The sequence below is a fragment of the Natrix helvetica genome, assembly GCF_964273705.1.
Source record: "Natrix helvetica genome assembly, chromosome: 6".
NCBI classification, from domain to species: Eukaryota; Metazoa; Chordata; class Lepidosauria; order Squamata; family Natricidae; genus Natrix; species Natrix helvetica.
The window spans coordinates 64874611-64935943 of NC_138553.1; the positions used below are offsets into that span (position 1 = coordinate 64874611).

The following is a 61333-nucleotide window of genomic DNA, read 5'->3' on the forward strand; positions in this document are numbered from 1 at the left end:
GTCTTTTAATTCGGTTTGTTTTTGGATATGGATTTAATTTTTTTTTTAACTTTTGGGATGTATGTTTTTTAATGTTGTACGCCGCCCTGAGTCCTTTTGGAGAAGGGCGGCACATAAATACAAACAAACAAACAAACAATAAACAAAAGGGACTGTTGTATATTCTATCATGCAATTTTTATCTAAGTTACCAAGTAGTTTTATTCCTCTTATTTTACCAGATTTAAACTGGCACTAGCACCCCTAATTCGTAATGGGAACTGTTCTGTAGGGAGAACGAGGCAGGCAGGAACTGAGGCAAGGCAGGTTGAAGCTAACACAACCTTTATTAACAATATAACACGGCAAAATGTAAGGCAAACTCAACCCGGCAAACAGCAGCATTTGACAGCTGACAGCCCTTTTAATACTAGAGCTGTCAGACGCTCAACCAATAGAATGGCTGTATTCTCCCGCCAGCTGGCTGCTCGCATCTCAACCATTCAGGGGCCGGCAATGATAGTCAATGGCGTCGTAGCCTTGAGGACTTAACAGGAACAGAAGCTGGAAATGGAGCTGTAGCATGTGATGCTGTAGCCAATTAACTGTATTAGACTAATTTTTCCAAGATTCACTGCCATATCGTGAAATTGAAGGTTTTCATAAGGATCATAGTCGAGGGGAAAAGAATCAACCTTATCCTGATGCACCGAGTTGCTCATGCAATATTTCCCCTTCCCATTAATATTAATTCTGTATAACCAACAGGAAAAACACTGGATATTAATATTTAATGTATTTTGCATTGTTGAGAACAACTGAGATTTATTGGATGGCATTTTTTTTCATAGATTCCTTCCACCTAATATAATTCATAATAGTAGAATATTCTCAATTTGATAGAATCAATTAATAATAGAAAATCCTCCCATAAATTGTTACCAACAATATACTTAGAATCAGAGGTGGTTTCTACTGGTTCGGACCGGTTCGACCGAGTAGGTTGTAACTCAGCCTGCCACACTCCCGAACCGGTTGTCTCAGCGGCCCCAATAGGTGCCATCATCTTGTTTTTTGCTTCTGCGCATGCACAGAAACATTTTTAGTACTCTGCATGCACACATAGTGTGCATCAACTGCGCATGCGCAGCACATCCCTGAGCAAACCGGCAGTAGCAGGAACCCACCCATGCTTAGAACAGAGAAAACTAGCACCATTTTTTCTATTTTACCTGGGAATATCTAATGGTTAAAGGATTCCGTTACAATCTAATACGAAGAAAGTAGCTAAAATGTCAGCGTAGCAAATTCTCTCTGATTAAATAGAAGATCAGTGGCATAACACAGCCAGTTCTCTTTCTTGTTCCTTTACTCTTCAGGTTGAGAAACCTTACCCCCTTGAGACAGTAATGTAAGGTATTTAATCGGTGATGTGGTCTTCTCCCCCAGCGTATGTTATTCCTTAATATCTAATTAGAATATTTATTTAGAAAATTTATATAGCCGCCTATCCACTCACAGTAACTCTAGGTGGCATGCAAACAATAAAAACTCTCTCTCTGTGTGTGTATGTATATGTGTGTGTGTGTGTGTGTGTGTGTATACCCACCCAACCTGTTACCTAGTTCAGACATGCTACTGGATTCTGGCAGGACATTTCTTAACAAAAGGATTGTGTGTGTTATTTTACTCATTATTCTGATGAAAAAACACACTATAGGTTCTCTCCAATGAAAACAATGAGGCCGTCAATATTTTGATACTTTAAACACGAGATCTGAAAACACTGACTAAAGCACTCTCTGCACTTTTTTTGTTATATGTTCTGAAATTAATGATCGAGAAATCCACCAATGCGTGCAACATGTTTGGGTTTTTAACCTCTCGCCTAAGGTTCCTATTCTTTGCCTTCTGGCTCAGAGTATCTTTACTACAAAACAGCTGATCCCAGGTACAGTAAGCTAATGTATGTTAGACATTTGTATCACATGCACTCACCCCTGTTGTTGAAGAGTAACCTGGAAGCGAATTGTTTTATTTTATACTGGCCTCAAATAAGCAGGAGTCAGATGCGGGTAAATTTGCGGTGTCAATTAATCACAGAGCTCCAGCCAAATAGGAGATTAAAATGTCCTGGGCTGAAACCTGACACTGAAATACAAGGGCAGGTTTACAATTCTGGCTTCTCCAAGCACATGGTTCTGTATGCTTCAGTAGGTGTTTAATGGCCTGATTTAAGAGGAAAAGCAATAGTGGATGCATGAACCGCAATTTTCTTCAGGTGGAGGTATATGCTTATCCACAGGTGATAGCAATAATAGAAGGCCTTCCTTTGGAGACAGAAATGATGTTAAATAAGCATTTGTCTAACCAGGCAGGTACCACGTGCTAGAAAGAAGTGTTGCATTGAACATTACTAAATTTTTAAGAATTTGGTACCCTCATTCACAGGTAGTTCTTGACTTACAACTGTTCATTTAACAACTGTTCAAAGTTACAATGGCACTGAAAAAACTAACTTACGATCCATGCTTACACTTATGACAATCACAGCATTTACATAGTCACATAGCCTCAATTTAGGCACTTAGCAATGGGCTCATCTTTATGACAGTTGTAGCATCCTCCAATCAAGTGATTGTAATTTGTGACCTTTTCTTGCCAATTCCTAGCAAAAATGCCCATCAGGGAAGCTTGATCTGCTTAATAGGCATGTGATTCCCTTAATGACTACCCTAAAAACTATCATAAAATTGTGCCTGAGTTGTTCTAAGTCTGCAATGATTTACCTCAGCAATTATGGTCCCAGCTGTAGTTGTAAGGATGACTATCTGTATTCTACAGTCTTAGCTACTTTAGGTACCTCATACAGTACTAGAGAGATATTTGAGTCCTTTGCTTATTTAAGCCCACGTATCCAGTAGAATTGTTATGCAGGGGTTACTTTTTTAAATGTTGAAAGTTTTGAAATATCTAGAGGTTAATTCCATAACAACCCACTGGCACGGTGTCTTTGTATTGCTAAATGCAAATTTTCACCCATCATTTGAAAGGTTACCCTAATAGTTGCAGGAGATGAGGATGCATGAGATGGCTTAGCTGTTTATAAAACCAAAGCAGCTACAGCATTTCAGAGCAAAGTTCTATTTTCTGTACAAGAACCAGCACAATGAGCTCTGAGACCAGATGGATCCAGCAGCAGCAGTCCCTGTAGACACTGTGCTAAAAGGCCTTTTCAGATAGTTCTAGGAAAACTGTCAAACCATATGTTGGCTTCCAAAGGAAGTAGGTGTTAAAGAAGATTATTCTAGAAAATCAAGACAGCCTTATACAGTATGTTATTACTGCTTATTGCAAGCCACAGTCCAAGAAATTAGGGTAACTCAATTTTTGTGTGTTTTACAACTAGAGGAGTCATTCTATGTGGAATTAAAATAGCCCTAAATTGCATGCAAAATGAAACATATTAATTAGAAAATGTCTTCAAGAATATAGGCCAGGAGCTGAGCCGTCTTAAATGATGTTTTATGGTTTCCTTTTGTTAGTTTTATAAGTAACTTCCCACTTCTGTTATTGTAAACACTTGGTAGAAAATGACACATTAAAGACATCTAATCACTTATGCAAGTGATTCACATCCATCTGATGTACACAACTTAATTTATTGAAGGAAATACTGTGATTATTAGGAATTTCTTTGTTTTTCCAGCCATTTAAGCTGCTCTAGAAATTTAATGTGTTCTTTAAAAAGTAATACTTCATGAAAGAATGTAACATATCTGGATTCAAGTAAGCTGAAAGGATAATGATATCAATAGGCTGAGGTTGTATTCTACTATTGGGCTTCTCTCCACATTAGCTTTAGTGATGGTTACTATTCAGGTCTGCTAATCAGCGCGTAGTAGATTAATTTTATAGTGGAAGAGCTTTAACTAATTCAACTTTTCTGATGCTTTTGGGTTGTACCTTAGAAGGTTAATCTTAATTCCTACAGCCAAAGATTCAAAAAGTAAGAATATAAGGAGGAGTAGAAAGTATTTCTTTTTTTAATTTTTTTTATTGTTTTAATTAAACAAAAAACACGCACAAAAACATTCTTCATTACATCTTCCAGAAAGCATGTCGATTGGTTACAAATAAATTTCGTGCGTTACTACAATCATTCTTTATATTTCATTCATATTGAATTGTACATTTTAAATCAAAAATCTTTATACCATCAATATGACATCATTCTCATTTAACTATTTTTGTTTAAACGTGCTTTTGTCTAGAATCATTTATATTTATAATAAATCTAGACAAAAATTTATTACTAGAATTTATAAGTACCCAGGAGAGATTACATCTTTATAACAAAATCTAAACAAAAAAAATATTAATAAAATTAGTAAATCTTTTCCCCAGGTCCCATATTATAGTTTATATCCAAATTGTTTTTACCAGTTAGAGTTATTATTTCACTATTATTGTCATGATGGATTATCTGTTAACGAATAAACATTTTAAAAACAAAAACATTCTATAAGCATCTACAACGTTCTACTTATTAATCACCAAAAATTAACTAAGTTTTTATTTTTATTTTTATTTTTCCCATTCAATTGTGTTTTATTTGGGTTTCACCATTCTTAACTTTCTTATTTTACCCATAACTATTATTTTTAAGTTTTGTTACATTCCTTCAATGATTCTTGTTTCTTTCCTCCATCCACCTATACCATTTATCCCATATCTGGTAGAATTCTGATTCTTCTTTTCCCTGAATTTCTTTAGTTAGTTTGTCCATTTCAGCACAGTCCATAACCTTTCTTATTATTTCATCTGAGTAGGAAGTATTTCTATTATCATACCCATAGATGCTATAGTATGTATATAATATCCCTCTTCCTATAGACATAGCTATTCACTAGGTGTTGAATAAATAAAAACACAATTGTAAGATTCTCATACTATAGATTATATATAATAGTGTTAACCCTTTGGGGGGGTTACTTTCTTGGCCTGGTATCCATAGTAGGACTGACATAAATCTTCTAAATCTAATTGACCTCCTTCTACTTCTGAAGGTGCTTTCTGAGCCTTTTCCTCCTCCACTCAAATTGCTTTGGGTCCAAGTCAAGCTTTTTGGCTCATTGCTCTCATAACCAATCTATCTGGCTTATCTCCATCAGTCATCTTATTGTATAGAGATGGCCAAAATTAATAGAGCTTTTAGGACCTTCTACACTACCAAGATGTTAGAGGATAACTGGTAAACTGATAAACTGGTAAAGTGAGTCTTTATTATATTGATCCTCAGGTGTGTGCTTATAAATGATTTGTTATATTTGTCAATTTTTTTTGCCAAACTTTATTCTTTATTTATAGAAAATTCCAATCAAACTTTTTTCAAGAAATAAAAATATCCTGAGAACCAATTGTACTCCAGATTCATTTAATCATTGCCCTTTTACCTATTAGAACTAGCAACCGACTCATTATTCCTGATCAAATCAGAGCTGAGTCCTCATTACTTCTAGGTCAACCCACTTCCTGTTCCACAACACTTTAAAGAATAGGCTTGCATTCTACCATAAATATTGATATTGATTTTATATGGTCTATTTCTAATAGTTTATAATTTCCTTTATTTCTAATAGTCATATTCAGTTGTTTCATGGTAATCCAAGTGTTTCACTGATTTAGAATGAGTTTCCAGTTGAATTAAAGAGGGAGAGAGAAAATCCAAAGGAAGTTGATCAAGTTGGAAATGTCATCCGACTGTCTTCTTCTGGCTATGCTGACACTAGAAAGTGAAGGAGCGAGCTTCAAATTACAAACATACCTTACACATGTACAAACAGAAAGCCCTCCCTTTACAACTTACAGCTGGGTTGATAATTTACTTTGCTTGATTATATAGTTTAGGTGTTCTGTATTTCAGTCATTCCACGGCAATGTTGTTACTTTAGTGAAATGTGAGGTCATTGTAACATGGGGGCTGTCTTAATTTTGCAATGTGATGTTTGGACTGTGTTTAAGTGGCATGTCATGAGTAGGTTTCTTTCAAGGAATTTTGCAGTAGATAAAATAATAAAACAGTAGGCCTTCATGTTACAAAAGGAATCTCAAGAAAACTAAACGTTGGGCTCATGCTTGGAGAGAAATCTATATTCCATTGTAAGTGAAACTTTATGACTTCAGTAAAGATCTCTGTTACTCAATTTAAGTCTTCTTAATCATATTGGATAAAGTAATAAAACAACATAAATTTAATATTTTTTCATTTTTTCATTTATTTTCAAGAGTTTGGGCAGGGTTAAGGAAAGAGCCACATACTAATAGCTTCTTGTTTTTGTGAGCCATGTTTTGGAGAAACTGGGCTCCCTCCAGATGTGTGGGAGTCATCTGCCAGAATTCTCATTGATAGTCATATCTGGAGGCATCTCCAAGGTTAGAGATGGATTATTAGTTAGATTCACTATGGAGGTAAGACATCCACAAGACCCAATAGAAAACTTGGCTGCCAAGATGGAACAGCAATACATCCTCACAAAGCATCACTATGCTTAATAACTAAAAATAATGGAATTAACTTTGATACATGAGGCAGAATATTCCACAACTTCCTATCACTGTAGCAATCTAACCAATAATTTGCTGCTCTTGCTTGATGTATCAAATATGTTGTTTTGAGTAATGTCTTCAATCTGATTAATGGTGGAGTCAGTTCTATGTGTAATGTTATTTCAACATAATATAAGGTATGAAATAAAACTGCATAGTCTATGTAAATTCATCTGTATGAGTACATGAATAGTTCTTCTATCATATGTTGGTCTGCCTGCTTCTTATTGCAAATGTCAGCTACTGTGAGTTTTGTATATTTTCATCTCTCTCAATCCAGATACGTATATGGAGCGCTTTAACTTGGTACTTCTTGTTTCCACTTAGTGGGACAGACCAATTTGAAACAGATTGGAGAATGATATATAAAAAACGGATGTAATTTGGCCTTCTGTAGAACACTTCCTTCTAGTCCTGTGATGCTAGTCAACCAAGGGCATAAGTTATTACCACTCCTTCTATAAGAGAAATGTCTTCTAAGAAAGTTTGCAATGATTTAAATGAGATAAAAAATTGTTTGTGTAGATGAAAAAATAGACTTTGAAAGGAATCTATATATGAATGATGAACATCTTAGTACCAGGTATATGAAATGTAATCAAAATGAATCAGCATGATGAATGTATTAAAGACTATATGATTAAATGGACAAAATATTATAATAATAATATTTGCTTAATGGGAAAATATATAGGAATAAAATATAAGGGGATATCAAATAAATGTTGGAAAAGTAAGCAGTATGAAGGTACTTTTTACTATCTTTAGTGAGCAACTAAAATTGGCAACAATTATTGGGACCAGATTTGTTATTAGATTCAGAAGATACCATGAATGGATGTATAGATGAAACCAGAATTTTTACTTTTTAGTATAATGAATAAGCAGATTAAAAGAAAACAAGGGACTTCTTGCATGAGAAAGATAAACATGACATTTTGATTTTACTATTTGATGCTTAGAACTGTTATGATTACAGAAATATTGCCTATGTTTATTTTATTGTTAGGTGTGTGTGTGTGTGTGTGTGTGTGTGTGTGTGTGTGTACATATTTGGTATATATGTTTAGATTTAAATTTAGAGTAAGAGGTTATTTTATTATGTATTGATTATTTAGTTTGAATACTTTTTATATAATGCTTTTGTGTTTTTTAACTTAGACTAAGAGGTTATTTAAATATTTTATTATATCTTTTCATTTCTATAGAAGAAAGCTTGAAAATCCTTTTAAACATTTTTTTTCTTGTAACTTCTACATTTTTTCTGTTTCTGATCCTTATGCCTCATATTTTTTTCCTTTTCTGTTATTTTGTATTATTTTCACTTAATAAAGTTGTTTAAAAAAAGAGAAATGATGCAGAATGTTCCATATATATCTTTTGCATCCCTGATTTTAATTCTTTTAGTTTAGTATATTGTCTAAAATCTTCTTTAATCTTTGTACATCTATATCAGATCCAGAAAAAATTAACCATCAAATAATTCAATAATGGAGTTCAGTGGTTGCCAGTGCAAAAGAGCTATCTATTGAAGGCTGGAAGGCAGAAGAACAGAAAAGAAGAACAGAAATTATATTGTCAATATAATTCTTTGGATCATCTCAAACAGAATGGCCATCTCAAATGGAAGGGATCAGCTTCGATAACAGCACAATAGATGGGAGACTGGGAACCTGGACCATTACCCTGATAAATATCTTTGATTATGGTAAGACAAACTGAAAGGTGTTTATTGAATCCGATGAAGAAAAAATGGTTATTACCATAGTCATAAAATTCAATCAGTTGATAGGAGGGAAGGTTCTCCAATGGAGGTGAATCTTGAAGGATCAGAATAGGAAAACAAAAGCTAGCTTCATGTTTACTGATTGGGGAAAAGAGACTTGTGTGTGTGAGAGAGAGATGGGGGCGTATCAATTTAAAGTAATGCTAACTAACTAACTTCAGCATATTGTCCTGATCTTTTGAAGGAAACACAGGATATAGGTACAAAAAATACTGTATCTTCAGGGTTTGGGTGATTTTTGTCAATACACCACTTACAAAGACAGTATCACCTATGCGACGTGGGCTCAAAATAGGAAAGTCAACCGTCATAGCAGTACAATGCTCAAATCCTACCCCTTTTCTATATCTACTAGTGTAATTCATAAATTCATATGAGTGGATATTTGATTGTATTGTCATAATCACTGATTTCTCTATTTTAATATTTTCCCTTCCTTGGATGCCACTGAATTAAGGAAGACTTAAGTTTTTTGCACCCCGGTTCATACTTTTTGAAAACCAGCAGTGTGAATATCCATTACATCATTACAGGTAGTCCTCGACTTACAACAGTTTGTTTAGTGACCATTCAAAGTGACAACCTCATGGAACAAAGTGACGTATGACCATTTTTCACACTTACAACCATGGCAGCATTCTCATAGTCACGTGATCGGCTGCTTGGCAGCTGAGTGAGATTTATGATTGGTTGCAATGTCCCTGGGTCATGTGATCACCTTTTGTGACCCTCTGACAAACAAAGTCAATGGGGAAGCCAGATTCACTTAACAACTCTGTTAGTAACTCAACAACTGCAATGATTCACTTAACAACTGTGATAAGAAAGGTTGTAAAATGGGGCAAATTTTACTTAACAACTGTCTTGCTTAGGAATAGAAAGGTTGTGCTCAATTGTGGTTGTAAAAGTTGAGGACTACCTGTAATGTACTTCAGAGCCTGTGCTATTGCACTGAGATCTTTTGCTGTGGAAGCTGCATTTGACAAAACCCTTGCTAATGCTTTGTAATAAAAGGTTTGAAAGCAATTTCTCCTCCAGTGGAACTAAAGAGCAGTGGCATCCACAGGAGGGGGAAACATGGCCGGTGGATAGTTTAGGTGTATGTTTAAATTTTTAAAGAGAATGTAAAAAACTAGCATGGAATAAAGAAAACAAAGAAGCAAAGGTAAAGGGTGGGAGGGGGGGACCCAAAGTGCAGGAAAAAAGGATAAAAAGAAACAAAAGCCTTTCTGATTACCTTTGCAGAAAATACAAGTATTATTACTTTACCTCTTACTTTACTATAAGAAAAGCTCACTTTTTCTATTATCCATTTTTTTCTAATCATAAAGTGGTAACATATAATAAGCCATAAATGTACTTTTCCCAATTTCATGCAAAAACCCAATAAGGGTTACCCAGGTCTCCATAAACATTCTTTTTGCTGATGAAATAAGTTAATATAACCATCTCTGAAAATTCACGTTTAGGTTTCTACCTTCAGCTTTTCAGAATACCCGGAACAAGCATGTCAAGCATGAAGACTCTACCACCACCAATTTTCCAATAAAGGTAGAAATATTAATATAATTTTATTTACATGATCTGATTATCCATCTACCACTCAGGAAAAAGGGAAATAAATAATAACTTGTTAATACTATTTCTGTTCACAATGGGAAGAGTTCTAGTCTTAATTAGTTGCCAACTACAGTTCCCAGCCTTTCATTTTTAACTAGGATAGAAGCTCTACAGCAGTGGTTCTCAACCTGTGGGTCGGGACCCCTTTGGGGGTCGAACGACCCTTTCAGTGGGGTCGCCTAAGACCATTGGAAAACACATATTTTTGAAAAAAATATAGAAAACATAAAGTAATTTTATGGTTGGGGGTCACCACAACATGAGGAACTGTATTAAAGGGTTGCGGCATTAGGAAGGTTGAGACCACTGCTCTACAGGATAAAGTATACTAATTCTTTTTATTTTCTTTTGGGGGCAAGTTCAGGCAAGACATGAGAAAGTTTTGTGGAGTTTACTTGTGCTTCCTATTTGAGCCAAAGTGCTTCAGCAGTAATCTTCTGTTTTGACTCTTCTTTGGCACTAGAAATTGTTTACCTGCTTATAAGTTTGGACGAGGGGAGAAAGTATAAATAAACATGGTTTAAAGCATCAAACTGGAACTAGATCCCAAAATATGAACAACTCTTAGCTGTAGTATTTGCTTTGCTACCTGAGTTCATTCAGGGCTGCAAAAAGAGAGAGAAAGAGAGAAAGAGAGAAAGAAAAAGAAGAAAGCAAAAAAAAAAAAAGTGGAAACATAGTGAGTAGAAAAATATAAAATCAAATCAGCTTGATACCTCGTAACATCAGGGAAATATCTATATTATTATTCTGGTTCTATGGAGTAAAGAAATGGCAACCAGTAGAAAATCATTATTCTTTACAATATGTATTCTATGCCAAGGGATAGAAGAATGTAATTATGATATTTTAGAGAGTTCCAATATCCCAGCAATTATCCTTAAATATGTATAGAATTTATGTCTTTAGTAAAATGCAGCAGATTTGAAGAGTCATAGTGACTGCTCTCTTTATCTTCCCATAGGAGAAATGTCTCACATAAATTTCCTCCAAGAGTTCCTATAAACCAGAGACTTGTGCACATTTTCATTGATGCAAAGATTGTGTATATTATGTATATCCTCTGTATAAGCAAATTAAAGTATACAAATATCAGATACAGTAAAAATAAAAACTGATTGCAGCAACGTATTTTGATTTAATGTAACAGCAAATCACATGTTGAATGATTTATTAGTTTTATTCGTTTTAAGTGACTAAATACGTAGATTAAATAAAACAAAAACTTTGCCTGTAGTGATGACAAAAAAAAAGCACAAAAATACACAAAATGATCACAAAAGCTAAGACAAGACAATAAGGGGATGTGCACAGGGCAAGAGCTGCCACATGACTAATGTGTGACCTTTTGTTTCAATTGGAAAGGGTAGCAAAGTCACGAGGCAACTGACACTGACAAGTTCTAACTTGCACATCGAGTACTAAACAAACTATGAATACCAGGGCAACATTTTCTTGCATAAATGTGTTCACAAGCAAATTCAATGAGTTTCAGAGCAGAGCAGTACCAAAATATGACTGTAATATTACATTGAGATCAATTAAAAAGAAAAAAAATCTAAGGAAACTGCTGTATTATTATAAAACAATGGCCCCCAAATGTTTGGATACCAGGGAGCCGTTCCACGGAGAAAGGTTTTTCTGCAAACCGTAGGGTTGTTTTTGCATACTGCCTGCATCCTGTGGATGGAACTTTACTTGTTTGGCAGTCCAGTTGCTGGCATGCCACAGCCTAGTGCCAGTCCACAGACCAGGGTTCAGGACCCTTGTTGTAAAATATCATAAAATCTGCATTGAAGAAGTAGATAATAATGCATCATTTGATTAGTAGAAAATATTCCTTTTTTTGGAGTGGATTGGTTACAGATTTACAGAAGCCAATCCTTAATGTCTCAACAATTTTACAATTCCAATTTGTCAATATAATTATTTGGGCCATCTCGAACAAAATGGCCATCTCGAACGGAAGGGATCAGATTCCCTTCCCTCCATAAGATGGGAAACTGGGAACCTGGACGCTACCCTGATAAATATCTTTGATTATGGTAAGACAAACTGAAAGGTGTTTATTTCTGATGAACAAAAATGGCTATTACTATAGTCATAAAATTCAATCAGTTGATAGGGAAGGTTCTCTAATCTTTAAATAATGGAGGTGAATCTTGAAGGATCAGAATAGAAAAAAAGACCTAACTTCATAATTATTGACTGGCAAAAAGTTGAGAGAAAGAGTGGGGAGGGAGGGCGGGGAGAGGGAGAGAGAGAGGGAGGGAGGGAGAGAGAGAGTGTGTGTGTGTGAGAGAGAGAGAGAGTGTGTGTGTGTGTGTGTGTGTGTGTGTGTGTGTGAGAGAGAGAGAGAGAGAGAGAGAGAGATGGGGGCATATCAATTTAAAGCTAACTAACCTTCAGCTATAGAAGCTGAATAGATTTTTGCCTGTGCATATTGTCCTGATCTTTTGAAGGAAAAACAGGATATAGATACAATAAATAAACATCCTGTGAATTAAAGTAATTAATTAAATACTAAGCATAGAGGAAGTGATTATCCCTGCAGGGAATGTTAGCTGAACTCTTGTCCTCCAGTTACCACACCTTTTACTGTATTTCAATTAACATTAGAAAAAAAATATTGTATCTTCAGGGTTTTGGTGATTTTTGTCAATATCACAACTGGCAAAGGCAGTAGCATCTATGGGAGGTGGGCTCAAAATAGGAAAGTTAGCAGTCATGGCAGGACAATATTCAAATTCTATCCATTTTCTATATCTACTAGTATAATTCATAAATTCGTATGAGTGGGTATTTGATTGTACTGTCATAATAGCTGATTTCTCTAGTTTGACGTTTTCTTCCCAGTGGATGCCATTAAATTAAGGGAATACTTTCTCTTGTACATCCCAATTCATATTTTTTGAAAACCAGCAATGTGAATATCCATTATCTCATTACAGGTAATGCTTGACTTACAACAATTTGTTTAGTGATATTTAGACATTCAGGTTTAGGTTTCTACTTTCAGCTTTTCAGAATACCCAAAACAAACATGTCAGTGAAGACTCTACCACCATCATTCTTCCAATAAAAGAAGAAATATGAATATAATTTTATTTACATGAGCTGATTTTCCATCTACCAGGAAAAAGGGAAATAAATAATAACTTGTTAATACTATTTCTGTTCACAATAGGAAGAGTTCTAATCTTAATTAGTTGCCAGTACAGTTCCCAGCCCTTCATTTTTCACTAGGATATAAGCTTTACAGGATAAAGTACACTAATTCTTTTTTTTTCTTTTTTTTTTTAGAGCAAGTTCAGGCAAGATATGAGAAAGTTTTGTACTTCCTATTTGTGGCTCAGCCAAAGGACTTCAGCAGTAATCTTCTGTTTTGACTCTTCTTTGGCTCTAAAAATTGTTTTATGTATTATGGTCCTAAAAGCTGCCAAGGTTAACCTAAAGAGAATGGGGCTTCAACTCCTCTGTGTAAGCAAATAAAATATACAAATATCAGATACAGTAAAATTAAAAACTGGTCGCAGCAGCATATTTTGATTTGATGTAACAGCAAATCCTGTGTTACATGAAGTACTTAGGGTGAATCAATTAGGTAATGGAAGTAGTACTACAAAGACAATGCTATCTTTGAGAGAACAAAGAAGCATCATGAGCATAATTCTAGGGAATTTTAGAATTTTACCTGATATTGGATAGATTCTCTGAAGAAACCCATCAAAAGATAACCAGCCCTGTCTCTGGCCTTTCCAAATACTCAAAGGTCGGGCAGATCCTGGCACTTCTGAAGATGGACGGTATGGCCCAGTATAAATTCAGAAGTTCTGTGTGCCTCTGTTTTATCAGGGTCTGCAATTTTATGTTCTGTTTATATTCATCCATGTTCTCTGGTAGGAAGGAGAGATTTAGAACAAGCAGTGATGCTTGCTGTCCTGGATTTCAGGCAGTGAACATTTCCAGAACTTTATGGAAATACTTGAAAATGAATCAACCAGAATGTGTGCTTTTCCCCTACTCGCCTCATTAAATTCTGGGCCAAGGGATTTGAACAAATTGTACAAATTATGCAAATTAGTCACATTTACTTATATGGCATGTTTGCTTATTTGCCTAACTTTATGTTGGTTTCAGAAAGGCCTGAAAAGCTATGGTTATTGGAGAAATATTAAACATGTTCATTTCTGTATCCAATAAAAGAGTTACCCTGAGGTAAGATGGGCGGCCTATACATTTATAATACTAAAATACAATGCAATACAATGTTTCTTTTTCTGTAATATTGCAGAATTACAATGTACATGAAGAGTAAACTCTTGCTCTGTCATGAGGAAGAGTATTATGCATTCAACAGCCCAGAGATACTTGTCAGAAATTTTGAATGGCTTCTGTTCATGTGAATTCAATCTTTAAAGCAGAAAATTTGACCAAATGTAAGAGGACACACCAAATTAAATATGAATATTTATAGATAAATTCTAAACTCCGTTTATAATACAGTAATGACATACTGTATCAAAACTCGATACAGATTAAAAAGCAATGGGTAAAGTGCTATTGTCAGATTATGCTTGACTTTTCAATTAGTACTGTTATTATATTAAATGAACGTGGATAGGATGTCGTTCCATATATTCCCTTTGGAATGAGCTGCCCCCGGAGCTTCGCATAATTCCCGACCTCCGGTCCTTCCGGCGCGCCCTAAAAAGTTGGCTTTTCCAGCAAGCCCGCCTGGCCTGAATAAAATAAATTATTAATTTTAATTGTTAATTTTGATTTAATTTTTAATCTCATTGTAAATGTCTATTTTTGGATATTCTATTTAATCCTTCTTTTAACTTTTGTAATATGTGTTTTTATGTTGTACGTCGCCCTGAGTCCTTTAGGAGAAGGGCAGCATATAAATCCAATAAACCTCAAACCTCTGCAAAGCAACTACTACAGCCCTAAATCATTTTTCATTTTGCAAGTTAATGAAACCTATTGCTATATTTCAAATTAATATATTTACAGTAAAATCAAAAGTGCATTTATTATAAGTTGGAGGTAGACTGTAGTATACAATTAAATATATTTAAACCCATTGACCCCATGTTGAGTTATGTATTTCTTCAATTTTTTTTTAGATTACCAGGAGCTGGAATCCTCTATGGGACAAGCTACAAAGCTTCCCCAAATAGCTCAAAATGTGGCCATCTGGACAGTGCAATCTAGGAGTCAGAGATCAATGGTGGATGGAATACCACTGATGGGTCATGGTGGACTTGTGATAATAGAGCAAGGGGTTAAGGTCCTTAGGAAGTACATAAGATTTAAGATGAAATGGGATTGAGCTCTTATATTTTCTAAAATATTATAATATTTTTTAAACATCAGGAGGAACATTATACTTTTCCTATTTTTCATAATAGACAAAAATCTTGAAGCATATTTATGAGCAAAGAAATGTACTGTGTAAAACCTCTTTCAAAAATAGAGGTGCTACTTTTATTTTCATCATCCACCAAATGGTACTACTTTTTCAATTTAAAATACATTGATTTGTCAGAAAAATATGTAATTCTTTTTGAAATTTGGCTTCTCTGGAAGTCTATTTGAAGAACAATAAACAATTATCATCCCACTTAAGTCTCCAGAGATAATAACAAATGGATATAAATGGGCTTTACTTCTGCCACAATACATTAAAATATATTACATCGCCTATTTGCTGGTATATTTCGTCTTTTTCCATTTTTATTATATTGTGGTAAGTCCTAATACATTCTATTATACTCTTTTTCTTTATTTCTTCAAGAGTAGTAAATTTCACCAAATATATATTAATGCCTGGCGTTTGTATTTTGAGCTTCTGTTGAGTTACTTTGAAATGATTAAAAAAATAGAAGTTTGTATAAATCTATATATAAACTTTTAAAACATCCAAGATAAAGCAGATATATTTGACGCAGTGATCCCTGTGCAAAATGAACTCCTATATAGGGGTGTGCATGGTGTTGATTTAAACTGAAATCTGTGTACCAAGTGAAACTTAAAATCAACTTCAAATCCCTATAAAAATTTTTAATTGATAAATGGCCAAAATAAAGTTTCTGTCCATCTGTTTATGATGTTTCAGTGTTCTCATGTCAGCGATGTTCCTTCTATTTTGGATGTTATCATTCAAGGAAGACATAAAAGGTTCATTCTCAATATACTTGTACAGAACTTGAAAAACATGTCTTGCAGTTTAGTAATTAAGGCACCAAGTTAGAAATTGGGAAACCAAATTGGGTGACTTTGGGCCCATCACTCCCTCTCAGCTCAACTTATCTCACAGTGTTGTTGTGGGAAAAATAGGAGGAGGAAACAGTAATAGCATTTACATACTGCCTCACAGCGCTTGAGAGCCCTCTTTAAATTATTTTACAGAGTCAGCATATTGTCCCAACAATCTGACTCCTTATTTCGCCGACCTTGGAAGAATGGAAGGCTGAGTGAATCTTGAACCGGTGAGATTCAAACTTCTAACCACTGTGCCGCCATGGCTCATGTATTAGGTATGCTTGCCTCCTTCAGTTATTTGTAAAAATAAAAAGGCAGATTTTTTTTAATAAAGGAAAATAAATATCTTCTTCTTGAATGAGCTTGAATTCTGCATTTCTTTTGATTATTTATATTGATGTTCAATCTATTGGGACCTATTTCAAATGTGGGAACATTTCTTGATGTTGACCAAAAAGAATTACATTTTTATGTAATTTCTATGTGGTAGAACAATGGGAGCTGTATACATGCATTGAGTGTAAAATAGATTTTTTTAAAAATAGTACTTTAGAGTTAGTGTTAACCTTGCAATTTCCTGAATATGTCCCTGCAATTTTTAAAGTTGCTTGGTATTGCTTCCCCACCCCCTAGGTTTAACAGAGAGGGGACTGGTCCAAGGTCCCTCAAGTGATTTCATGCCTAAGGAAAAACAAGAACTCCTGGTCTCTCAGTTTTTTAAATGGGTGTCTTGACTACTATACCCAACTGGATCTATAACATTCATTAATTACTTATATTCAATTAATTTCACACTAATCGAAAAGAGATAGAGATTCCAATTGAGAGCCTGGCTTTGCTACCTCTGCCCTGACATCTGCAACCTCCAGTCCTAGTACACAATCAACAATAACAGCTTTGATGCAACCTAAAAGTACAGAGACGGAGTTTCAACAAATGTTTCAGCAACTCTTACAGGGACAAGAGGAAATAAAGAAACAACTAACGGAGATGAAAGAAGAAATTAAAGAGAATCAGGCTCAAATCAATAAGAACTCACAGAGACTGGATCTTTTGGAGGGTGGCACGGCTGAGATGAGGGAGGGGGTGGAAGGGGTGCAGAAGGGAAACATAGAACTTGACACCCAGCAGATGAAAATAGAATTTGAGAGAATGTCCTTTTACCTTAGATTCCAAAATGTGATGGAGGCAGATGATGAAAACATAAGGGACATCATGACAAGCATTTTGGCTGAATACATTCAGAAAGAAAAACAACAGATGGGGTGGGAGATAGACCTGGTCTATAGAGTGAATTCAGCCTATGCTAGAACACACAACGTACCCAGGGAGGTACACATTAAATTTCTCAGAAAAAGTACAAGAGATGAAATTCTGAGTGCACAAGGGGGGCAACCCAAGATAGGGAAATAACCATTCTGAAGCAGATCCCTAAGAAAGTGAGGGGAAAAAGAAAAAGTTATTTGCAATTAGCGAATAAATTATACCAGAAGGGGGTGTGGTTTAGATGGTTGATGCCTGAAGGTATGCTAATATTCTAGGAGGAGACAAGAGTTAGAATTAATACACCCATAGAGGCACATGCCTTTATGGAAAAAAACAAAGCACACCTAGAAAAATCAGATGATCCTACAACAGACATGCAGGACACGGGAGGGGCCGGAGCTCCGTCGGCGGGGGGAGATGGGGCAATACCAAGAAAGCTTAGATCACAAAAATGAACAAGAAAATCTTTTTGACATAAACTGATCGAAACTACCAATTGAAATAATATGCTGACTATTTACTACTATGTATTAATGATTTTTGTTTAGATGTATATTATGAGTATGGAGGGAGGGGGCACCTACCGCACTTCGCAACTGCCAAAATTTGTATACTTTTTCCACTACCTTTTTCCTTGTAAATTTTAAAAAAACCAATAAAACTTTGTTTAAAAAAAAAGAGATTCCAATTGAGGTTTTCCATTCTGTTCTGGAATTATGGATGATGGAAAAGATGCTGTTTCCTCCTTGAGACAATAATTTTTATTTATTCACTTCAATCAATCAATCAATCAATCAATCAAGTCTTCTGATTCTCAGAAATACAGACCATTCTGTTGACACCTTAACATTTATACAATTAAAGAATCAATAGACTCTAACAGGAATCTTACTAAGCAGCATTCCAGTTTCTGTGGAAAGGAAAACATTTCTGTTTGCTCTGGAAAATGCAATTGTACCTGCAATGATGCTTAAAATGAGTCATAATAATATAAAAGGTGGCAGCAAACTTCATTCAGCATAGCTCCAGTCTAATACAAAGAGAAAACTATTTAAACAGTTACATCTCAATAAAATAGTATTATCAGGAAGAAGGATCATCATATCCATTTTATGCTGATTTCAGGTTAATTTGACTGCAGATCAAAATAGAAAATGAGACTAAAATAGAATAGAATAGAATAGAATAGAATAGAGCTGGAAGGGACTTTTGAGATCTTCTAGTCCAACCCTCTGTTCAAGCACGTTGACCAACACTATTTCAGTTAAGCGGCTGTCTGGTCTCTTCTTAAAAACCTCCAGTGATGGAGAAGCCACTATTTCTGAAGGTAAGCTCTGTCATTGGTCAATTGTCCTGTTATTATCCTGTGAAATGTAACTTCATTCAGGTCAAGGGTGGCTCATGAGATATTGTGAAGTCTTCTTACATTACCTCCTCTACCCAAGTATTCTCTTACCACGAATACCCTTGTTTTGCAGATTTCTTCTGACCACTGAAAGCATTAAAAACAATCTCAGTGGCAACATATATTAACTTCAAGCGGATGGATTCATCCAATAGTTTCAGGGGAAAATAAGCAGGTAGTACTGAGCACAAACCGGATCCAGGCGCCTATCCGATTCAAAATGCCATTCTCCTTGTAAACGCAACATATAAACATATATTTGGGAGTTGCATCACATACTGCTGATAGGTGGATCAGAAGGAAATGGTGGCCAAGATCAATTGAACATTAAGGGTCTACACTTCCAATTACTGCAAAAACTGTTGAAGCTTCAGTCTCAAACCCTTTTCTAGAAAATTTAATTAATAAATAAGGGACAAATATTACTTAATAAAATGTGTGCGCACTCACATTTGCAAACTGGTAAGGAAGGTAAGTGAATCCCGCCACTGATACAATGGTTCTGAGATAACATCTGCCATGTCCTTTAGAACTCTGGGATGTAATCTGTTAGGTCCCGGTGATTTATATTCATGAAGGTCAGATAGGTCTTCTCTTACCATTCTTTTAGTTATTTTAATTTTGTTTCTAGTTTGTTTTTTACAGTAGTTTTTTGGTATGTTGGTCTATAATTTCTTTTTGCGTGAAAACTAATGCAAAGAACGAGTTAAGCAGGTCTGCTTTCTCCCTACTGCCTGTTACTTCCTTGCCATCTTCTATCTTTAGTGGCTCTATTGTTTCCTTCATTTTTTTTTCTTGTTACTGATATGTTGAAAAAAACTTTTAAAAATTATCTTTGACTTTTATTTCAAGTTTTTGTTCATTCTGAGCCTTTGCTTTCCTGAATTCATCTTTGCACGTTCTGGCCATCTGCTGATAATCAGCCTTAGTTATTGTACATGTTTGTACCTGAGAACACATGAGGCTCATCTGAATGTCACACCGACAACCTTTATGGAAAGTAAACTAGCTTTAAAACGTTATAAATTAGTGCTTACACACTGCACAAGGCCAATTATGTCCTGCTCACAGCTATCACTAGCCCAGATTTGATCTTAAATAGCAATTAAAAAATGTCACAACAATTCTAAACAAGGCCGTTACAAATGGTGGTGGTTGTTTTTTTGACAAAGCATGCAAAATAAAATGTTATTTTACAATTTTTGGCTTGGAATCATGAGCAGAAATTTGAACATGCTTAGTCTCCCCACTTAAATATAAGGTTTTTGATACTAAAATTCACATGCTTTTCATAACCGATACATACAGGACAAGAAGATGTCACAACTGAATGGAATTTAGGATGTCATTTCCTTGCTAAAATTTTACTTGAGTGGCCTAGAGTTCTGTAGAACAGAGCAAACTTCACAAAGGATATAATTCTTATACTATAAGTGCTTATGGTAAAACAGGAAGAACCTTTCAACGTTTACATTTTGATCTAAATAAATAAATCAGAATAAAAGCCAAAGTTTTATGGCTGAAAGTTTCTTTCTTATAAAAAATATGTGATCAATTTTTAAAAAGTCTACATTTTAGAAGGCTGAATTAAGTCCTATTTCTTTCTGCTAGATTTATATGTAAATATGTATTAATTAATTAATTAATTAATCTCTATTGAAAGAATGAAATAGTACTTCAATATTTGATGGTCTAGATTGGATTTTCTTGTTAAAGGACCTTGTGTTAAACTTTCCAACAATGCTTATTACTCCAAGTGAGGACTTTTAAAACAAAGAAAGAAGCAAACCATTACCTTCTTGTTCTTTTTCAGAGCTTGCTTTGCTAGAAAATTCAGAATATGGATATATAATATAAAGAGGCAAACAGAATGTCAAGGAATAGGATAATTTTGGAATGTTCAAAAAGTTTAATAATACCCAGTTCCTTCAATTTATAAGCAGTTATAATCTAACATGCTCGTAATTGAGCAATGGACACAGATTTATTTTTTAGGATGTTTTACAGTTATATAATTTTCTACTTGCAGTGACAGAAAATTTAAATAAATTAACAGACAGCCCTTATTTGTTTATATATAAAGTATGCTGGCAAAGTCACTGTCTTGTCTGTATATTGGTGGTGGAGGAGGAGGACGAGAAAATCTCTCTCTCTCTCTCTCTCTCTCTCTCTCTCTCTCTCTCTCTCTCTCTCTCCCTCTCCCTCTCCCTCTCCCCCTCCCTCCTCCCTCCCTCCCTCCCTCTCCTTGTGTTTATAACCAACAAAGTGGATATATTATGGTGCAAATGAGCATAAGTGACAACAATACACATTTGTACAATTACTATTAAATGGAAAAGTACTAGTCTTTCAGCACCACCTTCTGGAATATCATGAAAATGTAAAAACTGTAAAACAATACTTATCTCAAACTATAGAGGCATTTAGGATACTCTGCTCTCACCATTTAGCAACTGGCTAGCTGATTATCACCTATACATAATTTAAGACCTAAGAACAATGACAACAAGGATTATCCTAACTGGAATACAGCAACTTTGGTTAATTTAAAATTTTATGTACTTTGAGAGATAAAATTTTCCTTCCCTGTGATCAAATCAGGATTTTACTTGTTTACTATGTAAAAAAGGACAGAATTTCATATAAATGTAGTAGCTCTTCTTAATTGTTCTGCCAAGAGTTCTTCTTACTACGGATCAATGGATAAGTGATAGTCTGAAGCCTGATGGAGTCAAGCTATTCTCTAAAGCACCTGAGGGTAGAGCAAGAAGTAATGGATGGAAACTAATCAAGGAGAGAAGCAACTTAGAAGTGAGGAGAATTTTCCTGACAGTTAGAACAATTAATCAGTAGAACAACTTGCCTCCAGAAGTTGTGAATGCTCCAACACTGGAAGTTTTTAAGAAGATGTTGGATAACCATTTGTCTGAAGTGGTGTAGGGTTTCCTGCCTAAGCAGGGGGTTGGACTAGAAGACCTCCAAGATCCCTTCCAACTCTTTTGAACCCTTCCTATTCTTTTGACGGGCAGAAGCTGCCCTAGCTGCCCTGCAGTGCTTCCTAGCTCAGTTGAAGGCTTCGTTGAAGGCTTTTTCTTGACTCTTCTGAAGTTCCTCAACTGCTTTCTTCCTTGCATCACCGACAGGATATTTAGTATTAAATGACACATATTTGATTTCTTGTTATGCACCAATTTTTCCTGAAAAATAAGACAGGTCGGAAGGCCATTTAAGTTATGAATAAACGCGAAAGTCTCAGTCCATTCAACTTTAAATTCATGGTTTTCGTTGTTCATTTTTCTTTGTAGCCATTTCAAACAGGGCACCTAAAACAAATGTTTCATTTTATAATAATAAAGCCGCAGCCTCCCCCACCCACCCTGGAAGCCCTCCGGAGGCTTGAGGGACCTTCAGGACGCTACCTGAAGCCTCTGGAGCAGTCAAAACGACCCTCCGAGGAAACCGGAAGTCCATTCCCGAACTTCCGGTTTGCCAGTAGGGCTGTTTTTTTGCACTCCGGAGGCTTCAGTGAAGCTCAAGAAGCCTCCGGAGGGCCTCCAGGGGGCGGGGGAGGCTCTTTTCGCCCTCCCCAGGCTCCTATAAAGGCTCTGGAGCCTGGGGAGGGCAAAAAATGGCTTTAAAAAGGGTGAACTCAGCTGGCCAGCGCGCACATGCGGGCTGGCCAGCTGACAGGGCAACGCCTGGGCGTGCCCTGACAAATGGCTCCGTGTGTCACCTGTGGCACGCGTGCCATAGGTTCGCCATCACTGGCCTAGAAGCAAGGCTTAATGCCACACAAGCACAGCATATTAGCTATTCACCTGAGGCTGCAAGAAAAGAAAATACGTTTTCTTTCTCACTTCTTAGATCCTGCTCTAACCCCAGTAATTTAAAAAAGTGGAGATTAATTACGGCAAACAACTACAAAGCAGGCAATGCAAAACATAATGGTAACACTATGTCTACAAGGTCATATCTGCCCATCAATCTTAAAACATTAAAAGGAAATGGCTTTTATTTTTGACTCAAAATGGATATACAGGTAGGTTTTTGCGGTGCTATTAGTGAGTGCTGTAAAGTGGAATTATTTATTTTCTGCAGAGGAGAAAAGCAAATATCAAAATACACAATAGTAGCTTACTACTACTACTACTACTACTACTACTACTACTACTACTACTACTGTTTGGTAATGGCAGTTTCAGTTGTGCAAGAAAAGCTGGAAGCAAGAACTTCAGATAACATGTGGTTTCTCTAATTTGGTAGAAGGTTCAGTTCTAGGCAATTCTATTGTAGCACTATTATTATTTATTAAAATTATGCACCAACCATCTCCCAATAGCTATTTACCAATTGTATAAAGATGAAAAATAAGGCATTAAAAAAGAAGGGAAAAAAAGAAGGCAGAAATGGGAAGATAACAAACCAGGTAGAGGCAAAAGAAAATCTAGGATAAAAGGAAGCTTCAAACGTTCCCACCAAAGGTTTGGGTCTTCCAGCCCCTTTAAAACACCAGCAGGGTAGTGGCTGGTGGCTGGTGGCTGTTCAGATCTCAGTGGGAATTTCATTCTATGAAAATCGCTATGTTGGTTTTTCATGAAAACCAAGGATATCTATAGACATTCTATGCTCTTGTGTAAAGTTCAAATCTGCTCAATTTCAAGGGCAGGGGCATTTTATAGGTGGAGGGATGAAGTAAAAGAAGTTCCTTCCCATACTTTGAGAAGGAAAACAGACAAAAATGCTACACTGTAGATCAGGGCTCTGCAATTTTGGCAACCTTCAGACCTGGCTGGGGAATTCTGGAAGTTGAAGTGCACAAATCTTAAAGTTGTCAGGGTTGGACACTCATGCTTGTAGGCGTATGCTTTGGTAAATACATACACAATATCAGTAAAATAGGTAGAATAGCTTAGAAACTGAATACCTTTAAACGCTTAAAAAAGAATATTGTTATTGTTAATATTATTTGCAGACATGACTTCTCTTTCTGTGAGATCCTTCCCAGCAAAGTTCAGGCACATAGGTGCATGGGTTTCACTGGGCAATATGCAAAACTGTCAGTTTGGGGAGGGTTGACAATGAATCTAGGGTTAGTGCAGACCCTTACATAGCTTGACTGGTATACATAGATTGTGAAGAATCAAGAACTAATAGAATGCCAAATGGAATGGAACAGCTTTCCCTTCATGTCCAATATGCATGATACAAATTGTATGTCAACATATAAAGAAGACAGTAGATTGGGGCAGCATGGGTTGTAATGATATTTGCTTTTAAATGTGGTTATGGCACCTTTGTCATTATGTATTAGGTTAGATGCTAATATGAAGACAAATATTTCCATATTCTTTGATGTGTTTTGCTCTGCTGTGTGTTCTATTATTCCTGGATAGCTTGTTTATTTTACTAGGTTTGCATTGTGTGACTCCTGATTGTGTCAGATCTCCCAAAGCAGCAATGAAATCAACCCCCAAACATCACAATATATACACAATATATTGAAATAAATGTGGTAAGAAAGTAATCAACAGCTTTCCATGCACCAGGGAGAAACCATAACACCATCCATACACATCAGGAGAAGTCAAAGTGACTCCCTCAACCTGCAGAGATCCACAGAAATAGCCAGGTGTCCTGGAGTTTCCCAAAAGCCAAGAGGGTTGGGACACTTTGATATCCAGAAGAATATTAATCTAGAGAAAGGCCAAGACTGAGAAGATCTTACTGTGGGAGTAAGGCAGGATTCAGAGGGGCCTTCTCTTCCAGATCCCTCCAGATAATCAGACTTTAATGATTTCATTCAAAAATGGTTTCTAGTTGTAGAACTGAAAACTCTATACTTTGCTTTTACCTTTTAGTTTCATCCCTCCATTTTCATCTTTTTCTATTACCAGTATGCATCTCTCAGCATTTCAACATTAGCCTTTACAGTTGTGCACATGAAGTTTTTTTAAATCAGTAAAACCCTACACAAAACAATCTAGAAACTTTGTACCTTCACACTAATTGTCATTGGACAAAGATCTGCTCACACACATTGGGGACATGTTGATAAAGGCATCTCACACAAGAGTTGCAATGATATAGATGAGCTCTAGATGGCAGTAAAAATCTAGAGTTTCCTGTATATTTCTGTGGAACGTGCAGAAGTCTACTTTTAGGGGGGGGGGGTAACCCCCAAGTACGGTATATCTAAAATAATAATATTAAATAATATTAAATAATATTAAATAATATTAATTAATTTCATAATCATTTTTGCAGTGAAAATATGTTTATGAATAGCATGATATTGGGGAAAATAAAAGTTCTGGCAAATTGCACATAGACAATTTTTGCATGCTTGGTTCAAGAATAATAATACAATAAAGAACTCCAATATTTTACTCTGCTTGGAAACAAGGCTTAGTTAATCAAGAACATAATTGGCAATGGTAATTTTTGACATTCCCTCTGGCAAGTGTCCATTTTGCTTTTTAGAAAGGTACGTAGAGCAGCAACAGGAGAAATGAGAATATTTCCTATCTCTTTTGCATCTTTCAGATTCTGTTAACCCTTCAAAGTAGTCCAGACAAGAATTGCAACCAGGACTACTAAGTGTATCTTTATTGTATTGTTACATTAACAAAAAAACTTGCAATGTTGAAAGCATATCTCCCTTCCTCTCCTTTTACTATCTAGAAAACCAGAGGGTGCTTTCTGAAATGCTTCCCACACTCCCCTTTGTTCTGTGAATTGAGATATTTTTAACATGCTTATAGTCCACTCTGGCTGTCCCAAGGTCATTGCAGATAGCATTACACACTCATCATTACATAGATTAAACCTGGAAGAGTAAGTGAGTGGGCAGAAATGTCAGTGATAAGGAGCTATGTCTTTTCCAAGATCATCAACGGCATCTCCAGCCCCTCAAACAGAGGTGGTATTTAGAGGTTCTGAGCAGTTATGGAGAACTGGTAGCAGAAATTTTGAGTAGTTCGGAGAACCGGTAAATACCACCTCTGACTGCCCCCGCCCCCATCTATTCTCTGCCTCCCAAGTCCCAGCTGATTTTGCAGTAACCTTCCCCTGGAGTGGGGTGGGAATGGAGATTTTACAGTATCCTTCCATGCCCACCAAGCCATGCTCACAGAACCAGTAGTAAAAATTTTTGAATCCCACCACTGCCCTCTAACCCAGAGCTGTTACATCACTGAGATAAGAGACTTATTGATTGGTCAATAATATGTTGCATGCATTATCAAAGAATTCCTTTCAATGATATCTATACACATTTTGTACCATTTATAACCATTCTTGTCATTTCTTAGCTTTGTTATGTCATAGCAAATTAAATTGTTATACAAAAGCCCTTGTTTTGTATTGTGAATCACTGAATGAATTATTTGAACTCATTGACCCAGATTTCTCTTCTCATGCTCAAGAGGAAAACCTAGTAAATTCATTTCAAGAATATTTCTGGAAATACAATTCTGTTTTCTTCATTTCCTCTAATTTCGGAAAGCTTACATCTGCACTTATTCATATCAAATTCATGTTTACTTTGACCTCATTGGCTTCTTTTGAGGTTCAGGGTCTCTTTGATTCTCAGACAATGTGCTCAGAAGGCTCTTAAAATTTGGCAATTGTGCATTTAGCTTCAGCACTGTATCCCCATGGTAGTACTAACATTTGGGGAACGTTGATTCAAAGCACTCTTAATTGCCTTTGTAAACTGAAAATTGCTGGGGTATGCAAATAGAGACAATTGTCACACTATTCCTGTCTGGGTCTCACTGTGCAAAGTAAAACTAGGGCACTTATGGGAATATTAACCTATTACTGATGTTGGGATCTAGCAGTGGTGGGTTTCAAAAAAATTTCGAACCTCTTCTGTAGGTGTGGCCTGCTTTGTGGGAGTGGCTTGCCAGCCATGTGACTGGGTGGAGTGGCTTGCCAGCCATGTGACCGGGTGGGAGTGGCTTGGCAGTCATGTGACCTGATGGGAGTGGTTTGGCAATCATGTGACTGGGTGGGAGTGGCCAAGACAATGTCACTGAATTCTTTGCCCCAATGGATGATGTACAAAAAGATATAAAAAAGGAAATTTATTATTTTGTGTACTTACTACTTAAATAAGATTAAAATAAGTACACAAAACAATAAAAGAGCTGCTTACAGAAGGAAGATGACTGTCCTTGCCAGTCTTCAATATCACTGACTCCAGTGAATGGCCTGCACAAAGAAGAGACACAGAAATGAACTCTTTCATTGCATGGACTGTATTAGGAATGAAACCAGAACACAAAATAATAAAACTGCTACTTACAGAACGAAGATGACTGTCCTTGCCGGTCTTCTACATCACACCTGCTCCAATAAATGGCTTACACAAAGAAGAGACACCAAATGAACTCTTCAATTGCATGCACTATATTAGCATGAAACAAGCACACAAAATAATAGAAAAGGAAGATCAAGAATGAATGTCATAGGTAGATTCACAGAGCAATACTGATTTCTTTTTCTGAAATTTATTCCTCAGTTCAAAAAACAGGAATATATGAATTAGGTTCAGTACTTAGGACAGACCAAGTAGCTATTCAAGAGTTAATGGTTAGAAACAATGGTAAAGCAAGATATGGATTTAAAACCAGTAATATTTGGTTGGGCATTTCAAAGGGAATACAATACATATTTAATTTTACACATGTTAACAGTTGCTGGAATTGTGTTTGCACAACAGTGGAAAAACAAAGATATGAAAATGAAAAATATTAGAATGTGCAGGAATGAATACATTGACAATTAAAATCAAGAAGGCTTCGAATGCCTTTTCATGTGAGATTTGTTTTATCAATTGCTAACTAACAGAAACAGGAATTAGAAATCTAAAAGTATGAAAGAAAACATCAATTATGTAAGGAAAGGTCACTAAAGTGTATAAGGAAATATTATTATTAGTTGATCATTATTAATGTGTAGATAACTGCGGGACATTACACACCCACACACCAAACTTTGACAGTGCCAGGAAAACACCAAAAAATAACAATTTCCCCCCAAAAGACTGCAGATGAAATCAGTTTTTTTCCCTAACCCTAAGGACAGGAAAGACAAAGCCACTGGAATAAAAACCATCAAGGCATTGTGGGAAGTTATTAAGGACAGTGCCATGAAGCTCACAGAACCAGGAACCACAATTACCTAAACAACCAGGTATCACACAGAAACACACAAAATCTGGCAAAGTGGCGGGGGCTGGTGGGCTGGAAGCCCAAACCCTATTAGCCACAAAAGCCGCTTCTGGACATCTATTGCAGTCACAAGCAGCGCAAGGACAAGAGCGTGAAGTCCAGCGGAGGCAGGAAGGTTCTGGGCGCTCCCGAGAACCTTCCTGCCTCCACCGGTTGCCGGTTATCCAGCTGGCATGGCCCCGCGCGCGCACCTCCTCCTCCTCCCTCCTCCTCCTCTTCACTTCCCAAATGCTCTTCTCCTCCTTACCAGAGCTCACCGGGAGCCGAGCACAAGGGATGAGAGGAAAACCACACCTTGGAAGGCTTAGCCGGAAAGGGAGGTATGAACCAGTGGGGGGTGGGGATGCCCTGGAAGGCTCCCATGCTTTGTTGGTTGCCACGCCTCCTAGGAAAGTTCAGGGAGGTCCTAGGAGGCCGTCTGCGCTTCACAAGCTACCGCCTGCGAGCAGAGACAAAACGGGCAAGGCAAGTGAAAGAGGGGGGTGGGGTAGGCGCTCCATGAGGAACCTCTTCTAACTGGTACGGTAGATTTCTGGAGGCTCTTCTACTGAACCGGTTAGAACCGGCAGGAATCCACCCCTGGGATCTAGGTAAATGCTTAAACTCATAGAAACCTCTGGTTGGTATTGATTTGAATTGCAAAAACCCATTGCACACAATGGAAGCTTGGGTCCACTATGGAGCATTAACCATGTACGCTGAGGGTTAAAAAAGAAAAGATGAAGAGATCCATTGCAGGGGTGGGTTACTGCTGGCGTCACTGCTAGTTCGCAATCCACACGCCAGATGTGTACTGTGTCCGCATGCATTGTCCAATGTAAATTGTTCTGCATGCATGCACAGAACAATTTATAGTGAACTGCGCATGCGCAGTCACTAAAATTCAAAATGGCAGCAGCCAAGCGGCAGCGAGGGAACCGGTTTGGGGATGTTGCGGGCTTGGGTCGCTGCCGGTTCTGAGACCCAGGCCTGAATTCCACTACCCGTTTGGCTGAACTGGGCCAAACCGTCAGCAACCCACCTCTGATTCTCTCCAATTATATGACACACTGATCTGTACTACAAAATAATGTGCTATCATTCCTATTTCTACACCTTTCAACACTCAAAGGTGGTAGGTTTTCATTGCTTTCTTGGTTGGGATACCATCTAACTCGAAGGTGCAATGGGTAAAATCATAGACATCAATAATAGCAAATACTGAGGGTGTTTCAGGTAAATGCTTAGAAATTAGCTTACATTATAAATGTATTGGGAAATGTGAATGGAAGTAGGTTTTTTTTTCCTCTTCTAATAAACTGGCATCAATTATTAGAGTGGAAATTAGGGAAATTCATGCCTCATCAAAATAATTCACATAACACATAGATGTGGAATTGACTAACATATGATAACTACCAATTTAGATGACTTTAGAAAGGGACTAAGTGAATTTAGACAATAGAAGATCTTACTATTCAATGTCTAATAGACTTGTTAACAGCTTACCAATTTTCCAAATCATGGGCAATGCATCTTAAATACCACTTAGAACTCACTTCTAGGCTACCTACTTCTAGCCCAAATGTGCTAGCTTGTTGAGTGGCTATGTTTGGTCACTTTGTGCTATCAGATGATGATTTAGATGGGCAAATGTAACATTCTTTATATGTTCTTACCAAAGCCCCGTTTTTAACCGGCTTATTTTAAATATTGCAAACCCAATTAAAAATACATGCAATAAAGGCTTCTGGCACTTTAAAAAAACAATCCAGGCATAACAACTTAAGTGAGTTATTCATCAGTTTTTCTTCATTCGCTCTACTGATAAAATGCACAGATTAATAAACTGGTCGGTCATACTTATTTGTGGGTGATGCAAATCAATTTTACAAATTGAAAATCTCCTGGAAATACATTTACTTATTTTAGCAGGCTTGGGCACAAGATTCACCTCATTAATTTCTGAAGCCCCCTTTTTGTGCTCAAGCTATGGAGCCAAAATATTTCTGCATGATTTCTTTTTAGATCACTCATGCAAGTGGGAAAATGATGTGTCACTTTTGAAAGTTTAACTGAGCAAGACCATGAGATATTGACTGAGCAGTTTTTACCAATTTAATGATAATATATAATAGAATCATTCAGGTTTGCAATAGATTTGCAAATTTCAAGTTTAAAAAGAACAATAAAAATGAACCTGTAATAGTGGTGGCGGGAGGCTCCGCCCACCAACCCGGATGCGTCTGCGCATGTGCAGAAGTGCCACATGCATGCACGAGTGCGTGCACACGAGTGAACTGGTAGTAAAAAAAAATGGAAACCCACCACTGAACTGTATGGTAGTTTACACTGGTTTCTACTAGCAATGATGTCTACAATTTATCTCTGGAGAGAAACTGAAACACCACATACTATAACACCATCAACTAAACAGCAAATACCTCACACTAAATAATTCCATGGCTCAACCTGGAAAACATTTGTACAGTTTATTAGCATAAAATTAAAAATAAATTAAAAACGTGAGGAAAAAAAATCTCCAAATGTGCATAATTTCGGATTTTAGCAGATGATTTAAAGGTTCCATATTTCTTAATTGAATTTGAGCTGAATCTTTGAGGGTTATAAAAACCATGTATTAAACAAACAGGTGAGGGTTCTTTGAAGAACATTACTGAGTAGGTAATGTTCAGCCTGTGGTTTGACTTGCTGATAAATCATAAAATATAGATGCTTCAGGATTCCTACCGAGGCAATAAATCATAGGTTGCTTGACTATAGTAGCAACATCATTATATGGAAGGCATCCAAATTCACACTTGAGTTTTTGATGTGTGTGATTATTCCTCCTATAGTGGTTCCTGAAATTTGACACTAGAAAGGATGCATAGGTCATGAAGCTCAGCTTCATAATTAAGATAGAGGTAAACAGCAAGAGTATTAAAAATACATAAAACGTGTGTATTAGGGAAATGTTTGCACAGTGGAAAAAATGAAAGAAAAATGTTTTTTTTTCTAAGCATGCATGCTACAACAACTGCATACAAAGTAAACATATATGGGCAAATACTCATATAAAAAGTACACATTTTTGTGAAGATTCCCCCGTTGCTAACTCACAGAGTAGCAATAATACATTACTAATTCGCGACCAATTCGCTCGCACAGAGAGGGACTCCTCCAGGTGCCGTCCACCAGACAGTGTCGAGGGGGGGCGCCTAGGAGTAGAGCCTTCTCTGTGGCGGGCCCAGCCCTGTGGAATGACCTCCCTCCAGATATTAGGACGACGTCCGACCTCCGTTCCTTCAGAGTTAAGCTCAAGACCCACCTATTCCAAGTAGCTGGCCTGGCTCAACCATGATCTAACTATATCGCTCCTGACGGGTTTTTTATTAATGTAATTCAATAGAATTTATTTATCGGGGTTTTTAAATATTGTGACTTTTTAATTGTTTTAATTGTTAATTGTTTAATTGTTTTTTAGCTATTAGCCTACCTCCTCCTTGTATACGTTTTGTATACGTTTTATATACGTCCTTGTTATATGTATGTCCTGTCCAGATTTGTATTGTATTGTATTGTACTTTGTATTTTATTTGTTTTATTGTACGCCGCCCCGAGTCCTTCGGGAGAGGGCGCGGCTTAGAAATAAATATTCTATTCTATTCTATTCTACTATCTGCACCACTGCATTGTGGAACAGCTGTAGCCATTATTCTAGGCCCATTATTGACTGCCTGAAGAGCTCCTGGTTCAGGGGCAAATGCAATTGGTACAACAGATAGATTGTGCAAGAATCTTCCTGCCCCTTCTGTCACCTATCCTGAACAGGAGCTGTGAGTCTAAGAAAAAAAATCTAGATTGTATACGAGTGCTGAATTGGGAATTACCTGAATATCTGCAGTCAATAATTTTGCTAGGATTAAATCTGAACCCATTTCTCCCTAGACAGAGCCTTGTATCTCCTGAAGGCAGAAATAAAGATGACAGGCTGTGCCACTTGACGGAGACATGCAAGGACTGCTACCAAGGAAAAAGTGGCTGAAGCATAATTTCTGGTCTGGGCTATCTAGTGGGGTTGACATCTCCAGACACTAGGACATTGGCAGTGTGTTTTGATCAGCCTGTAATCCATGTACAGTCAAGTATCATCTGTACTCATGGCTGATCCAGTTGCCTCAAATAGATATTAGAATGAGAATGTTGAGCTGCAGGCACCTCACAAAAATTGTGAGATTGTCAAACCAACTGGCCACAAAGAAAGGAGAATCTTTATAAAGTAGTTCCCTCCCACCCTCCACATCCTTGGAGGCAGTCCAGAAGAACATAATGATAAATATCAAAAGATCCTGACAAATCAAGGAGAACTTGGACAATACTGTCATTCCTATCTCATGATTAATGCTGTATCCATGCTATGCTCTGATGTGAAACTTGAGTGTCAGGGTCTGAAAGGACTTCAAATTGATGACCTAAATTAAGGGCGCTGAGAAGATAAATGGTTGCAGTATGCTACTTGTATTGCTATTTTTCTAAGCTCCTGGTACTGCATGCCCCTTTTCTGCCAATGTTCTTCCCCAATTGTTTTCATCACCAAGATTCTATCTATGTTTCAGCAAAGTTCTAAAGATGAGGTTAAACTGAAGTGACTTCATATGAGATGTTTAAGAAAGTTGTGTCTTCTCACACAGTGACTTACATACATGCGAATACAAGTAACATATATTGATAAATTGAAGAATTAATCTATTCTGATGATCTTTGTAAGTAAAATGGAGCACCAGTTTGGGTTGCTCATCAACTTCATGGGGAATGTTTTGAGTGATAGCATCAGAGTAATTTATTTTAGTTAATGTATAGAATAAGATGCCGAAGTTCATTTTTATCTATGTTTCAATACACTAAATATAGAATACATAGATAAAAACTTGGATGGGGTGGGGAAAATCTACAGTTTCATGTGAATCCCTTCTGTGTACAGCTCACCAATGTCTTCAAGAGTGATTGTGTGGGATTTAGTCTAATTCATCCATGTTAATTGCCTTTTTCAATTGTAACTCTTGGTTAGAGGCAGAAAGAAAACCTTGATTTTCATAATGATTGCTATTTTGCTTCAACTATTACATTGCCTAAATCAGTATCCCAAGCCCTTCAAACCATAAGAGAGATTCATCATTTCAGTTCAACAAATGGCATATAGATTTTTGACATGATTCCTTTTGGTTGTGCCAAATAATTTGATACTAAATTCTCAGATTTATTTATTTATTAAATTGATTTGTTGGCCATCAATTATCAAGTGACTCTGCAAAGATAATGCAGGGATAAATTCCAATTCCTAACTACTAGATTATCCAGTTCTGCATTAATCCAGTGCTCAATCTTGTTCTTACCATGTTCCCTGGTATTGGTATAACAATCATTTATCCCATAAAAGTTGGAATTTCTCAATAATTTTAATTAAGTTAATCCATTTTGATTCTCCAACTTGAAAAAAAAAAGCATTAGTTGTGCTAGAGGGGAGATGAGACTAAAACCACATTAAATTGTCCTCTATAAATAGAAACGTCTAATTTCATCTTTTATTTAAGGCAGTTTAAGCCCGTTGCTTTTTCTTGCCCTTCCTATGTTTCAAAGGAGTCTTTACAGCAGTGGTTCCCAAAGTGGGCGCTATCGCCCCCTGGGGGGCGGTGAGATGGCTTATGGGGGCGGTAAGAGGCCAGGGGGGCGGCAGGGGGGCAGTAAGAGGCCAGGGGGCGGCAAAGGAGTGCTGGAGGTGGCCTCCTCTAGTGAGCTATTCAGAACAAGTTTGCTCACTCACCCCCGCCCATCCAGAAGCTGCTCGATCGCTCACTTCCCCCGCCCATCTGCACTATGATAGCCCTGCCCACTCACTGATTGGCTGGCTCACCAATCACCCCGCCCACCTCTAAGAGCCCTATCTAAACCAGTTATCTTTTCTTCTGCTTGGCTTTCTATAGATAGGGCTCTTAGAGGTGGGCGGGACGATTGGTGAGCCAGCCAATCAGTGAGCGCAGGGCTAGCATAGTGCGGACAGGCGGGGGGAGCGAGTGATCAAAGGGAGGCCATTTTGCCTCCCTTCGCTCCCACTTTGTCTTGATGAGGTCGCTGCAGCTGCGGGCGCGGATGGACGGAGGTAGCCAGAGGAAGCCAGGGGGGCGGGCAAGCGAGCGAGCGAGCTGCCTGATCCTCCATTGCTCGCCCGCTCGCCCGCCCAGGCCGCTCTGGCTACCTCCGTCCGTCCGCCCCCGGAAGTTGCAGCAACCTCATCAAGACAAAGTGGGAGGCGAAGGGGCCTCAGTGCCCTGCCTGATCCTCCTTCGCTCGCTTGCTATTTTGCCTGCATGGGGTGACTCGGCGGAAGCTTTTTGCTGGCAGCCAGACCTCCCCTCCCCGGGGTGACAGCACATCCATGATCACCGTCCCAGTAACGCTGTGGCCGCTCGGCCTGCGAAGAGAGGGAGGGAGTAAGAGTGAAGGGTGAGGGAGAGCAGCAGGAGCTCTCTGCAGGGGCTCTGCATCCCCCCCCACCAGAGCCTTCCCAGAGGAGGTGGGGCTGGGGAATGTGGGGCGGGGAGGTGCTGTCTGGGGTGGGACTAGATGACCTCTGGGGGTCCCAACTGGCCCTTCTGACTCTGGAGACCAGAAGCAAGCACACACACACACACACACACACACACACACAAACACACACACACAGAGAGAGCAAAAGTGTCTGGTTTTGAATATAATCCTCCCTAGCGCTTGGGGAAAAAATAAGAGGAACATTTGGATATACATTTTGAATTAACTTGGAAAGAAAATTGCTAAAATCACTTTTAGTTGTGTTCTGCATTAAGAATTCATGCAATAGCATTTCTTGTTGAATTAGCAGAGTAATATTTACAACAGCCAGCTAAGATAGTTTTATCTGTCTTATAATGTGCATGGGTAGAGGGCTTAGGCATAAGTGCAATGTTTGCCTGTGATTATATAATAAATTCACAGCTTATACATTTGAATTAGATGTTATTCAATTCATGTTTAACCTATACTTGATATACTTGTATTCCAGTGGTGGGTTCCTGCTGGATCGCACCGGATCGCGCGCGCTCCCTTTCAGCGCTCCACCTGGCTTGCGCGCTCCCTTTCAGCGCTCCACCTGGCTCTTGCGCTCCCTTCCGGCGCTGAAACCGGAAGTACAGTCTTGCCCCGCCCCTGGCGAAGCAACGACGCCTGCCTGCGCTCCACCAGCTCGGCTGGGAACGGAGATGTTTCCTCAGCGGAGCGGAGCGCCTGAAAAGACTTTTCAGGCGCTCCGCTCCGCTGAGGAAACATCTCCGTTCCCAGCCGAGCTGGTGGAGTGCAGACAGGCGTCGTTGCTTCGCCAGGGCCGGGCAAAACTGTACTTCCGGTTTCAGCGCCGGAAGGGAGCGCGAGAGCCAGGTGGAGCGCTGAAAGGGAGCGCGCAAGCCAGGTGGAGCGCTGAAAGGGAGCGCGCAAGCCAGGTGGAGCGCTGAAAGGGAGCGCGCGCGATCCGGTGCGATCCGGGAGGAACCCACCACTGTTGTATTCAGTACATAAGGTGTTAATTATGTCAATGGAAGAGATAGGAAACTGCATTAGTGATATATATGTCAATGCGTTGATTTGTACTAAAAATGTTTAGTTTAAAGAAGTTATAAGGAATCACAAATATGAGTGTGGAAAATGTAATGTAGTTGTGGATGACCCTTTGCATGAGTTGTATTGGGGAAAATAAGTAAATAAATAAATAAATAAATAATAATAATAATAATAATAATAATAATAATAATAATAATAATAATAAATGATTCCCCAAAGAGGTAAAAGGCTGCATTTTGCTAGAGTTATTCTTCTAAACTGTTGAGGAGGGGGATTGGACTCCATTGTCTATATTTCCCTTTCCATCCCCATGGTTCTTTAGTGAAAATTATAACCCAAGAACATATAGATCTGTTAAAATGTTCCCATTCTCACTTTCCATATTGGGAATCCCTAGGTACCATGCAATAATCTCATCAAATAATTCAAGCAAATGTTGGTGACATTGAGCTGAAGCCAAAGTTCAAGAAATTGTACCAAGAGTTTTAGTTACAGAAAGAAATTTCTGATCGCTATCCTGCACTATGGACAGTGGTTAAGAAGCTCCTTGTTGCATTTCCAACATCATATTTGGTGGAACATGGCTTCAGTGTGGTCTCCAAGCAAAGAAAATGACTCCAGATTACTGAATGTGGTGATTTAAGACTCCTGCTAAGTGACTTAAAACCAGACATTGGGAAACTGGTATCACTTCATCAAGCCCATCCATCACATTAAGAATTTATGAACAGTGAAGTAGTTACTAAATTTTGCTAAGTTTACTAAGTTACTAGTTACTAAGGTTCTTGATAAATGACTATCAGACTTTGAAAACCTGGTATCACTGGATCATGTTCAACAATTTTGTTGAATTAACTAACTACAAAGGTTTTTAAATTGGATTTTGAATAAATGTGCAATTAATTGTTACAGTTTTGAATTTTACTGTTACTATCTTTATTCCTTCATGCAAACCACCCAGTCACATGACTCCCCCAGCCACGCCCATCAAGCCACGCCCACAGAACCAGCCGTAAAAAAAATTGAATTCCACCACTGGGTGGGGGGCACTGAAGATCAGTTTGTAGCACCAAGGGGGCGGTGGACTGAAAAAGTTTGGGAACCACTGCTTTACACTATAGTTTTTTGGTTTGGTTGGCATGTCTTCTCTGAAAACTTTGGCTCTTGCGACTTACAGTAATAGCTAATGACATGGGGCTCTATTTGTGTTGATACAAGAATATATATAGAGAGATGCGGTGGCTAAGATGCTGAGCTTGTTGATCAGAAAGGTAGGCAGTTCGGGAAAGGAGCTGACGTCGCGACGGTATGCCGTGCGATCACGGAGCTCCCAGATCGCAGTCAACACTTTTGCCACTGGATGGTCCAGCTGGACCTAAACTGTCCCGAAGAGACGGTGACAGGGAAGAGTACGTCTTGCTGAACTCAGGGACACTGCAAAGTCCCTGATTGATCCAAGAGAATCTTTTCTTGCTGGCGACATAAGCACAGCCCCAAGCTGCTGAAGTCGGGACAGCTCCACAATGGGAGGAAAGCTGAAAGAGAAAGTGTGTCCATCTGGTGAGGAAATCTTATTTTTATAAAAGAGACTGCCCCCAAAAAATCAAAGCTAAGTTAAACTTGCAAAGAAAAGAAAAATAAGCGGTGAAATTAAGTATTATTGGACAGTGTGTTATCCTTTTTATTTTTTTTCTATGGATGGAAGTTCTGTAAACATTTTCTACTTTTTAAAGTGAAAGTATTGGTTTTTCTTCTTCTATTTCTTTTTTTACCTATAGATTAAATCTTTTCCTTTATTTCTACAATACTGGTTGGGATGGATTTTTTCTTTTTATTTTGTTTCATTTAAGAATTTTGTTTCTTCTAAGCCTGAAACATAAAGAAGATATAAAAGGAATATAAAGAGGGTAGTAATCTTAGAGGGAAAAGAAGTTACACTGCCACTTGGAGGTTGGAGGTTGAGACCAGGAAACATTGCTTTTTCTTTTTTCCCGTTGATCATTTTGACTTTGCATTTCAAAGGCTTCAGCTTGTTTATAGAAAAGAGCATGTGTTGTTTACACAGGTGCTCTTTGGATGCCTATTGGTAGCTAAAAAGAAGTGAAAACAAAGATTTATTTTTAAACTAGAGTGGCAGTGTTTACTAATTGGAAGGATGGCACGACATCAAAAAGAAACCATAACATTACAACAGATTATGTTTGGAATCCAAAAATTATTAGAAACAACAGAGAGAATTGAGAAGAGATGGGAAAATATTGAAAATATAAATTGTAATGTGGTAAAACCTGATGGAAAAATGGAAGATATCCAGCAAATGGAAAAAGTGGAGGCTAGAGTCCTAAAAACCCAAGAGAAAAATGAACAAAGAGGCAAGATAACTGTGGATATTGACAGTGAACTGAGTGTGGTTGGAGATGGAAAGAGTGGAACAAGGAAAGGGAAGATAGATGGAAAGATGCTTTATTCCAGATTTCAAGGTATATAAGAAGAAAAAAGAGAAGAATTGATGGACTTAAGGAGAGAATCTTTGACAAAAACACTACTGATAACTAAAGATAAGCTGATTAAAGATGCTGATGGAGGGTTTCGAGATTTTACAAGACATGTAACAAGCAATAAGTTACGAAGAAAAGTCCAAACAAATTTGATTAAGGAAATAACCAGAAGACTAATTCCACAAATGGCAAAAAAATAGGACTACACTATTACTGGAAAGACACAGGTTGAGATATGAAAATTAATAATAAAACACTAGTTACATTTAGTTAAAATTAGAGCATTATTTGAGAAATGTACTGATAATGGATAAAGTTAGACAAATAATTGATAATGATAACAACGTATACATATGTATTGGTTTGAAAAGAGGAAATTTGGTATAAATTTTAAATGGTGAAAAATGGGGAAAAGTAAGTTAAACTTAGTCAAACTATTGTTAAATAAATGACTGATAATGATAATAATGTAATAATTTGTATTGACGTGATAAAAGAGAAATTGGATATAAATTGTAAACAATGATTAAGAAAAGAGGTCTAGAAATTTTGTTATTAAACATAATTAATTTTTATTTTGAATGTGTTATAAGATATAATGTGGCTGGATGATATTGAAAATAGATAAGGGAATGCCATTACGTGGTTTTGTTTTAAATTTTGAAATGTTTGTTATAAACATTATAAATATATATAAGAAAGGTTGGCAGTTCAGTGGTTCGAATCCCTACTACCGCGTAACGGAGTGAGCTCCCGTTACTTGTCTCGGCTTCTGCCAACCTAGCAGTTCGAAAGCATGTAAAAATGCAAGTAGAAAAATAGGGACCACTTTGGTGAGAAGGTAACAGCACGCTGTGCACCATTGGCATTTAGTCATGCCAACCACATGACCACAGAGACATCTTCGGGCAGTGCTGGCTCTTCGGCTTTGAAACAGAGAGGAGCACCGCCCCCTAGAGTTGGGAGCAGCTAGCACATATGTGCGAGGGAAACCTTTACCTTTGGAAAATTCTATTGCCATTATTTTATTTGAATTAATATATTAATTTTACCTGTGTAATTAATTAGATCAGCATTACATTAAACACCCTTTAAATATGATCATAAATAATTGATTAATTCGACTTTTGTTACCTTTTAATAAATAGTATGAAAATCTACCTATCCACCATATCTACTGCAATTATGAATTGCTGTTTTTTCTTATCATCACTGTACTTTTCCTGTTCTTCTTTCCCTCCGTCAAGGATCTAGCGGCATCAGAAAAACTGCATATTATGTGTCATCTATGGATTAAATGCCTGGCAACTTGGATATTACTGAAGAGATTTAATGGAGTTCACGTCATGCAGGCCAAAGCGCCAATGTATCCTAATGAACCTTTCCTTATATTCTGGAATGCACCTACTACCCAATGTCTGATGCGCTATGGGGTGGATTTAGACCTGAAGATTTTTCACGTTATACCAAATGCCAACGAGTCTTTAAGTGGGTCTGCTGTGACAATATTTTATCCTAACCAGTTGGGGATCTATCCCCATATTGATGACCATGGGCATCTCCACAATGGAATTATACCGCAAAATGAAAGCCTCAGCAAACATCTCAATAAAACAAGATTGGATATCAAACGTATGATCCCATTGAAGGCGTTTCATGGACTTGGAGTCATTGACTGGGAAAACTGGAGACCCCAGTGGGATAGAAACTGGGGTAGTAAAAATGTTTACAGAAACAGATCTATTCAACTTGCTAGACAGTTGCACCCAAGCCTGTCTGAAGCGGCAATCAAGAGATTAGCTAAGGAAGAATATGAAAAAGCTGGGAAGAGTTTCATGAGAGATACACTTTTACTAGCTGAAGAAACGCGACCAGATGGATATTGGGGCTACTATCTGTATCCAGATTGCTATAATTATAATTATAAGAAGCAACCTGATCAATACACAGGCAAATGTCCAAATATTGAAATTTCACGGAACGATCAACTACTTTGGCTATGGAGAGACAGTACTGCCCTTTTCCCTTCTATATATCTTGAAACCATATTGAGATCAAGTGCCAATGCTCTGAAATTTGTCCACCATCGCCTTAAGGAATCAATGCGCATTGCTTCCATGGCTAGGAATGATTATGCCTTGCCTGTTTTTGTATATGCCAGGCCATTTTATGCATATACCTTTGAACCTTTAACAGAGGTAAGGTATTAGAGTGTATGAATCCCAGAATCAAAGTCTATTGACAGCTACACTACATATTTATTAGAACTCCATCTAGTTCATATCCATTAACATGCTTTATTTCTCCTCTTGAACACCAGCATAGGAGAAGTCCAACATGGGTAGATTTGTTGCATGTCAGATTATTCATGTAATCAGGAAACCTGACTGGTTAGAACCTTAATGTTAAAGGATCCTAAGCAGCAGTGAATTGCTACCGGTTCGGACCGATTTGCTGGAACCGGTAGTAAAAAATGCTACCACTTCAGTCAAACTGGTATTTCTGATGATCAGCTGTGATGTGCGATTTACATTAGCTAGAATTGTTGGATTTCCTGCTTTCTAGCTAATCTAAATTCTGTGGCACAGCTGATAGTTGGAAATACTGTGGACTTCCCACCTCCTCGCTGTTCCACTTATCTTTGCAGGCACGCTCAGTAATAGGCTCTGCCCACCTGCAGTTCACGTCATTTTTTACACTTTGCTCATGCGCAGAAGGTCCTGCGCATGCACGGAGGTGGCCCCTACGCTCACATTTGTGAACTGGTAGCCAAGGTAAATTGATTTCACCCCTGATCCTAAGTAAACAGAGTTGGACTATTTTACATCATTATCATGGCCATGAAAAGGAATAGTCAGCAGGTGAAATCCCACATCCCTCAGATGTTCCTTCAGTTGTGTGTATGTATATGTTGACAATTGGAATGTTACCCTATGATCCAAATCTTAGTATGCATACTGTTCAACCCCATTTTCATAATTCAATGCGCTATTTTAGGCTTGAATTATACATTGGCAAGTCTGCTCTTAAATAGTTTATGTCTGTTGCACAGCAGCTGAGCTCTGCCTCTCTTCTCCTCTTTTCCTTCTAGCATGTAACATTTTACTTTATTGGCAACAGCCTCTGTAGCAACCATTTTAAGAGAGTCCCACTACCACATTTCAAAATTACTAATGCACTTACTGGTTCAGGAATCAGATTTTGTTTAATATGGTTTAAGCAAAGAATTATAGGCAGTTTTCTGAACACATCATTGGAATGTAAAGGAATTTTCACCATACTATACTATAAGTCCACACATTTAGCATATTGTAACTCAGGAGTTTCCTAACTTGGCAACTTCCTGGCTGAGGAATTCTGAGAGTTGAAGTGCACAAGTCTAAAAATTGCCAAGTTAGGACAAAGCTGCTCTGATTTAGTAATCTGAAAAAGTCTCATACCTGAGAAACCACAAAATACATTTTTCTACTGGGAGTATGCATCATTGTTGACTTTTAGCCAGACATTTGATAGGGTGAAATTACAGTCTTGTTCTTAAACTGTTTTTAGCATAAATACTGCTGTCCCCCAAAAAATAAGAGATAGGGGAAATGGCTGCCAATATTTAATTGTTTATTATCAGTGTATGGTGCTCTATTAAAATATCCCCATTCGTTGCTTTACTTTTCAGGAAGACTTGGTGACTACAATTGGTGAAACAGCAGCCATGGGGGCAGCAGGAATGATCTTTTGGGGAAGCATGCAATATGCCAGTACTGTTGTAAGTTAGTGTGGGTGAACAAAATGCCCATAAGCCATATTCATTAGAATTCTTGAGACCCCCTCCCTTTCTGCCCTTTATTGGTAATGAATGGACATCTGGATAACATGTTACTTGTGACACCAGTCCTAAGCCCTCATCATTTCTCTCTGATCAATCAGTTGAATAAAAAGGCTAAATTTTCTGCCATCCCTCCAAAAAAGTATTCTCAGAGATAAGAGTAATAAACAGGAATAGTCTGTAGTATTTGGAGGAAGGAAAAAGAAGAGTGCTTAAGGTCACTCTTTTAACTTATTCAAGAGCACTAGTTTCCCTGTGCTATTAGTAGTGAAAGACCAATACTCTGCAGTAGAAAAGGCATCAAAGTTATTGCCTGTAGTATTATTTTTATGATGAGAATGTCTCTATGGCTATTCACACACCAGTCTATGTATTGGTAAGACTGCAGGGTGAGGTTATGTCAGTGGTGGGTTGCCAATTTTTTTACTGCCAGTTCAGGCGTGCTCCTGCATGCGCTCCCATGTGCGTGCGACACTTCTGCGAATGCACAGTACTGTCCAGGCGGGTGGGTAGAGCCTCCCGCCACTGCTACTACCGGTTCAGCCGATCCAGGCTGAACCGGGAGCAACCCACCTCTGGGTTATGTGCATTTGTCATAATATGTGCTTAATTTTAATGTTGTTTTTTATTTTCATCAGCATTGTATAGATTTTATGTAATTGGTTTTATGAGTTTTGATGCCTCCTCTATGTAAATGTCTATTTATATGTATATGTATATGGCTCTTTTTAACTTTGATTGTACACCGCCTCGAGTCCCTTCGGGGAGAGGGAGCGGTTTATAAATTTAATAAAATCAAAAATCAAAATCAAAATTAATTAATAATAGATTCAAGGTATTGGTTATGACCTATAAAACCCTACATGGCATGGGAACCATCTTCAACCTGCCCCTCCACCCCCTCAATTCCAACTAGTGGGGTTTATGAAGAGAGAGTCCTCTGCTATGGCCTCCATCCTGTGGAATATTCTGCCCTCGGAGGTGAGGGAGCCCCCCTCACCTCCTGACCTTCCAAATAGGAGTTAAAACATGTGTGTGTAACCTCATGGGGGAGACCAGAGGAACATGCAGCTGTGGGACTGGTTGGTGCCCCGAGATCCTTCCTTTCACCTTTTAAAAAGGGTTTGAACTTCTTTGTTTCCTTTTAAATTTTTATTTTTATATGCTGTTTTTATATTTAAGCATTTTATCATACACTATCCAGAATTCTTCTCTGAGGGAGATGGGTGATTCAAAAATGTGATAAATAAATAAATATGCATGCATGTATGTGTATGTGTATGAATTTAATGACATGTTTATTTGAAGAAGGGGTGTAGGGTTTCCTGCCGAGGCAGGGGGTTGGACTAGAAGACCTCCAAGGTCCCTTCCAACTCTGTTATTCTATGAATATGTGCTTCTGCACACATCTGTAGCATGATTGTAGCTTTCTACAATCTTTAGCCCACAGAAATAGATGCGGCTTTCTGGATACAAAAGCTATTTAAATGGCATTAATGAAAGTTAAAGAAAGTTGCAATAAATCCAATTTCAAATAAAGATATAATTAAATGGCGATGGAACTCTTGGTAGCTATATCGTATTATATGAATAGAAATGTGAGATTAGAAATGAAATCATTCTCTCTGATATTTAAAAATGTGAATTTTTTAATTTCCTTATTCATATTATTACTGAAGACTATGATAGTGCATGTATGAATCACGTAAGAGTCTGAAGCCATAAATCAGGAATGGGTAATCTTAACCCATGGGTGGTAGAGGGTTTTTCAGACCCTTTTCTGTTTCCTACAGCCTTATGTGAGTACATGGCTAAAATTTAAGGTAATGTTAAAATCTTTTGTGGGTAAGAGAAAAAGCAAAACAGATGCTTTAAGACTTGCAGAGACTCAGAACATTCATAAAACCATTGAAAAATTGGGTCGATCTTTTTCATTTGGGTAGATTAACAGATTAATAAGTGGAGGGGCACCGGAAAAGAGGAGAATGGGAGAAATAGAACTATCCTGAAATTGGGTGCCTGAAATAGTGTCAGATCACTGTCCCCAGAAGCTTCTAGTCTCATGCAAAATGTTTGCAACCTGACAGGATGCTTTGAGGCAGCAAAATCGCGCTGCCTCAAAGTGTCCCATCAACTTGCAAATGTTTTATGTGGAGACTGGAAGCTTCTGGAGACCATGATCTTGCATGGCAGAGAGGCTGGAGAGGAGACAGCTAGCTAGATCTTCGCAAGGAGCAGCAGAATGGAGGGGGGAAGCAATTGTGGGAAGCATGAAGTATCTCAGTGGGTTGGGGTGAGACCTTGAGTGGTCTTAAGCAGGTGGCCTGTTCCATCACTAGCCACACACCTCCACGGCCACTTAACGACCTGCACATTCTATTAGTGAATGCATGGGAGAAAGCAGGGCGGTTTCAAGTTCATTTTACGTGATTCACTCCAACGAATCCTTGGGTTATGAATGTAATTGGCAGGCATTCCATTCCATTTGTAACTTGAGGACTACCGGTAATTCCTACATTGTTGACCTGTATATATCTCCAAACCAAATGTAAAAAATACATGCCTATCACAAGCTAGATGTTGTAATAGGTTTGCTACTAAGAATTGCAAGAACTTCTGTAAGCAGTTTTCAACTTACAACCATTCATTTAGTGACTGTTTGAAATTACAACAGGGTTATAATTTGACTTATAATTGATCTTCAGACTAATGACAGTATACCCACGGTGATGTGATTAAAATGTGGGCACTTGGCAACATGCATATATTTACAATGGTTGTGGCATCTCTGGGTTAAGTGATCACCCTTTGTTGCCTTCCTACCTGACTTCGGATGAGCAAAGTCAACGGGGAAGGCAGGTTTGCTTAATGATCATGTGATTCACTTAACAACTCCAGTGATTTGCTTAAACATAGCAACAAAAATCATACATTTGGGCATGAATCACTTAATAACCATGGAAACTCTGATCCCAGTTGTGGCTGTAAATTGAGGACTACTTCTATATAGTTACTGTCTGACTGTATTTAGGAATTAAAGCCTAGAAGGGAAAGATTAACATCTAAGATTTTTTTTTTGCAACATATGGGTATGGATGAAAAATGTGCAATCCATGGATTCCATGCATCCATATTGCAATATTATGTAATCTGTGTTCATGTCACTGAAATTTAATGGCATCTAATAGAAATTGAAATTAATTTGCCAAACCTATGTAAATCAAAACATACTCAGTCCTACCAATAAAACTCCCAAATTCCCCAGGATGCTCAAAACCAGTTATCATTCTACTAAAGTCATTGCCTTATAGGTGGCTTCCTACAGTTTAGTGCAGGGTTGTCAAATTCAAGGCCCATGGGCTGGATCCGGCCCGCAAGGTTCTAAGATCTGGCCTGCAGGCCTGCCCTGGAAACAACTGGCCCGCAATGCCTCTGCCAGCAAAAATGGCACTTGGGAGAGCAATGACGGCCCTCCTGGGCTCCATTTTCAGCCGCAACAGCCTCCTATAGCCCTCTGCCAGTGAAAATGGAGCTTGGGAGAGCCTCTTGAGCTCTGTTTTCACTAGCAGAGGGCTGGCTGAGGCTGTCGCGGCTGAAAATGCCCCGAGGTCAAACACAACCCTGATGCGGCCCTCAATCAAATCGAGTTTGACATCCTGGTTTAGTGGCTACAGAAACAAATATAAATCCCAGGCTGCAGAATGTTTACAGTTCTGCTACCTGCAATCATTTTCTGCCTATGTATTTCTGCTTATAAATTTATATCCCAACAAGTTATCAAATTTTGCCATTTCCTCTTTTTTGTCGAACTTTGAACGAAAGGAGAAAGGAGTCAGTTCCCTTGGAGATAAATGGGGTGGGTGGAATGGATCTTCACTGGGACTACCAGAATCCAGCCACAGACGTTTTCTGTTTTTCAAACTTTGCTTTTCCAATACTTCATTCCAAGGGGGTTAGAGTTTAATAATAGCAAAGTAAGTTTAACTTTTCAGGATTGTTATGAATATGACAGAATGTTTTTTTTGGTTTTTTTGATCTTTCAAATAATTATCAATGGAAGTCTTAAGCTACGAAGTATGCCCAATTCTCTGGATATAAGTTCCAGTGAATGCAATTAGACTAATTCCCGAGTAGATACATTTTATATTCTATAGTAATGCAAAAATAAATGATCATTCTTTGTTTTATTTTAGGATTCCTGTCAGAAAGTGAAAGACTACATGAATGGTCCATTCGGACATTATATCATTAATGTGACTACTGCAGCCAAGATTTGCAGCCATGTCCTTTGCAAGAAAAAAGGAAGATGTGTTCGTAAACATAGTGATTCAAATGCCTTTTTGCACTTGTTTCCTGAAAGTTTTAGGATCTTGGTGCAAGCCAATTCAACCGACAAAGAAGTGATTGTGAAAGGAAAACTGGAATTGGAGAATTTGCGGTACCTAAGAAGTGAATTTATGTGTCAGTGTTACCAAGGCTGGAAAGGACTATATTGTGAAGAGCATTCTATAAAAGAAGAAAATTAAATATCAGGAAATTAAATGCATTGAAGAGTCTTTTATTTATTCCCAAGCAAAACAAAATTGTCACACAGATCACAAGACAAAGAAATCCAATTTTGATTTGAGGGCAATTCTATTAGATCTTCTGAAAACGTACGAATAGGTACAACTAATGGTGGGATTCAAATATTTTTACCACCGGTTCTGTGGGTGTGGCTTTGTGGGTGTGGTGTGGCTTTGTGGCATGACTTTGTGGGTATGGCAGGGGAAGGATACTGCAAAATCCCCATTCTTTCCCCACTCTTGGGAGAAGGTTACTACAAAATCCCCATTACCTCCCCAACCCACTAACCTGTTTTCCAGCTCTATTCTCCTGTTCAGGGCAACAAAAGAAGATCAGTTGAAATGCTTGGAGACAGCAAGGGCGGGGCCAGCCTATTTGCTGGCTCTCCGAACTATAAGTTTCTACTACAGGTTCTCCAGAACCTGTCAGAACCGGCTGAATACCACCGCTGGTACAACTTTTAAGTTTCTAAGAAAAATAAGTTATTTGATCCATTTTGAAATGATTTTAAAATTGGTTTGGTGAGGCGGGTGGAGTTGCGGTTCTCAGTCGAAGCTGCGGGTGGCCGAGGCTCCGACAAGAGCGAGGCGTGCACGCCAGGGCTGGAAGGTAGCCCGCAGCTACCCCCTCCTCTCCTCCCTGTCGCTCTCGGCTGGAGCCAACCTCGCCGGCCCTTCCAGAGCCGGAGCGGGGAGGAGCGAAGAAAAAGGGGCAGAAGTGCAAACAAGAGCTTGGGGCGACAAGGGCTTCACCGCGGACTTTTCCTTCTTGCGTGCACATGCGCGATCGGTGGAAAAGAGCGCTAGGTAGCTGAAAAAGACAGCTGGGTAGATGCGTGTTTGTGTGCCTTTGTCCTCCGGCAGTGCCGACATTTCTGCCTCCGCCCTCCGCAGCTCCCAGGTGCACCCGGACGGAGGTAGCCAGAATGGCACCGAGGCAGTCCGGCCGGACGAAAGAGCGAGCGTGCCCGGGAGCTGTGGAGGGCGGAGGCAGAAATGTCGGCGCTGCCAGAGGGCAAAGGCACGCAAACACACATCTACCCAGCTGTCTTTTCCAGCTACCTAGCACTCTTTTCCACCGATCGCGCACGCTTTTCGTGCACATTTGGAATAAACAATGATTTCTAAATTGGTTTGGCGAGGCAGGCGGAGTTGCGGTTCTCAGTCGAAGCTGCGGGCGGCCGAGGCTCTGACAAGAGCGAGGCGCGCACGCCAGGGCCGGAAGGTAGCCCGCAGCTACCCCCTCCTCTCCTCCCTGTCGCTCTCGGCTGGAGCCAACCTCGCCGGCCCTTCCAGAGCCGGAGCGGGATGGAGCGAAGAAAAAGGGGCAGAAGTGCAAACAAGATCTCGGGGCGAAAAGGGCTTTGCCGCGGACTTTTCCTTCTTGCGCGCACAACGCCGCTTTGGTGGGAAACCGCTCGCCATTCTTGCGCGCCTCTCCAGCCACCGCCTTGGAAGTGAGTCGTGCGGACGGAGCTTTGGGGCTGAGGAGAGAGGCAGGGACGGAGGGAGTGGGGGGAGAGGAGCCGCGCCCCTCACCCCCCAGGCAATGGGGAAAGCTTTCCCGAAATGGGGGGGGGTGTCACGGGAAATAAAAAGGGTGCGCGCTGGGGGGGACGAAGGCGGCTTTGGCACGCCTTAGAGGTGGGCGGGAAAGCAACGAAAGGGGCAGCGAGGGTGGGCAGGAAAGCAACGAAAGGGGCAGCGAGGGCGGGCGGTGGCTGCAGGCGGCAAGGCTTGAGCGGGGTGAAAGCGCAGCCCCTTTCGTTGCTTTCCCATTCACCCCGCTCAAGCCTTGCCCGAGGGAGCTGGGGATCGGGCTTTGGGTTGGTGGGAGACCTTGAAGGAGTGGGGTGGGGAAGGGACTGGCGCCGGTGGAGGAAGCAATGCTACGCGGATCAGTGCACTCCGCGGTCCCCTTAATGTTCACTCAGGAAGGCGGAGAATGGGACCACGTGTGCTGCACACGTGGTCCCATTCCCCGCCTTCCTGATGACGTTACCAGACTCCCCAGCCATAACCCTCACTGAAAATAACATGCTGTAATTAAAAATTAAGGGGAAAAAAAGGACGCAGGTGGTTGTGTAATATGCTTTGAAAGGAAGGATAGACATGACTGGTTTTCAGATCCTGGGTCTACCTAATTAAGACCTATGCTTCCTTTTTTCCTGCACGCTACTTGGTCTTTGCTTACATCTAATACTTCTTCAGAGTCTCCAAAACTGAACTTATTCTTGTTACAATTGCAGCCACATTTTTTGCTTCTATCCTCCTCCCACTCCCCCCGCCCCCAAATGTTAAAGTATTGTGCTGGATGAAAAGCTCCTGGGAATTTGAAAGCTTGCAATCCTTTTGTTAATCTTTATTTATTATTTATTTATTTATTTCTTAGCGCTTATAGACCGCCCCCTCTCCCGAAAGGGACTCGGGGCGGTGTACAGTCCATATCAAAATATATCATAAATGACTATAAAATTTAAACAATTAAAATTATTAAGTGGATAAATACATAAATAAGAGGAGGATAAAAAGATATACAGAACTGTACTGCTAAGTAAATATTTTAAAATGTACAGCATTTAAAACCCCAATATCCTATAAAATTAAGTTTAAAAGAGCAATCCCCCTAAAAAACCAGTAAGAAATATGTATGCCAGGAGGTAGACGTTAAAATTACGCCAGGCCAGCCAGTCGGAACAGGTGTGTCTTCAATTTCTGTCGGAAGGAGCGGAAGTCAGTGGTGGTTCTAATGTCGGGGGGGAGGTCATTCCAGAGGGTTGGGCCCATCACAGAGAAGGCCCTACTCCTTGGTGTCACCCATTGGCATTGCCTAGTGGACGGCACCAGGAGAAGCCCCTCCCTGTGAGAGCGAATTGGCCGCAGGGATGTGTGTGGGAGGATGCGATCCTACTCCAATCCACTTCCATATTGATTTTGAATACCTTATCAGAAGTTATGGGCTAATTAATTCACTAACAGCCAAATTTCAACTTTTGTAGCAATTTCCTTCAGAGTGGGCAACGGGTACAGGCAAAAATATGGGGCCTATTTCTGAAGGAAGAGAAGAATGACTGGGTTGTGGGTAAGAGAATCAAAATGGTTGCCTTATGCCAGAAAATAAGCTTCCGCTTCTTTCCTTAAACCTTCAATGCCTCCAAGTGGTGATTTCCTTCAGTACTTTAAGGTTATGCAACACTTAAAGTACTACTTTGTTTCCTTGACCAATACCTCAAGACCAATCTTTCCCAAAGGCCACATACTCTAGCTTTGTCCTATTCAGAGATGCAATGACATCACTAGCCTTGCTACTTCAGTTCTTGCAGATCAAGGGATCCCTTGCAGTTTATTTGTAGGTGTTTTCCTGAATACAAAACAAAGGAAATAGTTAGGTTTTTATATATATTCGGAGCTGCTGTCTTTCTATAAATCTTGGTGGGGTGTGTGGATTGCTGGCTTTGTTTCAGTAAGTGGAATGATTGGTTGTGTGATTGTATCATGATTGGTAGATTGGTGCTCATTGGTGCTGGCTGTGTGGCCATTGTTGTTTTGTGTTGTAATGGCCTGGATGGGGGGTGGGGCTCGTTTGTTGACTAGGGCTACTTTCCAGATGTCTGGTAGGCGGGAGGTATCGTCACATTTATTCATGTTGTGGGTGTGTTTCTCTATTTCGATCGCTTCCATAATTATTCTCTTGTTGAAGTGTTCATTTTTGGAAATTAACCTGGTTCCTTCAAAATTAATTTCATGTCCTGTAGCTTTAAGGTACTGGAAAAGGGAGGAAGTTTTTTCTTTTTTTCTTACTGCGTTCTTGCATTCTGCGATGTGTGCATTTATTCTCCTGTTAGTTTGTCCTATGTATGTTTCAGGGCAGATTTTGCATGGTATTTCATAGACTCCTTGATTTTCTAGCTGGATTTTGTCTTTGGGTTTCTTAAGATGTTGGCTATTTTTTGGTCAGTGTTGAAGGCTCTCTTGATATTGTGTTTGTGGAGAATTTTATCTGTGGTGCCTTTGATGTAAGGGAGGAGGGCGATGCCGTTGTCCTGTGTCTCGGTTTTTGTGGGGAGTCTCCCTTTGGATTAGTTTGGTAATTGTTTTGCTTTGGAATCCATTGGAGATTAATATGTTTGTGAGAGTGCGTAATTCAGTTTTCAGGTGGTCTTTGTCAGCTAGGCGTTTGGTTCTGGAGATGAGGGTCTTGGCTACGGAGTTGATCTGTACAGGGTGGTGATGGGATTGTGCGTTTAAGCAGTAGTTGGTGTGTGTTTTTTTCTGGTAGATGGTGTCCTAGGGAGCCATTGGGTTTTTTGTAGATTAGGATGTCCAGAAAGGGAAGTTAGTTGTTTGCTTCTATTTCCATGGTGAATTGTATTTTGGGGTGTAGGCTGTTGAGATGTGTGAGGAAGTTGTCCAGTTTTTCTTTCCCATGTGGCCAAATCCCAGAGAGTCTTCAGCAGCCAGCCCACAAGCATAGAGCGCACTCCTTGAGCGGCCGCTGCTGGAAGACTCGGCAGCCAAGTTTTGGAGTTTTGAACCGGAGAAGACGTTATGCTCGGAGCACAGCGGTGGCTGCTGCAGGGAGAGCTGGGCCTGGACATGTTGAGGCTAGGAGTCATGCCTGCTGTGGGCCGAACAGGTGCTCGCAGAACCCCCTTCTCTAGCTGGGCAGAGCTCCATGCACTGACCTAGGGGGTATCCCTAATGTGCCAAGCTGGGAGCTGGGGAGCGGGCAGAGCGCAACGTGGCTTGGTGCCTTAGGAATATCCCCTAGGTCAGTGAATGGTGCTCTGGCGGGTGGAGAGGAGGTTTCGGCAGGATCTCACCTGCCATCTTCAGGCGTGGGCTCAAAATGTGGGCTTAAAATGGGAACTGAGCTGCCGTCTTTCTGTAAGTCTTGGTGGGAGGGGATGGGGTGCTGGCTTTGTTTCAGTAAGTGGAATGATTGGTTGTGTGGTTGTATCATGATTGGTAGATTGGTGCTGATTGGTGCAGGCTGTATGTGCATTGTTGTTTTGTATTGTAACGGCTTGGGTGGTGGGTGGTGTTCGTTTGTTGGCTAGGGCTGGTTTCCAGATGTTTGGTAGGCGGGAGGTATCATCACGTTTGTTCATGCTGTGGGGGTGTTTCTCTATTTCGATGGCTTCCATGATTATTCTCTTGTGGAGGTGTTCTGTTTTGGAGATTAACCTGGCTCCTTCTCCAAAACAGAACACCTCCACAAGAGAATAATTTTTCTGGGTGCTGTAATTGTTAATTTTTGAAGGAGATGGATAGATTCATTGAAACATTCATTCATTCATAAACTGTTTTAGCAAATAATGTACATAAGACATAGGACAGAGGGGTCAAACTGGTGGTCCGCAGACCAGATGCGTCACATGCAGGCCACACCTACCCCAGCTCTGCAAAGGGGAAAATGTCATGATATGTCACGTGACAGCAATTCCATTGCTTCTCAAGGATCTTGTTAAAGACACAATGCGAGAATTATGCATGGAAAAGAAATTAGTTTCAGTTTAGGCAAATGTCCAGCTTCTTGACAGTTACTCCCAAGCCTGGTCTACAATGGACTCAGTTCCATGCAAATGGGGCTCAATCTTTTTACATAGTTAAATAATTTTTGTTTTGCATTTATATATTTGAAGCATTACTTAGATGTAAATTTGCATGTTGCCTCGGTCACCGAAATAATTGTTAACAACTTTCATAGGAGGATTCATAACAAGGAAATGACAAAAGCCAAAAGTATATCACCACTCTTCATCATGATAACTTCCCAGTGTGTTAGATGTTATATTTAATGTTATCACATTTCCATATTAATCTTTTAAAATGATCATTTATTAGAAGAGTGAGGCAAACCTTTGAGTTTTGCTCATGATATGCATCTATCTTCAGCATATATCTAATCAATAGGATATGTTTTACTAAAATAACTTTTGCTAATTCAAATAATAATAATGCTGGAAGAATTTATGAGCAGTACACCTTTTGCTAATTCTTTTTTGTTATCTGGTTTTCTTTTTATTTGAGGATGTTCTAAACAAGTATGGACATATATTTTAATTCATAGCCAACATTTGTAAAGGAATATATTCTTTGTGTTTTTCGTACCTCCACGAATAAAATCAGAGTGTCTAAAAATCTCTATGTGCTAAAATAATGAAAGAAATTAATATCATCCAGATAACCATATATATGAACAATTGAGAACTTTCATGATTTTAGAGAGTTAGTGTAAAACTTATAACAAATTCTGTTATGCTCTCTTGCTCTCTCTCTTTTTTATGCATTTCATAAGCTTTCATATAACAGATTTACCAAAACCTTCTGTTGTATTATTGCATTCAAGCATCGTTTCTTTAGATGTTTTTATGAGCATCCATGCCTGCTGTTTTGCCTTCTGTGAACAAACTTTTATATGCTTAGCATTTATGTATTTCATTCATAACAATGTCTGATGTTTTTTTCTTGTTTCTTACTAAATGTACTAAGAGATACATAATGTCTTTGTTTTAAATCAGGGGTGCACCATCTGTAGCTCTCCAAATATTGTAAACTGAAGCGTAGGAAAGGAAAGCCAAGAACAGTTTCCCACAATTATAGTCTCTCAGGTTACAGCGAATTGAGATCAGGACTGCATGACTTATTCATGTTCTGCAAGAAATTCAAAATAAGGCCAGAATCATTTTGAAGATGAAATGTGTACCACTATAATACAGAGAGAGAGGGAGAGAGAGAGAGAGAGAGGGAGGGAGGGAGGGAGGGAGGGAGGGAGGGAGGGAGGGAGGGAGGGAGATGAATTATTATAGTACAAATGATCCTTACAGTTTCTCATTGTGTTTAGTTCATGATTATTAGGAAGAAAATACCAGATCCAATAGAAAATGAATCAAGGGTAAAGAGATGGATTGATGGATGGATGGATGGATGGATGGATGGATGGATGGATGGAACTTCTTTGTGTCCCAAGTCCCAAAGCATTGTCCTTCAGTAATTGCAGGAAATTAATGACACTTTTCTTAAAACTGCTTGTCTTCAGAGTCTCATACATAGCAGCATTCTTCAGAAAACGGTTCACCTTGGCATTGTAGTCATCTGTGTTCAGGATAACTGCATTTTTCTTTGTCAGCTGTAGCTGGCAAGATAGTGAGCTTCAGGTCACTTCCTATGATGTCACTTCTTTACTTGAACAGTGAATTCTTGAACTGTGAGGCTGAAAGAGGGTGTTTTGGCACTGGCAAGGGTTGCAGATGCCTTCACCATCCTTAATTGTTCTGCCTCTGGTTCTGCCAGTTTGTTGTTCCTGATGACTGATTCTGTAACTATTGGTAACTATTCTGGTGTCACAGCAAAAGCCAGTCCTTTGGATAAAACATTCTTTTCTGTTTGAGTAAACTCTCTGCCAGACAGATTTTTCACCCTTCAGTTAAGCCTCTGAGATATGTTCCTGTTCTCTCCCATCTGGGTTGGGTCGTCTGTTTTGTGTGTTTTTCATGTCTAAACTGCAAGATAGAAAACTTGCCTTTCTGTTGTTCTTTGTTCTTGTGTTGTGCTAGTTGTGCATTCTTTGTAAATTCGGTGATTTCCTCCAATACATCTGTTGGTAGAAGTGATTTAAGTTCTTGGAGTCTGTGTTCCACTCTCTCTTCCAAAAACTCAATGGTAAAATTAATCTGTCTTATTTTTTTTCATTGAGAAGCTGGAGCTGTGCTTTCTGCAGGATATTTTCTGCATTGTGTCCTTTCATTATTGATACAAGATTTTGGGGATGACTTTGTGTTGTCTGCCTCTCAAATTGAAGTACAAATGGTTCCTGTAGTCTGCAGATTTTCTAGAAATCTGTTTGTTCTCCCACACAATTCAAAGGATGTTCATCCTAAAGTGAATGGCTAAATGCCTATGGAGATTTTCAGTTCATGGTTGAACCATCCAGTTCATGGTTGTCCCAAAGGTGTTTTTCAAAAGGCAACTGAACTTTCTTGGGTTTTTTTTCCCCTTGTAAACATTTCACTTCTCATCCAAGAAGCTTCTTCAGTTTTGACTGAATGGTAGGAAATTGAAGGATTTATATTCTTTGATTCTGCCAACCTAGCAATTCAAAAGCATGTAAAAATGCAAGTAGAAAAATAGGAACCACCTTTGGTGGGAAGGTAACAGCGTTCCGTGCGCCTTCGGCATTTAGTCATGCCGGCCACATGACTACAGAGACGTCTTCAGACAGCACTAGTTCTTCACCTTTGAAAGGGAGATGAGCACTGACCCCTAGAGTCAGGAATGACTAGCACATATGTGCAAGGAGAACCTTTATCTTTATATTCTTTGAAGTCATCTGGTCATTAGCATTCTGAAAGTCAGTTGTTAGCTCTCTGAGTGTCCTTGAGGCCACCTGGGGATTTTTTTGTGCCCCCAAGGTTACCTGAATCACAATACAAATGGATGTGGAAGTTCTTGGGACTGCTGAAAGGACTGTGTTGTAGACAGGAGACGGGGGGGGGGGCTGTTCCATTTTAACATAGATGGCTTCTTTGATCCCTCTTTCAAACTAATGGTTTTCTCTATCCATAATGTGGACTTTGTGGTTTTTAAAAAAAATCTCTCTCCCCCCCTCTCTCTCTGGTGTAGAAAAGACAATTTAAAGACAGATACAGGATAGATAGATAGATAGATAGATAGATAGATAGATAGATAGATGATAGATAGATAGATAGATAGATGATAGATAGATAGATAGATAGATAGATAGATGATAGATAGATAGATAGATAGATAGATAGATAGATAGATAGATATATTGAACTAAGATTACACAGCTTGCTTCTATTTTTTCCAAGCTGTGGTTCACTGTTTAAACAATATCTTGAGAACATAAAAAGCTATATTTCCCAGTCTTGTCAGTCTGTTCCTTCAAGAACTGAAAGTTGACCAGTTTCATTCACTGAATTTGACAAAGTCTCAAAAAATGAAAAAAAATGGAGAAAAATCGTGTAATCTTTCAACTCTACTTGGAAGTATGTCCAAGGAGTTCAGTTGGATTCACTTTTGAGAAGAAGTGCTTAGGACCTGTCTCTATGAGTCTAGCACATAACAGAATTGCAATGACTATACTAAGGTAGTAATGGCTAGTTTAAACCAAGGCATTTACGTGGGACTCACTTCAGTTAAATAGAGATTTAGCACAAACTTCCAGTTTTGCTTGTTGCCCTGAGTCACCTCTATAATGACATGTTTTCTGGAAAGCAGACCAAAACGTTTTGACATTCTGCTTCTCGCTGCATGGAATAACTTGCATACTGATGGCACACTGGAAGGTAATCATAATTATATTTTTTCTCATCTAAAATGTTATGTTCATTCTTTTTGGAAGAAACTGAAATGTCTTGACATTTATGGTATTTATTTTGTTTGCCTAATATAACTTCAGTGCCAACTGCTGACATATAAACTGCTGGATGATCTAAATTAATTTGACTACGTGAAGATAAGCAATGACTGCCATTTCTTGGTAATGCATAATTAATCCAAATATTTCTTTAGAATTGCAACATAAATGCAATTTATTCTTTATGAGGGATTATATTCTTAAATCCTAGGGGCATTTGAATAGAATTGCAAAAGGCTTTTCCATGCTAATGCATCTTGCAAAGTGTACACCTCCTGCCCCATGAATTAGACATTCAAATTAGATGTACTCTTGTGGACTAATATTCTTTTTTAGTAAGTAATATCTTTTAAATTCTGTTTTAGAAATAATGTTAGATAATTTCAAAGCCTGTAAATTGCAACCTTAGAAAATACATTTTCCCTATACATGACATTTGTGATTTGTCATGAAAAATTTACAAATGAAAACAACATTAAAATGTTGAATTAAAACTATCTGCTCAACAGGAATAGTTTCCAATTTGGGCTTTTAGCCAATTGTTTCTTCTCATTAGAAATTCTATTTTCCTGTCTCCACACTTTCCATTTTTCTTTCTTAAAGTTCTGTGGCTACCCACTGTGGTAAATTCTCATTAGTCCTTATTTCGTCTTGCCTCATTAGATTTTTTTATTTGTGTTCCTACACATTTTGAAAGATACATCCCCCCCCACCCTCATTTCACCATTGCCTCATTTTGGCTCCATTCTGATTGGTCCTCCTAACCTGAAATCATTATTAGATGAAAAGATTAGTTCTTCTATATAAATAATTCAACTGTTTAGAGGTGGGGAATGAAATACTATATCACTAATATACAACTTATAATTTAATGACAAATTAAATTCAGAACATTAACACATATTCAAATAGTGACTGATATTTTATCTGTGTTTCCTCTGAACAAATTACAAGGGAGATTCCTTACTCAATATATATTCCTGCATTCCTAATTTTTCTGATTTTGCTATAATTATATTCAGAACTATAAATAGCACTGTAATCATCCCATAAGTCAGGGGTGTCCAAACTTGGGAACTTTAAGACTTGTGGACTTCAACTCCCAGAATTCCCCAGGCTGGCTGGGGAATTCTGGGAGTTGAAGTCCACAAGTCTTAAAGTTCCCAAGTTTGGACACCCCTGCCATAAGTACATGGCTTCCAAAAATTATTCAGAGACGGATTTCTTTGATATTTCAATTATTACTTTATCATGCTACCTTCCGCTGCCGGAAGGGTTTTTTTTTTTAAAAAAAAAAATTCTACCTTATCTTCACAAACTTTGAAGGAATTATATGCTGAGATTAAATTTGCCTAGGATGAAGGATACCTATGACAATTGGGAAATTATTTCAGGCTAGGTCTTTGTTTTTGAATCTGACAACACAGCAATGATACCACTTTAATTATAAACCGGATGGATGATGCTTACCTTTTGTTCTGCAGTAAGATAATCAATTCCCCTTTCCTCATTGCTTTTTAATATTTTAATAATGGCACAAACTAATCTAGGGGTAGATTCCCCTGTTACAATGCTCTTTTATTGAAATAGGCACAGTACTGGTGTCCCTGTGGAAAGATAGAAGGCTTTTGGAGAAGGTCAAGATAGCAGTCATGGCAATACTCCTGTGACTGGCATCCTTGACTGTTTTTTTTCTCCCTTTTGACCCCTGCCTCCTCCCGGTTGACTTCACCAGTATTGACAATGCATTCTGTCTACTCAATTCTGAATACTGCTAAGTGGAAGTCTACTCAAAAGTTAATTCACGAGTCCAGTTGGGGTTGCTTAATTTTACTGCTAGGAGTTTAATTTAGGAATGAACGATTCTTACATTCTTTATGTGGCTCAGTTGTTTTCTAGACTTCATCCGTCCCTTTTATTGTTGAGCTAATAAATCTGGGCTATGCATGGAACAGAAATAGCATGTCAGTGTTTCAAGATAACAATGCTTCCGATGCTTCAAAAAATACTTCAGATACTTTAAATAACAGTCCTTCAAATACTTCAAAGCCCTGTTCTTAGATCACAGTGAAGTTCCAGAAGAAGACAAATACAGTAATCAGGTGCACCCACCATGGTGGAAAATCAGAGTCCTCATTAGTTTTCTGCAAGAAGTATCTACAGTATTTTTCACTGGAAAAAGTACTGACAATTTCTCATGACATTGCTGTCCCTTCCGATTGACCAGACAGGCACTGTGACCAATGTTTGGGTGGTTTGTTTTCCATGGTGCCATGCTTTGGCGATGATTTTTGTAGTGGAGAAGCTCACGTTCTCTTTTTCTCCAGATCCTTTTCTCCAGCCTCAAGATGCCAAAACAGATCAATTGAGTAGATGTGAATGTTGTAATCACTGCATGGAATTAGTGAAACGGTGTGTATAACCGTGTCTGTTTTGCATAACCTCTTGGTTATTAGTCAATTTGCTCAATGTTGCTATTCCCATAACGTATTTTTCTCCCCTACTGACACAGTTAAATCTGTTATGGGCATAGGGCCCAACAACGCAGTGTAATCTAATTTAAATTCAACAAAACCTATTGCTGGAAAATGTTTTTTTTAAGATTGTAATCTTAAATAAAGCTTTTGGTACTTTGCTACCAACTTTGCAGTCCAAATCTGATTGTACCAGTCTTAAGCACTACAAAATGTTCAATATTATTTATTCGTCATTGTAAATATCATTAATTCAATAATTTTAGTAATAATTTGGTCAAATATGAGACACAAATTCTTCCAGAAAGGAGCTATGGGGATAATAGATATTGTATAAGACACAGAGGTGAAATTTTATTAGAATATTTCGGATTCATCCAAATTATATTTTCTAGGTTGCGTATGAAATGGTTAAAAGTAAAAATAAACCAATTGCAACTGCTTTTTCAAAATTTTCTTTTGAAGTGCAGGCTAATAAGCAGAAATACATAAATTAGATTCTATAAAATTCCATGATTTAATACTGTATTCAATTTAGAATAACGATGATCAAACTCAGAGAGTAATTATTTTGATATGAATTAGCCAGCTTGATGTAGTAGTTAAAGCATCAGGCTAGAAACTGAGAGACTATGACTTGCTGGGCCAGCTTAAGCCAGCCACTCTTAGCCCTAGGAAGCAAGCAATGGCAAACCACTTTTGAAAATTGTGCCAAGAAAATTGCTGGAACTACTCCAGGGGCGAAGTCTTCCTTGAAGGAATAAAGTATTAAAACTAAAGTTTAAAGTAAATACGCTAAGTTGTAGAGGTAGATATCTATTATATCTCTGAGTTCTGTCTTTCCTACCTTGCCCATATGTATGGAAGGAAACACTTGACTAACAGATCATCTCTAATCTAGGTCTGGACATATCTGTTGGTCAAATCTCATCTGACATTAATTATTCTCAACTTTCATACAACTCTAGTGAACTAGAATGTGTATTCTTTTTAACTTAGTATCATATGTGAGCTAAGCCATTATGATTTGCAAGTTTTGGTTTATTGATTCATGCTATAGATAAACCAAGCCATTATAACTTCTTTAACAAACCTTGGTTACAATGGCACAGTGCATGTGCAAACTATATTTTTTTGACTTAGAGATGACTTATTCCTAAATTAATGTCATGATGAAGCTGCAACGTAGTTGAAGTAAAAAAAAAGGGATGGGGAAGAGGATTTTATCATATAATTTCAGAGTACTGAATCATTAGACTTTTTTTGTTTGAATTGTCATTTTCCTCTAAATATTACTTGTATTGAAGTACTGTTTTAAAACTTTATTTAATGGGATAATGGGTTTCATCTTTTCCCCAAGGAGGTCACATATCCTTTTAGGTCAAAACAAATGCCATTTCCTATCAATCTGTGCCAGCTTCAGAGAGTGGGAGCCTTTGCAGCACAGGTTTACTAAAAATAAGATGGAAATTATAGTTTTGTACACAGAGAATGAATGCCTGGACACAACTTAGTACTTAAAAAAGCCCCAAATCTTCAACATGACATCATTGTTCTAGCTCAAGTTAAAAGATCCCTGTGTGGAAGGAGACTCCCACTTGTTGGATTAGGAACCTTAAAGTTCCATGTGGAAGTTCATTTGCAAGTCACATTGTTTTTAACTGGATGGCTTCTGGAGTGACCTCTTGTCCAGCTTCCCATTCTAAGGTGACACCTCCCCATTCAGTGATATTTCAGATTACATCTGGATTATGAAAGGTCCTAGTTATTATAGATTCAGTGAATCCATATCATAAAAACCTTCTGAACATTTAATTTCAATCAGAATATTTCTGATGTGTCTTTACCTTTTCCACTTCTTACACCACCATAATCATGGATGTAAGTCTAAAGCTTGCAGTCGATGGCAAATATGCATTGCTCTCTTTGTGTCCTCCCCATCTGTCTTTCCAGATTGTGAATTAATAAATAAAAAAATATTTTTTTTACTTCTCTCTAAAATAAAAAAGTAAAATATAAAATAAAACAAGCAGCAACAATAACAGATGCTTTCAGATAATTTCAGTTCCTAGTAGCTGCATTTAGGAAGTCTTCTTGCAAGTGCTTTCTTCCAAGAACATCTTGACTTCCAAGATTAACCATTAACCTGTTTCTAGTTGGATCGCCCAAGGACTAACAAGACCTGAATCTCCTTTATCTCTCAGATCAGCTAAGAATAGCTAGATGAGGCCATCTGCTGATACTCATGGCCCTATCGTTTTCCGTTTCCTCCCTCCCTCTCTCTCTCTCTCTCCCTCTCCCTCCCTCCCTCCCTCCCTCCCTCTCTCTCCCTCCCTCCCTCCCTCCCTCCCTCCCTCCCTCTCTCTGTTTCTCTCCTCCTCCCACCATTCACATTTAACAGTAACAGAATTGGAAGGGATCTTGGAGGTCATCTAGTCCACCCCTCTGCTCACGCAGGAGATCTATATTAGGGATTTGAACCACCGAACTGCCGACCTTTCTGATCGACAAGCTCAATGTCTTAGCCACTGAACTAAGAACTGAAAATTTATCTTGTTGCCAAGAAAATTGCCTGTCTAGGTCCTTGTATTCTCAAAAATTTGAACTTAACTAACATTATTTTATTGAGATTATTCCTCTCCTTAATTTTTTAGGGTACTCAGTGATGATCACAATATTTTTCCAGGTTTTTCTTTCTTGCTAGTATTTGACTGATTTTTTTTTAACCTCAGTAATTCTTTCATTTCCTTGGAAAGGGAAGCATATAGTATATGGAAAAACAATGACAATTGCAACTGTATGTACTGTATGTATG

The 61333-nt window shown here is 38.5% G+C and overlaps 1 protein-coding gene across 1 annotated transcript; it reads left to right on the top strand.

Moving 5' to 3' along the window:
* Positions 1-7152: 7152 nt before the first annotated feature.
* On the top strand, positions 7153-46623 carry LOC309394224 (hyaluronidase-1-like; the record flags this gene model as incomplete). The annotated part of the gene is made up of 7 exons (XM_081957115.1): positions 7153-7171; positions 8198-8296; positions 13298-13366; positions 15127-15290; positions 39525-40475; positions 41948-42037; positions 46291-46623. 7 exons carry the CDS (start codon positions 7153-7155, stop codon positions 46621-46623), a joined length of 1725 nt encoding a protein of 574 aa, XP_081813241.1.
* Between the last annotated feature and the right edge of the window lie 14710 nt (positions 46624-61333).